Below are 60948 nucleotides of genomic sequence, written 5' to 3'. Positions count from 1 at the left end.
CACACACACACACACACACGCACACACACACAATGGATGTTTATTGTAGTAATGTGTTCACTTTGGACCAACTCAGCGTCATCTGCATGACAGGCAGAAGGAAGAAAAGCGGGGAAATTTAGTTTTAGAAATGCGCCTCCAGGAATGCCGTGGTCAGATGTGTCGTATGCCAGTTTAAACACATTACTGTGCCTCTGCTGCAAGCACACTTCCCCCGAGATCGCCTCCAGGTTCATTCAAATCCTGCACCGAACAACAGCGGAATAACTTTGTTTTGTCTCAGAGGATACGCATTCAGTAAATGCACTAATGTGCGCAACAGCTTCTGCTCTTCTGGACAGTGGAGAAGCTTTGCCCGAGGGCAGCAAAATGATTTTCTGGTTTCATTCCCATCACTTTGTCTAAATGTTTATTGGAATAGTTGCTAGTTGACTCATGACATTGTTCTCATTCATACTCATTCAAAACACCCTGGACCTCACCTGACTAGATGAGCGACAGCTCCTGCCGGCAAGAGTGCAATTAATCTCAACAAAGCCATGCTATTCTTCTGACAGCACTGATAGATTGAGGAAGTTGCTCAAGACGAAGTCATGACTGTCATTTGGAATGTATGAAACGAGCCGGTGAGAGTGCGCTGTATGCGTGATTGATAACACAGGTGGTAATGGCTATTTGTCGTCTTTTCTGGAATGTGTCGGCCTGCAGCGCAATGGTTATCTACACCAATGAATTTGTCTGGTGTGAAGAGGGGTGGAGATGTTTCCTTCCCTTTCCTTTTTCGTAACGCGGCACACAACCTGCCATGACATCAAGACCACTTCCTTGTGTCCAATACAAAAGCTGTGTAAAATATTACATGTTGATACATTTCAGCAATAATAGTTACACAAACATAACTGATCTTTCCGTTGTGCTCCAGATGTGTTTGACATGTCGGACAGGGTCACTCAAGTTACGTTTAACCGCGAAGAAAATAAGCCCCACCTCCTATCTGGACTCTGGATTCTAAATATAACTACCACTCATGCTATTGTCCGTGCGGGTAAACTTTATTTCTGCAATTTATGACTCTCTTTTTATGATACGCCTCTGGTGGTATTGGATGCATGGTAGGAGGAACATGGATGGCCGGGCGGGATGGGTTCCAGCAAGAGACTTTGCTTCTTGCCAAAGTTAACAAGGAGCTGAGTTATCGCACCATCTGCTGTCTGTGAGATGTGACTCATGACTTTTGGACGGGCGCCAGCAGCTAACCTGTTGGATGGTGTGCCTGTTTGAATCCTTCTCTACACCTTACAAAAGGAGATATATATATATATATATATATATATATGCATGCACATTGTTGAATTGGATCAGATGACGTATTATGGGTAAAATGGACTGCTTGCATTTCTACCCACAGCGTTTGCTCATAATGTTTATTCAGAAATCATATTTACGAAGGATATTTGTTTGCTCAGCTGCTTCGTACGACTGCATACAAATATGCTTGTGGATTTACAGTGAGGAAAAAAAGAACAAACACCACGGATAAAATGTCAGGCTTGTATGTAGAATGTGATCAAGATGAATGATTTTAGAACTCTCTGAACTCAAACAGAAAATAAGTAATACACTGCCAACATTTTAAATGGCTCACAATTCTCATGACTGATTTTACGATGGACAATCAGGACTTGGCCACAGTAGACTTTTTCCCAAAACTTATTTGACTTGAGAATTGATTTCTTTTAATTGCAAACACAGTAACTCAAGTTTGATCAATAAGGTGTCACATCATTGAAACTTTAAATACTGTACACATACAATTTTAAATAATAATTTAGCTGAGGAGCGAACAGTACCCATATACTCCGTAAATTAATTCATGCCATTCATTCATTTCAAGTTATGTTCTCATCGTTATTATTTTCGCAGTTTTACTTATTATTATCGGTAAATATCGGGGGGCAAATCTACATTAAAAGCACTCATCCTAGGACAAGGTGCTTCAAAACATCAAGCAGGATTTTCAGAATAGATACGCAAGTACTACTACTTCATCATTGAGCAGTCACCTTATTGGACTGGAAAGGTTTGTGTGTCCCATTGATCCGAGTAGCTCAGTAGTTGGGGACTTCACACCCTTGTCAGCCAGGTGAGAAACCAGGCACATTACAGTGCAAGACACCCTATTTCAAATAGCAATATACGGACAGCGTTTTCTTTCAGCTCTACTTGGGTCAGAGGTCTGTATCGTCAGTCCATTGAGTTTGTCAGTGAGCTGCCATTAGGATTTCAGTTCAGCCCAGTCTATCCGAGTCGTTGGCGCAGCCAAACGGTGTCGAGAACGGATTTTCTCCAATCTTCCTCGAATACAGCATAACTCCTATCGTGGTTATCTGATTTGAGTGTACCTTAAATCCCCACAAATTAAAGATGAAAATCTGCATTTAATTATCCCGTCGTGAACGTTGATCAAATGTGACCCATCGTCTTTTGTTTAGCTACACGGTTGCCAGCATGTTTTATGTTATAGCACGCAAAGCACACTCTCTTGCAAGTTACTGCACATGTTCTCTGACACTGCTCCAGAAATTGAATTTCGAAAAGCTGAATTGAATGAGCTACTCTTGCCACTCAAAATTATTTTGCAGCTGTAATAACAGTACAAATATGCAAGGCAAGAATGCAACACGTCGGAATTGCGTATTCCCCTCCCTTTCCGGGTTTGTGCTTAACGTGCCGCCCTCGTCACTTCTCTCCAATGGGAGCACTGATCGTCACACACAGAGTGAATGTTGTGCTCATGGTGAAGAGTTCAATGTCTACTGTGTATGGTCCTAGTGACTGGTGACCAATCAAAGGTGTCATCTGCCCAAAGTCATCTGAGAGCTTCCAGTTCACCATTATCGGAAACATTATTGTCCAATAATCAGAATAATGTTGCTTTTGAATCAAGGCCAAAACTAAATAAATATGTTCCAAAATTCCATAGGATTACGCATTTGGTATAAAATAAAATCCTTTCTTGATCCCCTGGGGGGACATTCAAGACATATGTTCAAAAGATGGAATGTGACTATTCTATTTTTATTATATTCTAGTCCTGTATAAATATTCCAACATACTTTTTACTGTAATTGAGCTATTTCCCCAAAACAGAAAAAAGGACAAGGCATCATCCTTCCTTCCGTTGGCACCAAGGAGATTGCCGTGGTTGAAACACCTCACAGAGAGTACTTTTATTTTTGCATGCGATTGCTGAGGTCAATTAGGAATTCAACCCTCTGATTACTTTTTTCAATTTTGGGCATCCAACAATATCATAGACAGTCATACCAACGTAATAAATACCAGCATGAATAAGCTTTAGCTTTCGTTAAACTTGTTTAGGCAGGTTCAACAGTCCACTCATAAAACCTGAGCTTGATTTACTGGCAGTGCAGTTGATGCTTTGAGGGGAATTGCTCACACTTTGATTCCACTTGGCAGTGACATACTGCAACAGTCAAGTTGGAGTTTTCATTTGATCTTCATTGTGATTAGCAATTCAACAACCAACGATTCAGTTAAAGCCTATTGTATAAGAGTCTAATAGCTGACAAAATGATAAGAACAGCAATAGGCCACCATCGTGAAAGTTGAACTGTCAGAAGGTTTTGATGATTAGGTAAAGGGTGGACCCAAATGCAGGTCCTTCACTGGTCCATGTGTAGGCTTGCTCCAACCAAAGTCAGTGAAAAGGTATACCGTATTTTCTGCACTATGAGGTGCACCTCAAAGCATTACATTTTCTCAAAAGTCGACAGTGCGCCTTACAATCCGGTGCGCCTTCTCCATGGATCAATATTCGGATTTCTTGGATCTTTTACAACAAACATTTCTTGGATATTTTAAATGTTCTGTAAAGTGCTTTGTCACAGATGCAGCGGTTGTGAAAGTGCTATATGAATAAAGCTATATTGTATTATATTCCCTTTAGCATATCTCCATCTAGTGGATGCATAACGCAACCCCAGCCACTGTTGTAGCTTTTATTCTATGCGCCTTATATTGTGTTGCGCCCTATATATGAAAACAGTTTTAAAATAGGCCATTCGTTGAAAGTCCGCTTTATACGCTGAGGCGCCTTATAGTGCGCAAAATACGGTAATTTCAGACAATCATCGATAGTTCTACATACCCTTGCATCAATAGGTATATCTGGGATCGGTGTCATTTGACTCTTTTATTTGTGTAACGACAAGTGAGTGTCCCTGCTTGAGGGGAAAGGAGCGGCTAATTGCCCGAGAGAATTATTTCCCAACCTGTATTGAGCCAAAGCACATTTTATTGTACATTAGAAACCTCTCATGGCACACCACCAAACCAAAATGTCGAACAAACCATATGAAGTATCCTCAAACATTGATTAATCTTGTCTCAGTTTACTCGCAGATGTACTGTAATTACTCAGTATCAAATCTGGTCCTGTTGTTTAACATAAAGCTATTTTACTCAGTAAATGGCTGACACAGATCCAGGATTATAAGAAAAAAGAGGTCCATGGATGATTTTCTAGGACAACACCCGACGTTTTGGCAGCCATGGTCTAGCAAGCACGGTGCCACTGCACACTAGTGTGTCATACATATGACTATGTCCTTGTTCTGACACAGACCTACTACACTTGCATGGACGGCCATTGATTTATGTTTCTGGTGGTATAGCTTTACACTCGTTACATTTACTGTTGTATATATGATATTTGCTCCGTATACAGCACTTTGTATTCAGCGATGATTGTTTTAAAGTGCTCTATAAATAATTTGAGAGAGAGTTGAGATTTTTTTTTTTGTTTGTTTTTTGTTTTGCTACAAAAATAAAACACAATTACTACAGTTGACGTTGGTGAAAATGATATGTAATTATTTTTGGGATCTTTTTTTTCTTTCGACCTGCCATCATTCGTTGGTTGTCAATAGTTGTGCCAGTGGGCCACAACCTTTAGAAAGGAAACATTTGAGAATTGATCAATCACAGCATTGTCAATATCCCCCCCCCCCCATGTCATCTCCCTACAGGTGACCGGAGAGAGTGTTGCTGTAATTTGTCTTGCATCAGTGCATGGGTGCAGTGTCTGCTTTAACAGGTTCATTTACTGATTTACTGTATGTCATAAATCTTCTGTAATGACATTGTTTAAAAGACAGGAATCTGACTGTCAGAGACTGAGGCGCTAGAAAGGAATTAAGCTGACACCACAGATGTGATGGAAATTTCTTGTAGGAGACTCTGAAGACACATTTTTTTCCTGGTCAGTCCCCCGAAGAGATAGGTTTAACCTTAACCCATAGCTGGACATCAATCACGTAAATATGTAAATGAGATCAATTCTAAGTAAACAATTGCACATTTGCCATGATATTTAAAGATCCTATTGATAGCTTCATGCAAAAAAAAAAATTGCAATATCATGCAAATGGCATTTCTGTAATCCTGTGCTTATCAGAGACCTAAAACAGTCACTGATCTTAAAAAAAAAATTGGCTTTTGCTCATTTTAATGTCTACATTGTGACTATAAAGAAACCAACATTCTGCTTCATTAAAAGTGGTTGATGGGTCGGTTTAAACTGGGAGACAAAAATAATTATAACAATGATTAATGCTCAAAGGGTAATCTGTGCTTTTTGTGTATTGCATCAGAAGCAACTGTTGTCGTCAGTGTCTTACACGAGGATACCTCAACAGGTTGCGAACAACCAATCTTCCATAAACTGACTCTTGCTCACGTTTTTGTCATTGGTCCACAATGATATGCTGCACTCAATCAGGTGTACAAATACGGAAAATGTTTGTATCGCAATGATTCTCGAAAAGGGTGCTGCCTTCTTTGTCCGACAACTCTGCTTCCAAAACCAATCATTAACCCAAACTGCACCTACAAGACATCACTCAGCACCTACGTGGGGAGGTGCAGGAACTTTGGCATCCTGTTCATAGTCTTGCACTCCGCCTGCTGAGTGTGTGTCTCACATTATGAACATTGTTTTCTTTGAAAGTTTTTTTTTTTAAATTGAAGGTGTTAAAGTCACCCCCCACACACCCCCGAAAAAAAAGACACTCACTATATCCTTTGCATTCATCACTGCGAAGATTCTAAGCACAATATTTGAACATTTGATTCGTCTATTGACATACCTGTTCTGTTATTCCACCCACAAAAATATTTCCCATAATTGTCACAAACTCGCTGCCAAATATCTGCGCTATGACTGCACAATGTTGCTGTATGTCCGATACCGAAAACAAATCCGATTGTAATTCATTGACATACATCAGTAAATTTATTCCCGAATTGCCTTGACAGACGACTGCTGGTGGTCTGAACATGATCAACATAAGCACCGCGAACACAACAAGAGTACCTTTCATGTGAGTACCTTGCACTGTAAGTGTAAGTTGTCTACAAGGTGAAGTTTGTTTATTTATAAGTTTCACGTTATATCTCTACAACGCATGCATGTCAACTGAGAAAAAATAACAAGCTTCAGGATAATTTGATGTATTGCTCAGAGAAGCTTGCGCCGTTTCAGTCCAAACAGCTCTAAATCAAACGTGTCAAAAATTTCAGAATTAACAAGCGTCCTGAAAGTCAGAGGAAAAACAGACTAAAACCGAGTATGTTAAATTAATTGTGAAACGCATGATTAGGATTAGAGAAAAGTTTTAAGGCATCCAAAATGACTAAAACGTAAATTGTGCAATCATGAGAACTGCGAGAACATATTCGATAAGAAGGACTTCCAATTAATACTAAATTCAGCTCTAAATTTCTACAAATTCATCCAGTGCTCTTTTCTGAATTCCTATGGATTAACAATGGCCAAAACAGAAATATCTCGGCTCTGCAGCTAATTCCTTCCAAGAAGGGCAAGGCATAAAGTGGATTTGACCACTGCGAAATGACCAATGCATTTTTGGTCCCAAGGTCACAGTGATCAAGTCAGAGCTCCTGCGGTGGATTTATATCCCACGCGAGGCTTGTGGTTTGATTTAAGACATCAAAATGTGCCTTTTTTTTTCACAAAAGAATTTATGATGATATTTGACTTTACAGATTTAAAACCTGAACCAGAACACATCTATATCATGCACAGTATAGCTGACATTTTTAAAAAATAAATTAGTCTGAAATGTGATGAAATAAACAACTTTGAGGGCAATTATTTTAACTGCATGCAACACTTTTATATACTGTTCAAAGAGAAGTTTTAAGGATAAAAAAAAAACAGCTCAATAAGCAAAATGGCAGTAGTAGTTTACAACCCACAAAAAAAAAAAAAAGATGAAGTGTCTCCTTCTGAAACTTATTTTTCTTACTTTTTATTTATCAAACTGTTCTTTTGATGGCTGGTCATTGTCACCCTTTGGGTACTTAAATTTTCTTCAATAGCATGTTACACATATAACACACATGCCCCAATCAGGAATGAAGTTTGACAGTGTGTTGCGACTTCAAATCGTTTGTCTGCTATTGTAAAGAAAAGCAACACTGAAAAAAAATGGCGGGTTAAATTTAATCAGTATCATTTTGTCAAATGCTTGCATGAAATAAAACAATCCGGATCCAGACATATTTGATAAGTTGACTACTGCTCCACTTAGAAAATGTTTTCGGATGGAGATGCTTTTATTTCATGCAAGCGCTTGATAAAATAAAACTGAGTAGATTCAACAATTTTTTTTCCCGTGAAGGCAGGAAAAACTTTCCCCGTCCTGTGCTGGGATCATGACAACCTATTTGCAGCACAGACAGTATTTATACAGGAAATGAATTAACTTTATGCCTTACTGCAAATTTCCCCAAATGTACGCTATGGAGAGGACAACAGACAAATATGATTAAACAATCACAGTTGGTCACAAACTGAAGGCCCTGTCCAGTCCACCTGGAGCCCATCATGGCCGGCCACTGCAGACCTGGCAGCTGCACTGCACTCTGGGATACTGGACACCCTGAGCTGACGACGCTGATGAATCTGTCTGCTGCCTGCCCTGTGGCCCCCATCAGATCCATCCTTCTGGGAAACAAGTGTGTCTGACTGACTTAGGGCAAACACAGTTACTTATACACACACACACACACACACACACACACACACACACACTTCCTGTGGCCTCAAGTGCATGTCACACCATTAATACCAATTGCCCTTTCTATATAAGTACAAATATTAAACACATGCTCTGGCCTCCTCGAAAATCATCTTGAATAACAGTGGCCACAACAAAAGCTCACAAGTCCTTGTACTTGGGAGTGCCAAACCACAGGATACGCCAACGGAGGTATTTGTTAACGATATGTATAACATTTGTGGCCACAAAAAAAAAAAAAAGGCCAACTGCTACATAGTCCTTTGTAGTTCAGGAGGAGATTGGTTAACATTTCCAGTGCAAAGTTTGATTGCGCCTCTATTGTGTCTACAACCCTGACAGCATGGTAGTCTGTTTCAACCCAGGTCTGACACACACACACACACGCACGCACGCACACACACACACACACACACACACACGCACACAAACATACACACACATCCATGCACACACACAAACACAAGCACATAGGCAGACATACCAACAAACACAGGAATGAAAAACTATCTGCAGCCAGTGGGTGGGTCTATTAAGAATGAGATTGATCTTTTTTCTATTTTTTTTCTGAATGCATAAACTCGAATGATTCTTGCAGCACAATTTCTAAATCTATTCATATCCATTACAAAACCACTCACACTGGAAAAATGGTGTGTTGAATATACCCGATTGTATTTTATCAAGTGGTTGGATGAAATAAAATCATCTGGAGCCAGTTGTAATATAGTCTACCTAAAAAAGTATCTGGATCCAAATTATTTTAGTTTATGCCAACACTAGACAAAAAAACTGTCAATTCAACAAAAACGTGTTTCAGTTGCTCAGTTTGCAAAGCTAAACAATGATTTGTACTGAGTAATTTTCTCACACCCATTTCCAAATTATCAACATACTCCTTGTAAAACTATGCACATTGACGGCTCATTACTGGTATTTACAATACTCTCCCAACTGTCTGGCCACACTGCCAAAGGCGAAAACAAAGTTTGATAATTAGTTCATTTTGCAATCAGACAGAGCAATATTAATAAGCCACAGGTAAGCTGTCGGTGTGGAATTGCCTGAAACCGCTGATTGAATCAGTCACTCTTTTGGCAAAAGCATAAGCACTTTTCACTTGCCAACACAACTTGTGTTGCATAATGGTGAGTACGGGTGGCAAAGACAAACACAAAAAAAGCACAAATGTTGAACACCGCAACTCAGAATTGATCACACTTGTGGCTAATCGTTGATTACGCACTGTGCATAGGGCCCAGTTGTCTGTGGGGAGCCCCATTTTGTGCACAAGGATGCAATGCGACATCAACCATCGAGCGGGCTATGAACACTCCGACCAGCATTTCACATGTCGTCCAAAACTCCATCTGCACCGTGTCGACACAATATTTTCATCGCATGAAAAACAGCCATGCGACCATGACACATTGTTGTTGGAGGATCCATCTGTACCTTTTCCCCACCCTGTTGCCACTTACGAATTTTGGGAGCATGACATGAAATTCGCAAATGAAATTTTGCCTGGGACCCCACTTGATCATGGGTGACCCTCCTTGGACAAAGGTTGCACCATAATCTGAAGATTTAGAGAAGAGGTCTTTTTTTTTTTTTTTTTTAAAGTAAATGTTGACATCAAGTCGTGTATGACTTTACTATATACTGTACCACCGTATACTAACATATATGTTTCTGTACATCAAGTGCCATTGTAACGTGATATTGTAATGGAGGGTTAGTCTACCTGTTTGTAGGCCTGGTTTTCAATGTGTATTTTGTACTTTGTTTTTACCTTGCTTACTGTTTACACCAGTGGCGGATGCTGGTCTGTCAAGGAGGCGAAGCTAAATTTCGGGCTACATCATAAAATGTGTCAGTTTATTTATACATGAATTCTCCTCTCTGTTCCTTTTCAAGAAAATGATCTGTGACCCTGTCATACCAACAAGGCGTCTTTTCCAGGGTCTTAACTGGGGTGATATAAGTCAGTCTGCGAACACAAGCAACTACAATAAAACCCACCAGAAATAAAAGATTAATCTGTCACTAGTCGTTTTTAACAAAGAGAGTCTCGCTAATATGATTCAAAGAAGTCTCCAGTTCAACTCAGAACAGAATGAGAATTGAAAAATGCTCCCACGATGACTACACCAAAAGATAGGTGATTGGCTCATTTCGCTGTCAATCAAAAAGAGATTCCGCCTCAGACAGATCATCCAATCATCATGCAGAAAAGCTGAGCATCTGGGCCAGCCCATAAACGCCCATTGTCCACAGACTCCCAGAAACCATTTATCCAATGACTCGTCTCGTTTCAATGCATTACTACTACTCTCGAGACGCCCAGCGTCCACGCTGTCGACGCTCAGCGTCCACACAGTTTAAAGCACAGTGAACTTGCGGGAATGAATGACAAGGGAGTCGCTACGTAACCAGTACTGTAATAAGAACCTGATTCGGAACAAAAGTTGAGCGCGTTGTAGCGCATATTTACGCAATGACATGTACACACAATTGTATGTACACACATATATTTGCTCACTTCTTTTTTGACATTTTAGGGGACACTGAGCTTCCCTTGCAGTCTTAGAGCAATCACCTTTGGTTTACATGTGTTAAGTACAAAAGACTTCAGATTTGTTCGATTTCGTTATATGTACTAATGCTAAATACAAAGGTATTTTGTTTTGCGACACTTTCAGAGTAGAGGAAGTGAGTATCCTGGTTGAAGGATAATGAGAATGGAGCTGGCAGATAGCCCTAAGAGAAGGTTGATACATGTAATAACGGAAGACATGGCGTCAGGTGGTGTTAGAATGGAGGATGCAGAAAAATGGTGAATGGAGAAGGATCACGGCACAAGCAGAAATACAAAGACTGTGCTGTATTATAGATGAGGAGATGTTTTGGTTACCTTATTTAGCCATGGATGGGTAAAATGTTTTTAGAAACTTCTTAGTATGATGCGGTGCTTTGATTACAAGTTTAAGAGCTTAGTTGAAGCATGCTCTGACAGTACGGTACAAGTATTAAGAGTCTAATTGTAATAATATGTTTAGAAATAAATGAAGCACATTCCAAGCCCTTTAGGCTAATCACACACAAAATGCAACACCATGGATTGAGACTATATCTCAGCGGTGGACCACAAAAGAGAACAAAGGACATTTTGACTTGTTGTAAATCATCACAGTGTACAAGAGCCTAAATTGCTATTGGCGTTAAAGCAATTAGAACTGCTCAACTCTTGTATTTTTTTTATGTGTTTGACCGCAAGAACATGTTGTTTTATAGTCAGGCATAAACTCATTTCCCCAACTGACACACAGGTATGTACACAAGCAAACATGTGCAGACACACTCATATACGCGGACACACCCGCACGGGGGCACACACACACACACACACACACACACACACACACACACACACGCACACACACACACACACGCACACACACTCCTGAACTTCCCAGACAAGTTTTATGCGAGCTGGTTTGTCAGTGAGTGGCCAGCCATGATACCTGAGTGCTGTTTACTTTTCACTCAGCGCCTTAGCTACTCAGTCTACCCTGATGCTGGTATCAGGTGAGTATGTGTACTTGCACGTGGGTGTACCTGTGTGCTATGTTTTGTCTGCCTGTGCAAATGTCAGTGGTGCCTATCTGAGCTGGTGGGCCATTTCCCATGCCATAGCATATCATGCAATGCCATGCTATTCTTGAATCACCATTCTTCACCCTCCATTCTTTGCATCCAACGAGCATGACTGCCTCAATGCACACAGCAATGTCAATAAAGGCATTCGTGGATGAATTTGGTGAGGAAACTACTTCAAAGCCCTGATCTCAAGACTGTCTAAAACCTTTGGAATAAACTAGAACAAATGTGTCTTCAACAACTTGGTGTTGGGTCATAGTTCCACAGTTACTTGTGTCGATATTGTTCATATTGTGACAGAAAATTCATTGATAGTATGGTCATGAATAATAGCCATCCACCCATTTTCTATACTGATTATCTTGTTCAGAAATACGGCGAGCTAGGGGCCATCCCAGTTGACACGAGGCAAATTGTAGACCACACCCTGGACTGGTCACCAGTTAACGTCATATAGAGGCAAAAAACATACACACTGAGAGGGAACCATCATCAAAACATCATCAAAAGTACTGACCATCATTGAAAACTTTGTATACATTTGTAAAATATGATATGCATTTATTTCCAACAGTAATAGTCTTCATGGGGGCACAGTCATTGACAAGTTAACACAGTACAGAGGTTGTGGGTTCGACTACGGCCCTGGCCTTCGTGTGTGGAGTTTGGATGCTCTCCCTGTGCCTGCGTGAGTTTTCTTTGGGTACTCCGGTTACGTCCTTCAAAAACAAACATATTAGGTTAATTGAACAGTCTCAATTGTCCCTCGGTGTAATTGTGCATGTCATTTTTATCATATTCAGTCTGCCTCATCCTCTTTTTATTTAAGTCTTTTAAGTATTTTTGTCTTTATTTTAGTCCAAGAAAACAATTTTATTTGTTGAGTTTTGGACAACAAAAACTGTCAACATTGTAGTCTACTTTTAGTCAGGAAAATCATTTTTTCACTTTTACATTTTTGTCAGTGGATAATGTTGAACATTTTCATGTTCATAACCATAAATGTAGGGTAGAGTTGTTTTGAATTATGTTTGGCGTATTGCTTTTTGAATTTTTTTTTAATCTTATCTAAATTCTTTTTTTTAAATTCTTTTTATTTTTAGTTTGCATCCAGTGTGCTGCTCCAGGTGATTAGACAAGCTCATACTTCTGTTTGCTTTGACTAAATTTGCAATCCACCTGAAATCATAGTTGCCAGACCAGTATAACCTACCTCCCTAAGCACAAATGAATCTTTAGACACAATTATCTCAACAACTGACTCCAATCGTTCCATGCTACAAGCTAGTAAGTTAGCCATCATTTGCAGTAGGTTTAACGTTATTCCATCCTTATTATTCCATATTTTCTACCGCTTATCCAGGGTCGGTTTGCGGGGGTAGCAGCTTTAGCAGGGAAGCCCAGACTTCCCTCTCCCCAGTCACTTCCTCCAGCTCTTCCTGGGGAATCCCGAGTCTCTCCAGTGTGTCCTGGGTCGTCCCAGGGGCCTCCTGCCGGTGGGACATGCCCGGAACACCTCACCAGGGAGGCGTCCAGGAGGCATCCTAATCAGATGCCCGAGCCACTTCATCTGGCTCCTCTCGATGTGGAGGAGAAGCGGCTCGACTCTGAGCCCCTCCCGGATGACCGAGCTTCTCACCATATCTCTAAGGGACAGCCCGGACAGATGTGATGAACTGTGACGTGTCTCTTCAGGTTGTTGTGTTTTTTTTCAGCTACCACGTTGTTGTTTGCCGTGACCAGCAATCCGCCACCTAGTATGCCGTGAATAGCGCAAAGGCCGATGTCGGAAAGTCACTTGTGTCTATGCATAACTTCCACCATCTTCCTTCCGTCACAGAAGTATGGTTGAGTAGAACTTTCATTTAAAGATTACATAAAATGAACGTCATACATACTGGAAATAGTATTTTACTCTGGGGCTATGTAGTGCTGTGGCCCCATCAGAAATCTCTTTATAGCCCCAATTAAGTCAGATCAGCATTTTATATGATATTCTAAAACATTTTTGAGAAATTATTTCCTCATTACCCCCATATGCATCGGCCTAGCCCCACTGCAGCCGTGACCAGATTTTGCCAGAAAAAACCCCATCAGAAATGTCAGATTTTCCATAAATAACGGTGAATAGTCGTCCCTCCAAAACCACACCTATGAATATGGCGTGGTACAATGTGTTGTGAATATATTTAGTACAAGCAACAAGCTCATCCATCAAGAGGAAAATAAAACTGTAATTCCTCTGACTTCAGATGTAATATTGGTAATATTGTGTGAGGTTATCTCCTGGGGTTGCAGAGCTGGAGATGAAGGCCCGAATGTTATGTCCAGACCAAGGGGTGAATACAAGTGGTCATGAAATGTGGTCAGGGGATGAGATGGGTAGGTGGGGCAAACAGAGGGTTTTCTGGAAGATTTTTTTTTCTGCTCTAATGACAGGGTGCTGGGCAGCTGGATCCTGTTTTTTGATGCGACCAGGAGCAAAGCAAGTCATGGCCAGCTCAGTCTGTGGGCTCTGTGTTCATTAGTGGCGCAGCAACGCAGCTCTGGGGGCGATTCACAAGCATATCATGTTAAAAAGGAATGCCTGCCCACAGAGGGATTTTCCTGCTATGTCTATATGTGGGGGAAGAGGTGAAGCTGCGGATCAAGGGAAAGGAATTAGTAAACTTCAGTCGAGAAAGTTTCCCCTCAATTGAAGAAATCCTTCAAACTCATTCCCAATCTGCTACAGACAAACACCTTGTCTGTAATTTGAGCTTTGTTTTTAACTTGGAAAGCGGCAAAATCCTGCTGAACGTTTGTTGCATCTGTGCCCAGATGCTTCATGAGGCAGTTGTGGGCATAGGCCCGATGCCAGTTGGCCCTGTTTCACCCTCGTCTTCCCTGCGTTGACTTGCAGAGACTGCAAACCCCCCCCCCCCCCCCAAAAACCCTCAGCTTTGTTTGCATTCTCATGATTATTTAATGTTATTCGGTGGCTAAAACACCACCCAGAGAAGAGATTAAGCTTCAGTGTAACAATGAAACTGGATCTATCCTTGTGTGCTGCATCAAGCCTCAGCAGCCCATTTATCTTTAGTGAGACCACAAGGTGCCTATTGGGTGGTCGGCTGGCACTTGAGCCCAAGCCACCTTCCGCTGATTGTTTAAATGTGGACGTATCTGGATTGAATTGGTGACCTGCTCCCTCTCCCACTCCCACTTTCCTTTGTTTCATGTGGTTTGTTATTGCCGCAACACACATGTGACTCATATGGCTTTGCTCAATAGTTGACCTCCATCAAACTCGTTATCGGAATGCAAATTGTTTGAATGGGCAAGTGAAACTTCAAGGGGAGGGATGTGTCTTGATAGCATGGTTAGCATAGCACTAGGGGTGTATGGGGTGTTCGTTTGAATGTCATTTAAATTTATTACACGATTTGACTGATCCGGTTCAAGGACGAAATTGGTTCATTTAGAATGATATGGTCCCAAACAATCCATTGGGTGAAATCAACTCTAACTTTTCAGCCAAAAATTCAACCAGTGTTACTGTTGTTTCTTGTTTTTTGTAAGGTAATTTATTTGTGGATATAGTAGACAAACAAGTAAATAATAATTGATGGCAAATACATTCCCATGTCGTTTGAAATGCAATCAACAGGAGGTTACGCTTTTCTGTTCTCAGGTTCAATATTCAGTACATTTTCAGTAAAATTACACGACTTGTAACGGACATTTCAACTTTAGTTTGGCTGCTACTTTTACTTTTGTTTTTCATCATAATATTAATAATATAAAAACTAAACACAAACAAAATGTATTGATTTAACAGTAGGCTTACCTTCAACCTTTGCTGTTTTGCAACTACTACAAACATAACACAAATAAAGTGCAACCAAAACACAATCTCTTAAAGTTAAGTGAAAGGTTTTTGAACTTGCTATCATTTTAACAAACAAAAAGCAGAACAAAAAACTATTGAAACAACTACTATACTTGAATGACTCCACAATTTCATCTTTAAAAATATGAACTGATCGTTACCTAGCCGCAGACCATTTTGCTATGCATTCACTCGTCACCAGCAGTAATGAAACCTCGTTCAGGCAAAGCATCTTTTGCGCGATCCTTTATAAACTTTGCTCTGGCTGTCTCACTTGTGCACTTTCTTTCTTTTTAGATGAAGGATTTGCAAACCAGTGCATCTGAGGTGAATCATTTGGAGCTACGATATAAGCAAGGTATTTCAAATCAGCCCTGTTTCCATTCTGTCAAGAATATAAATCAACAACAATCTTTTGTTGGTTTTGCTGTACATGAAACACACATGTTGATCTCTTCCGTGATTTCTGACAGCTGTGTATTTGAGCCTGCATCTTCTTCCTGATTTGCCATTGTTTGCATCTGTGAAAGTAAGAATTATGAACTGCTAAAAAAACACAGAAATTTACAGGAAAATAACAAGCAGATGAGAGAGGACAAAAGAAAGGAGAAAAGAGTTACGTGATGGAACATTTTTGCCTCAAGAAATATTCTTAGTCCTTATTTTCCAGGTCGGCCAGCTCTTAAAGGTCCAATGCTGATGCTGTTGAATTGTGCTGCAGTATGTGGTTGGACAAATTTATTGTGTTGCCGTAATATTTTACTTGACTTTTACATATCCTGCAAACGGTGGACAGCGTTTCCCCGTCTTTGCAAAAGCCAAAATGATTCCACACACTGGAATGCAATGGTGACTTGACAATTTGAGCTTGGGTATCTTTTCTGCTGCTATCTGCCATTTGTTTTTGTTGTTTTTATTATCCAGGTCTGCAACTGTTGACGTTACATTCAGGCACACTTAATGGAGTAAACGTTTATGTCTCTAAAAATATTAAACACATCCATATTATATGTGTCACCTTGAAATCTGATATGCAGTGATGGGAGATAATGAAATAGTCTACTACTTTACTTTTTGTTTTTACCAATACAGTATTGGAACTGGCGGCCCGGTAGTCCAGTGGTTAGCACGTCGGCTTCACAGTGCAGAGGTACCGGGTTCAATTCCAGCTCCGGCCTCCCTGTGTGGAGTTTGCATGTTCTCCCCGGGCCTGCGTGGGTTTTCTCCGGGTGCTCCGGTTTCCTCCCACATTCCAAAAACATGCATGGCAGGCTGATTGAACACTCTAAATTGTCCCTGGGTGTGAATGTGAGCGTGGATGGTTGTTCGTCTCTGTGTGCCCTGCGATTGGCTGGCGACCGATTCAGGGTGTCCCCCGCCTACTGCCCGAAGACAGCTGGGATAGGCTCCAGCGCCCCCCCCGCGACCCTAGTGAGGATCAAGCGGTTCGGAAAATGGATGGATGGATGGAGTATTGGAACTTTGAGTATTATTATTATTATGATTATTATTATGACACATTTTCAAAACAGGTCATTACCTTTGTTTTTAATGCATGACAACAACTAAAATATTAATTCGACCTGAAAGAAAAAAGCTGTTTCCTGGGTCCGCCAGTCATCATTATTCCCAGTCCCCTGCATCCCAAACTGATTCATTTATTTATCTATGTGATGTTTTTTTCCCCCAGTTGTTTTCATCAAAGGTGGATGAGAAACCTTGCCACAAATCTGAATGAAAGTGAGATCTCTTCGTCTTGTGCGTTAAGGTACAGTGCACGTGTCATGTATTGCACACTGTTCTTGAAAAACAAGTGTAAACGTGTGAGCAGTCGCTGTGGCATCATTGGACTTTTAATTGACAGCTTCCACAAAGGAGATTTTGGCTTGATACGTTTGTCTTTTGACCCTACCCCCGCACCCTTACCCCCCAAAAAAGGCTCAGTTTACAATCTGTCATGTGAAAAGCAACACAGTTTGCTCTGATGACACAAAGTGAGGGTTTTTTTTTCCTGTGCAAGATTTTTATCTCACTCCTTTACCTTTCCTAACAATATGCCACCATGACTCCCCAGTGACACATTCACTCAAAACGTCATGTTTTGACAATACAGAGCTAGGGGACCCAAAATGTACTCATGCGCAATCGCCGTAGCAACACACATACATTACAATGAAAATAGAACCTATACCGGTCAGACCAGTTGTTCTCTTCAAGATCCAGCACAAAGAATGTGTCATATGAAAACAGGATACGGGAATAAAGACATCTGACAATGTCATAAAGTTGCCTTATTTGACAGCATGTTCATTATGACTGGCATTGACACGTGAAGGAAGACCTTCTGAACAATCCACAAAACAACGGAATGTACACAAATGTGCATCGGGTAAGAAATGGACCTTAAATATCAATCTTATATCATATGAGCCGTTGCCTAAGATAAATAGTCATCCTCATTAATGCATTTTTGGGTGCTTATTTAAAGGCCTTATTTACTTGACCTTCTCTGTTAAACCCTTTCCTCTTCCGTGCTAAAAAAGCCCCATAAATCACTTTCCATGTAAACAGTAGTGACACACAGCCTGATGTGTATTTCGATATATATTTAGGAGACCACAAGGCTTGAAATCTGAGCCTCGCTGCGTTTGAGGGACTCACGTGTGTTTTCGGTATAGTCTCATTTCATGTGTGTGTCTGTCTGAGGTGTCTCACAGTGAATTTAGTTTGTTCTACATAAATGCCATCAAGCCAATTTGCTTTTATTGTTATGAATCGTACGTTGTCACACTTAAATGTGGTAAGGCTACCAGTAACAAGAACACAGATTGAGGCAGGGGTAGTGGACAAAGCAGCTGCAGGACGCCATGGCCGCGCTTGCTGGCTGCTCCAAATAACTGAGTTGTTAGGCTCGGTGATGTAAACAAACTCTCTGTAGCACATATGGTGTGGCAGAAAACAATCCTACTGGAACGCCAATTAAATCATTCACTTTTTAGCACATATTTGACTAAATTCCACAATCAGTCTCACTTGATGTTTAGATGTGGTTTTAGCAACAGAAAAAAAGGTATTACAGTGTAATGTAAGGCACATTACACACTGGCAAAGCTATAATGTAACCATGAGAAGCCTTTTACACAAAGTTTGTTTAGTTTAGTTCAGTATACATTGTTGTCCCAAAGGGAAGCGTGTCTTGCAGAGAGGGTAAAATGATAGTTAAGATAGTCTCCATCGATACTTATGGACGCCTCAAGAAATGATGTTTAAATCATGTACTGTACACCTCACACAAAATGTTTTGTAAAGTTTAAGTTCTCATGACTGATCACTTGTTGATCAAAGTCACAAACAAAGATAGCGTATCTGACATTCAGATTTATTGTTGGATTTAGTCATTTGAGTACATCCATGTCAAGCCAGTCAACTTGCTGAAGGCTGTTTCGAAAGTAGCTCCTCCATCAGCCAATTGTGACACATACAGATATTTTTCAGAGACAAAATTGATCAAATGAAGGAAAATTAGTCCTTAAGTGCTGATACATATTTTTATTGTATTTTTTATTTGTTTGCTGTTTGTTTATTCTCTTTTTTATTTGTATTTTTGATTGTACTTTATTGTATTTTTTTAATGTTTTCTTTTAACCGTAAATAGCTGATCAGATTAATTTGGCATCTCACATCAAGAATCAGCTCAGTCTACTGGGAAATGTGGTTTATAATCATCCATCCATTTTCCAATCCTCACAAGGGTTGTGGGCGTGCTGGAGCCTATCATAGCCGTCTTCGGGCAGCAGGTGGGGTACACCCTGAGCTGGTTGCCAGCCAACTGCAGGGCACACATTGACAAACAACCATTCACGCTCACATTCACAGCTAGGGACAGTTTGGAGTTCCCAATCAACCTGGAGTGCTGGCAGGTCAGTCTACTTTCTAGTACTTTACCCTCTTTTGCTACAATGCCACACTGTTGTAACATAAACAAAATGTGGCTTGGTATCAAAACCTGTACATACATTTCAGCATTAATGGTGCCTTTATATATGAGCAAGTTACGAATGCCATGGGCACGTGTGCCCACTCCCATATCATCTCTCTCTCTCTCTCTCTCTCTCTCTCTCTCTCTCTCTATATATATATATATATATATATATATATATATGTATGTGTATATATACTGGCATTTTATGCTATACAGTATATTTCCCGAGGACGCTTTAAAGGACACAGGTAGCATTTGCTCAACTTTTTTTTTAAATGAAACGATGTGGTCTCAGTTTTTTTTTCTCTATTCCTATCTCATCCCTTTCCTGTTTTTATTGGCTTCATATCGTGGCTTTGTTTTGACCCCAACTGAAAGAAAGAATAGAACACAAGGGGAGGATGCATATGTGGAGGGTAAGGGTATGGCGACAGATTTAAGGGCCTGGCTGGCAATGCATGTTCGTGATGACCATGAGAGTGTTCCCCAAGGATTGGCCTCGGGCCCAGGTGCAGTCTATTAATGAAGATTTTGGATATAAAAACCCAAGTCCCCATGTGAAATCTCAGTCAACACCGTGACCCTCTTTAACCCTGGATTAGCTTCCTTTTCCAGGTTTAGGAGCTGACCTCAACATTTGCCCCCTTCCACTACCTGAACTCGGAGAGATAGCCCTTTCTCCTTTGGGACGGGCACAGCATTCGTTTACTGAACTAAAGCCAGCTTGAACTCATCACAACAGCCAAGATGCCCATCTGGCAGAGCTAACAGGAAGCTTGGCTTTAGATCTTAATTTACCGGTATCTATCCTGCCCCTTGAAATGAAAGATGTCCATAAGGTTGTTGTTGTTTTTTTTTTTTTTTAGGATTTTCATAGTATAGTAATCCCTCATTTATCGCGGTTAATGGGGACCAAAACCACCCGCGATAAACGGAAATCCGTGTAGGACCAAATAACATATACAGGTTAAAAAAAAAAAAAAATGAAGTCCGCAAAAAGTCCACAAACAGTCCGTGAGAAGCTGCAAAACAACAGCGAGTCACATAGAGCAACATATACAGTACTGTACTCCATGTATATGAAAAAAAAAAAAGAATTTATGAATATGTTTGAAAAAATCCGCGATGCACCGAATCTGCGATAAACGAACCGCGAAATAGCGAGGGATCACTGTAGTTGTCAAGAGAATAGATGGTCTTGTATCTGTCACAGTTGATCTGTTCAGGACCAACAGGTGGCTCTGTAGGGCTCCTGCTACATCGGCACACCTGTTGATCATCATGTCATTAGTAGATTTCTGTTAAAAGAACTCCTGGTCCGACCACTATGTGTCAGGTCATTGTTTATGTCAGTGTTTCTGTTAGTGTGTTACTGCCCATGGATTTTTGTTTGTATTGCTTTCACCTTGTTTTTGTGTCAGCCATGGGTTTTTGTTGTTTTCAGGTCTTTGTTCTTCATGTAGTCTTCTCAGTGTTTTGTGAATACATTTTGTCAAGTTTATCCTGCTCCTCCCTCCTGCCTGCTCTTTGGGGTCCTCCATCACCACGTTCATGACAGTATCAGCGTATATTGTGTTGAAGATCATACCCACCTGCGTGGGTATGATGCGTGAAATCGTTGCGTGAAAACATAGGCACCCCCCGGCCCCCTCGCCGCCCCCACCTGCTCCTGGCTGTACACCCGTCTCAGCAGTGACCGTGTGAGCGGCCCATTGAGCTAGATGTATTAATACAATTTATCCACTTGTTGCGCTCAAATAAACAAACATGTCATTGGCCTCTCAGTTGGCATTGAAATTGTAATTTTTTCCCCTGTACTCTAACGAAATACAACTACATTTTTTGGTATCCTGAATACGTACATGTATTACATGTATACGGTGACTCCCCAAACCCGCTCCCTGCACATTTTGAAACACCTACAAAATGGTGTAATCCTGTAATGGAATAGTCTGCCCATTTTAACACAGCCTATGTGTTTTTGGTGATGGAAAATTGATTTAATGCTGAATTAGGTTTACAAACAATTTTTTTTATCTAAATGTAATTTTGACTTTTCAGACTCTCCAGGCTCGCCAGGGGGTGCGCTTGAGACCCTGGGGAAGATGCTTTTTATTGTAAAAATGCACATTCACTACGGTCAGTGGCTTTGCTTTCAAGCAAATTGATTTAGCTTTTTTTATGACCGAGTAACAGAAAATAATTGAGAAACATTTGCCCGTGACAAGAGAGCCATGATTTAATTGTACTTGTTTTAGTTTGGGGAGAAACATTTGATACACCAGGTGAGCCAAACATTGACGACGCTGAGTTGAAAAACAAGACAGTTTCAACGTTCTCTTTGAGCTGCAAAGGTCACTTTCATCTTGGTCAATATTAGCATTAAGTGAACAGAGCGCGCATCGGGCGTCAATCAGGGAAGACTGGTTGGTGCAGCAACCTCAACGAAAATTTACTTTCAATTCAGTGAAGCTGTTCAGTTTCAATACACTTCCTCAGGCATTATGGGATAACCGTGGCTGCTGACCATCAGCAGAGGGTCCAGAAGTCTGCTTTGTTAGCATGTACAGACAGAGTTGGAGCCAGTAATGGTCCATCCACCCTGACGCCTGTACCTGAGCAAGGCATCGAACACTGAATTGCTGAGTTGACCCCTGCTCCAGGGGTCATGTGTAGCATTGCTGATGTGAGCTCATTTTTCAAATACATTCAGGGTGAATGAAATATGATTTCAATGATTATTGTTTTTACATCTTTTGCTCCACAATGCACCATGGAAAAAGACATTGCAGCAGCATGGACACTTCCTTTGGTGTAAATAGTTTTGTTATTTATATTATGTCATGTTAGTATTTAATTATTTTTTTTTAATGATATATTTTTAATTGCTGACACACTCCTACTCCACTCTTTGGATCAAAAGACTTTTATCACTCTCACAGACCTTAATGACATGTGTCTCATATAGTTTTTATTTCGCCAATAACCCCGCAGTGCATGTTATTGTGTGTATATCTGTTTTGTTGTTGTTGGTTTTTTTCCCCTTTGGTTGCGTTTGTGGTGCCTGTGTGCCGACAAGGGATGGACTGGACTACATGGTTCCACAGATTATATAGCAACACTCATAGGCATATATTATTTTTCTTCTGCAAAGAACAACTAATAATACTGCTGAGGCCATGTGATGTCTCCTCTGGCTCCATATACAGTACATACGTATGTCTGTATTGTACTGGGCGATACAGTAGTCAACTGGTCAGTACGTCTGCCTCACAGCGCAGAGAATGTTGGCTTCAAATCTGGGCTCTGGCCTCCCTGTGTGGAGCTTTTCCCCGTGCCTACGTGGGTTTTGTTCGGGTACTCCGGTTTCCTCTCACATTCCAAAAACATGCATAGCAGGTTAATGGAACACTCTAAATTGTCTCTAGGTGTATGTGTGAGTATGAATGGTTGTTTGTCTATGCTTGCCTTGCGATTGGCTGACAACCAGTTCAGGGTGTACGACAGCTAGGATAGGCTCTCGCATGTCCCTGACCCTTCTGAGGATAAGCAGATTAGAAAATGGATGGATAGATATATTGTACTGCCCCCAGGTGGCCAAGGTGTGCACACCGGATGAAGCAGCATAATGACCATTGAATTGAAGCAAAAAGTGTGACAAAACCAGTTAATTCTTAAGTTCTATTTAATGATGTCATAATGAAGCAAAATATTATCAAGTGCATTTTTCTGGCACATTAAATCACACATTACAAAAACCTTTATAGTTTGGGGTAGCGGGGAGTGTCTGGAATGAGTTAATGAAATCTCAATTCTTTTCAATGGGGAAAGACGATTTGAGGTACCGCTACAAGTGTTTTTTGAGTTAGGAGCACGGTCATCTCGTATCGTAAGGCACTGCTGTACTTCCGACCTTTTCTGATCAGGGTTGCACTAACTGCAACAAATGCAGTGTGAATAAATGCTCAGCCGGACCAAAGAAGTGACACACTGTGAGTTGAGAGCTCTAATATATCTATTAAATTTGCGAAAAATAAAATATGTTAGTTTCACATGAATGCATTTAATCACCGTTGGCATGATAAAGAATGCATTTGTCCGCTTTGTGTGTGAGAACGTAATGCATCCTGAAACTTTCAGGTCTACCTCAAAGTGTGTTCACCGTCATTTGTTCTTGTTAGCTGCAATGTTTTGGAGTCCACTAATTACACAAGAGTTGGAGCGGCAGCCTCCTCTCTGCAACTTGTGTGTCCGTGTGCGGGGTGTAGAAGTGTGTGTTGAAAGGATGTTTTCAGGTTGAGAATGTGGCTGCGGTTGGGCACACTCCTTGCCTGTCGTTCCCTTTTCTTCTCCTTATTACTCTCTCGCCCACACCTGCCTGCGCTATCTATCCTCATATCTTCATTGGCTTCCTCACACCTGTTGATAAAAGACATCCTCACCTGTCAGCGGCAGCCACCCAGCCATTTGTGGGTCTCAATCTCGGCAGCTGTTTCTTTTGCTCAGTAACTCAAATACATCCATCCATCCATCCATTTTCCGAACCGCTTGATCCTCACTAGGGTCGCGGGGGGTGCTGGAGCCTATCCCAGCCGTCTTCGGGCAGTAGGCGGGGACACCCTGAATCAGTTGCCAGCCAATCGCAGGGCACACAGAGACGAACAACCATTCACGCCCACACTCACACCTAGGGACAATTTTAGAGCGTCCAATCAGCCTGCCATGCATGTTTTTTCGGAATGTGGGAGGAAACCGGAGCACCCGGAGAAAACCCACGCAGGCCCGGGGAGAACATGCAAACTCCACACAGGGAGGCCGGAGCTGGAATTGAACCCGGTACCTCTGCACTGTGAAGCCGACGTGCTAACCACTGGGCTACCGGGCCGCCCAACTCAAATACACTGATATGAAAACAGAACAATTGCCATTTGCTTGAACATTTGCAATCATAAAATTGGGACTGGATGAGTCACCTTATAGTTCAAAGGACTGCACTCACTAAATACGTCAAATGTGTTCATATTTGTATCTTATTATTTGAAATAATCTCAATATGATTGCACACAAAGGAAAACGCAAAAGTGTAAGCTACTTTGGTGGTCTAAAATATTGGTTGACATGCCTCGTGTTATGTTAGCGGAAATGATCAGTGTTCATGGTATTATTTTTGGTGCAAATTTTTATAGAGAGATTTTTGCTGTCGATATGGCTTTTTTTATGGGGAGTTTTACTTGTTCATGTCTTGCTACATTTTGTCGTTCAATAGGTATTTTAAATTATTGTATATAAAAAAACCTACAAGCAGATATGCAATATAAATTGCCCATCATGAAAAACTGCTTGTTTTAATGCCTCATTATTATTATTATTATTTATATTTTATTTCAACAATAAAGTTGTACTTGAGACTTGACACTTCATATTTTCAACTTGTAATAAGAGATTAAGACCTCATTTATGGCCTACATTTGAATCTTTGACAAGTCCTAATAGTCCTAAGAGATCATTTACCATATTTAAGTGTCAAAACGTTTATGAACTGAAACATATGTAGACCAAAATAGGTGCAGCATGGTCAGAAGCCTGATTGCCTCTGTCGCCTTTGTCATGTGTGTTGTCTCTTTCCTCCAGTCTTCTCTCCTTGTTTGGATGACATAACGCTGTTTTATCGCACTACTTCAGGGTAAAAAGAAGCATTTGTGGGGGGGGGGGGGGGGGGGTCATGAGATACGTCATTTGATCATCCTTTGATGACTGGAGAGCTCCTGGTGCTGTGAGTATACGTAGAAGTCTGTGTCTTCACCAGACAACAACGTGTTAAAGATGTGTGTGTCACAGCACTGAATGGAGGTGGCAGGGTGCGAACAGCTGGAGACAAGTTGTAAAGCAGGGAGGTTACAATTGGTGTTAATAGATGCCTTCCTAAAGTGTGGCCGCTTCCCTGCTTGTCAAGTTGTGTTTGCCACCATCGGCTACAAAGTAGTCCATTTAGATTTTATCAGGATTTACTCTCAGGGCTGTATATTCAATTTTGAGCGTTCGGGAGTGTGACTCGAAGAATGTTCAACAATCCATCATGTGCAAGCTAAAACACGTGAGCCACAACTTTTGAGCAATAAAAAGTACATTCAACTGAGAGATTCCAAATAATTACCGTCGCTATATTCTTGGAAAATATATTTTGGCACATGCTTATATTCTCAGTGTTCATTACAAGGCATTATTTTGCAATACAATAAGCGAGAAGTCGATGGCAGAGTAGGCGTGTATAGTTGACACCACGAAGCCTCTGGGAGCTGACAAATGGAAAAAAAAGTTCTGAAGATGAATGTAGCGCAATTACTCAAAGTAACAAATGTTCCTAATGATTTATGCACAGCTCAAGTTGCTTTATTTTTGCCTGGGTTGGCTTTTGCAGGAGGACAGTGGAGCTAGTGGTGTGAACCCTGGGGCTGCTCTGCATTGATGCTCACATGGCCAGCAGGAGACGTTGACTAATGTGCTATGTGAGACCACCGCCATTGATATGAACCTCATTTCTCCTCGCCTGAACAGTGTCTCAAAAACGTCAAGTCCAGTAACCATGTTTTGTTCCCCACAAACAACCCCCCCCCCCACACACACACACACTAAGCAGAGGTATGGGCAATGCCAGGGGCTTCAATAATGAGTGCCCGGCGGCACAAGGTGAGGCGAGTGGGAGTGTGTGAAAGAGGGGAGAAGGTCAGACTTCAAGCTTCAGGCAATGTAAAAAAAAAAAAAAGAAAGAAAAAAAAACATATCAAGCAATGTCCAAAAAAATCTGTTTTGCTTGTCTGATAATAGTTTATCACAATTAGACTTGTTACATGACTGAGCAAGACAAATTATTTCCCAGAAAATGATTGCAGACAAAATAACCATTGACAAAATAACAGAACAAATTTTTCGGACTCGCCTCCGTTTAAATTCGACCATATGATTGACTCATATGAGAGGTTGCTGTAGCGACGACGTCTTGTTGGATGTCTTCTAATTGCAACAGTGGAACAACACAAAATACTTTCATAAAAGCACTCGTTTCTGTACATGCTCTCGAGCTTCGCTTGTATGGAGCTATCTCCCGACAGATTTAGGGGTAAGGCGGTGCATTTCCTCTGTCCGGGGACTGAGGTTTTCAATTCATTGATGTGCTCCATTCTTTATTGCTTCACACCTCCATTGACGCTCTTTGTTCTGGCGCACTGGGATTTACCTCTCCGTCAAGTAGAGTCACGTCATGGGCAGTCAAAACCGACTGTTTCGTTTGGAGCTCTTCAGACTGAGACGCATCCTGTCCAAATCCCATATGAAACTACCTCCCGAATCTTACTTCAGTCAGCCGCGCAAGATTTCAATGTGGTTTGTGACTGTTCAGACGACAAAAGGGCCAGTTTCAATCTGGATGGGCTAAAAATCGGAATTTGGCTGGCAGTCTGAACAAGGCCTAAGTCACGCTGTTTTTCACAGCGTGATTTAAGTATTGATTAATAATTAAAAGACAGTGCAGTTGATTAAGACATACTGCGTTTAAACATTAAAACAAATCAAGGATGTATAGTCTACCTACTATATGAAGAGCTGATTTTCTATCGTTTCTAATACATTTTCATTATTCTGAGAAAAAGGAATTTATTGAGTCAGATATGCAAATTTTGCAATCAGTCTTTCTATAAAGTTAAAACAATTAAATGACTCAGAACATAATTAAAAATAGCGGACAATATTGGTTATGAAAATGAGTAGTTAGATTTTTGTTTTCCAAGACACTATCAATACATGTTTTATTTTTTTTTAATAAAACAACATGAATTGATTATCTGCAATTTCAACATCCTACTGAGTCTGCAAAAGCACATGATCAAAAGGCATGGGAATAGAGAATTCCATTTTCCTCATCTAGTGCAACAGAACAACAGAGCTTGGCATCTGGAGCAAGCCTGGAACCATGTTCTTTTCACATGTGAAAGAAAACCAATTAAACCCCAAATGAGCTAGCACGAGAGTCAGTTCAGAGTTGTAACGGGTACTGTCTCGTCCCTTGAACACCCCATTTGCCCCCCCCCCCCCCCCTCCTTCTCTATCCTTATGTTTGCTGTGTAAATGCATACCCACAGTATAGTAAGAAATGATAGCAAGTGGAACACAAACACGCACGCAACATGGACACCAAAATGTCTTCCTTGTGCAGAGACATGCAATGTACAAATGTGGTTTTTTTTTCAAAGACCACAAACCATTGGACCACTCCGGTGTGTGTTTCATTTCCAGACCCCGTTGATCCATAGCAGCTGCAGTCCCGTTCATCCTCATTTGGTCTGCCATCCCCGTGTCCTGCACGTCAGGCACACCTGCTGTCCAGAGTAACTCTGCGATGTCTGCCTAACAGACAAGACTTTGTAGTGACTCAGAATGACATCTGGACCACGAAGGTGTAACATGCTGAAGTTCTGCCACAAAATGGGTAATGCGGTTCATTTCTCAGCAAGCACCCGCTGAAGTGAACATAGTTCTTTGAAACGGTCTTTATGTGTTGAAAGAGGATAAAATGATGAAGGATGCAACTTGAAAACAAAGGCTGTGTTGCAAGTTGTCATTGTTTCATTCCATGTGGATACAGATTCAACATGCTCGCTATAATTATTGACAGACCGGATGCCAACAGCTTGTCATTTTGTTTTCTTTGCCCTCAGTTTTCCTTTCATTCTCCCAATCACTTTCTCTAACTTCTATTTTAAAAGCAGATGATTAAAATGAACGCAATGCAACCTTTCCAACCACTCTACTTGATTCATAAAGTGGGGTACACAAATATCTTTGGGACAGACCCCATACATGACGAGAAAACCTACCGCTCAGTAGTGTGTGTGGTGTACTTGAGATGCCCAATACAGCACACCACACGCATTATGAAAGTGTTGTTTTGTGTGTACCCAATTTTAGTTACAGAACAGCTTTGTTGCATTTTCACACACATACTGACAATCGGGCCAAGTTTGAAAGTTTTCCCAGCCTTCTATTCAAAGTCAGCAAAGGCTCAGTTTTTGGAAAATACTGGTGTGATTTGGAAAGATACTGGTGTGCTGTGTTGGCCATCTCCGGTACACCACACACACACACACACGCGCGCGCGCACACACACACACACACACAGTAATTTAAAAAAAAATCCTCATATGCGTGGTATCTCACATTTGAAAAATTGGCTAAGATGTCTCACAGCCTCTTCGGCCTGCTGCCGTCGGGGAGGAGATTGCGGAGTCTCCGTGCTGGAACCATCAGGCTCAAGAACAGTTTCTTCCACAAGACGGCCGGGAGACTCAACTCCCTCCCTGCTCTGCCCGCAACACCCCCCCCCCCCCCACCGCCTCTACCCCACCCCTGCCTCCTGTCACAGACTGTGACCCTCCCCTCAGCATCTGACATCCGCGTATTGCGCAATGCACTACCTCACTTTAACCTACAATAGTCACAAGTGCCATTGTTTATATTGTTTAGATCTACGTATTTATGTCTTTTTATACAGTGTAGTTGCTATCTTTATCTTTAGCTGTGTGCGTTTTAAAGCACAGCATGTTTGCACTGAGGATTGAGGGGAAAGAAATATCATCTGTGCTACATAAAGCATATTTGACAATAAAGATGACCTTGACCTTGATGCATGTACCCCACTTATCTCTGAAAGTTCATGCTTATTATCTGGCAGACTGCCTTCTCAGCTAATTATTTGTATGTTGTCAAGCTTTTCTCTCACCACAAGCATCCCATCATGATCATGACTGTCCACCGCACCATGACAACTGTAAATACAATTACTGTATGAATTTCTCTGCTTTTTTGCATGATGCCGCCAACAACAAATATGTTCTCGAATGGACAGATGTTCAAGTGGAGTCTTTTTCTAAATGACTTATTCGCTTCTGATTACAAATTTTTCACTGTCAATGTTTACTGTCAACGCATTCAAAATACTCAGATTTCACCAAGCTCAGGTTTTGATGCTTAGAAATAATGACCTACAGTATATGTTGAATATGTTTGCTGAAGGACAGCATGACGTGAAACTCCCAGTAGGATGTAGAAGGCAGTAATTTAAGATAAGATAAGAAAATAAGAACAAAGATAAGAAAAAACTTTATTTGTCTCACAATGGAGAAATTCCCAATTTACAGCAGCAAAATTATGAAAGGGAGAAGTACATATATAAATATATACTGTATATATAATAAAATATAAATATAAGATATTAAAAATGGGTGAGTGGGGGTGAGTCCAGGTTTTCATGTCTGTCTATTCAACAGCCTGGCAGCAGTCGGCAGGAACGAGCGGCGGGCCCTCTCCTTCTTGCAGCGCGGCTGTATCAGTCTCTGGCTGAAGGAGCTGCCCACTGCTGTCAGTGTGGCCTGGAGGGTGTGGGGGGGGGGGGGGGGGGTCTGTCCATCATAGTGTTTAGCTTGGCTCGCATCCTCCTGTTGCCCACCTCCTCCAGAGTGTCCAGGGAGCATCCCAGGACAGAGCTGGCGCTCCTGACCAGTCGGTTCAGTGTCTCGCTGTCCCGGGCTGAGATGCTACCTGACCAGCATAATGAATGCCATAATGAATGGCTGAGGCCACCACAGAGTCATAGAAGTGACCCCTGAACTCCAAAAGACCTCCGTTTTCTGAGCAGGAAGAGCCTGTGCCCCTTCCTGATCAGAGCGTCCATGTTGTGAGAATTTACCCGAATGAGCTGTGTACAGTATTCTTTGCTTGGGGCTTGGAAGGTATTTTTCATGTCTTTTAATTTTTTTTTCAAGCCTTGGATGACTTTGCAATGAAACACTTTTCTCCCCCGGGGAAAACTCTCTCAGTTCCTGTGCAAATAAATAATAGTATGCTCAGTAAAGACAAAATAGCAATTATCCAAGAGTTATAGAGAGGGAGAAAGTGAGCCATTGCAGCACACAGAGCAGTACAATTCGTCAATGTTCAGTGATGCTCTGTTTTTACATGTCACGCCTCTGGTTTTATGGCAAACAAAAGGGACGGTTTCTGAGACTGATAAAAGCACACAGATATGAGCTGTAAACATCTCTATGCAAAGTGTTTGCATGGATAGCGCCTCACATTTGATGGGCACAAGCTTTTTAATGCACTGATCCCTTGAAAGGAGACTGCTGATATCACACAAGACAGCAAAAGGTCACATTGAGTTTTGTTGACACTCAAGTCTGAGCTGAAAACTGCGTCTGTGCAGTTGATTGAAGCTCCGTCTCACTGAGCAGCTCGCATACAAATGCAGGCATGTTTCTCCACAAACACAAGACAGTGTATAAACTAACTCAGCTAAGCCCAGTTGACAGAACAGTTTGAGTTTTTAAGACGGCCTGCATAAAAGCCTCTCCACCCCGTTTTAAGTAATAAGAGATTAGAGGTAATCTCAGAGTAATGACAGGTTGGCATTTTAGCACAGCAACCACCTCTGACCTCTGCTAGCATGACGAGGTCAAGGTAAAGGAGAGGTTTTCTGAATAATCTGTACTTTTACTTTCTGACATCCAAATATGTGCTTGGGCTTGCCCATGGCCACTAAGGTACAAGATGATGTTCCAAACTGATTTTCTTTCATCAAGGCAACTTAATTTCCATACACCCACAACACCCCCCCCCCTCTCTATCTCTCATTTATTCTTTTTCCCTCTCACTCTTTTCTTTCTCCCCGCGCCCTTCTGTAAAAGTTAAAAAGTGCTTTCTTTTTCATAAAATCACTCATTTTCAAATCTGTGTTCCCCTGAGGGATTATCTATTGTGTTGCCCCTTTCACAGGGAACCGGTGCCAGTGCTGAATGTTTGAGTATTGGTGTTAGGAACAGGAGACAGTTTGGTTTAACGTGTCTGTCTTCAAACCAGTTAGACTACAAACTGACAGAATGCCAACCCAGCACTGTAATCAGTGCTAATATAACGTCCATACGTCGCCATAAGTGTCTGTTGAAAAAGTACAGTGCCATCCAAAAGTATTGCGATGGCAAGGTCAATTCCTTTGTTTTTGGTGTACACTAAAAAACATTTGGCTTTCAGATTAAAAGATTAATATAAAGCAAAAGTTTTGACTGCCATCTTATTTCATGTTATTTTCATCTAGATATATTAAACAGTTCACGACAGAGCAATGTTTGCTTGAAGCCACCCACTTTTCGAGGGAGCAAAAGTTTTGGAACATGTGACTGATGGGTGGTCGTAGTTGCTCAGGTGTTGCCTTTTCGATTGATTGTTTAAACATAAGAAGTTAATCCTTTTTGGTTTTCGGTTTCACCTGCGAAAACTGCATTTGCTGTTTTGGCCTTCTGAAACTACACAACTTTTTTGTCATTCACAACGGTTTATATGATTAAATATCATTCTGTATCTTGGACTGGGCAAGATGCAACGTTACAAATACGTCAATGGCCGGACCTCGCCGAATCGTTGCGTGCTTCTGTCAAGATTGAGTCCATCGGCAGAGATCTATCGGGGAGGCTGGACAAGCAGCTCTCAAAGTCATGTCGACGGAGGCATTATGCATGTTGAAATTTTCGACCCATGCCTGGATGGTAAGGAGAGTGCAGTATGGACCGTTTATTCTCCCAAAAGAACTGGGGTCACAAACATGTTCAATGACATCACGTTTGCTATTCAGCTACTCGTTTTACAGTTAGAAAACGTAGCGTGAGTTGAAATGTTCCATATACCTTCCAATATTTCCCCTTTTGTTCACTTTTTAAATATTGTACACCGCATTGTGATTGTGTACGCCACTGATCTCTCGTCATAAGTAGAAGGTCACTGTCTTCCTATTGGTCAGCGCCGATGAGTTGTACTGCTTGCTTCTGAGTGGAGGTATGCGATCGCTACAGGCAAAATGCGGGACAATCAAAGCATTGTTAGGTGATGCAACATTTGGAGCGTTGTCTCTGTGTCGGGTTTCACCCTTAATTTTACAATACACTCATTTCCATGGCAACACACAGGAACCACCTGACCGTACATGGTACGTTAATAATGTCATATATCATATCATACAAGAGACCTATTGTTTGTCTATTAACTGACGCCATAGCTTCTTGGCAAGTGCTTTTACTGAAATATTCGGTTTTCCGTACAATTCACGAGAAAGAACTTTAAGAACTTGGTGCTGATTGGCCTGCTGCTCAATCTTCATTGTTGAATCCTTCGAGTGAACACTGGCCTAAGTAGAGCTGGCTAGGGACAAGTGGGACCGTTCATATCCTTTCTCTCTCTCTTAGTGTATTTCCCTTATGCACTCTCTCTCTCACTCTGTCTCTCTCTCTCACACACATACAGGCATACGCACACTCACACTTCAAGGCACTGGGATTACAGGATTATGGAAAGCAGAAGTGAAGATTCCTGTTTTGGAGCTCTGGTGAGGCTTAAGTTTCTGAACTGCACATTTCATGGAGGAAAACTCCCAAGAGGAGATGGTGCTCAAAGTGTCAATCCTACATTAGCCTCAACTCAGGGTAAACACAAGGATTCCATGGCCCATAAAATTGTTTATGTGTGCGTGTGCGTGTGTGTGTGTTTTTAGACCTTACTGAATAGAATAAACACAGCAATGACTGCCATTTTAAGTGTAATAATGCACACATTTAGATTGATGTACAATCAATGTAGAGCAGCCCGGTGTTCGACTGGTTAGCACGTCGGCCTCACAGTGTAGAGGTGCAGAGTTCGAGTCTGGAGTTTGCACGTTATTTCCGCGTCTGTGTGAGTTTTCTCTGAGGACTCGTTTCCTCCCACATTCCACAAACATCCATGGCAGGTTAATGGAACACACTAAATTGTCCCTAGGTGTGATTGTGAGCGCGGGTGGTTGTCAATGTGTACCCTACGATTGCCTGGCAACCAGTTCAGGGTGTACCCCACCTACTGCCCGAAAACAGCTGGGATAGGCTCCACCCTCGTGAGGAAAAAGCGGATCAGAAAATGAATGAATGAATAAGAACAACCCATTGGCTCAGACTGAACATGTTCAGCAAAAGATGAATGACATCGTAAGATAAATCAAAATCTTTTGGAAAAATGCTGCTCAATTGCATAACCAGACTGTGTTTTTTTGAAATGTGATTGATAAAAGAATAAAAATACAACATGATGTCATCTGACCAGAATCAAGCCTAAAATATACTGTATAACCTTGGTTGTATCCTTTCCGTGAACGTGTTCGCAAACAGTAATGCTCGAAGACTGAGGTTCCTATTATAATGAATGGAAATGGAGTTAATCCATTCCAACCCCATTTTTTATTATTATGGTGGCATGGTGATCGACTGGTTAGCACATCCGCCTCACAGTGCAGAGGTACAGGCTTCAATTCTGGCTCCAGCCTTCCTGTGTGGAGTTTTCATGTTCTCTCGTGCCTACGTGGATTTTCTCCGGGTGCTCTGGTTTCCTGCAATTGGTTCATGGAAGAAAAAGTATGCTGAATATTTAATGTGCATTTAACACCACTGAAACTTCAAATGAGCATCCATCACTGGACAACATTTGATTCTGTAGCTAGTGGAGTGGAGTAGAGAGGATCCTGACTTCAGGATTTGTTTTGACGTGTACCAGCCTGTCAGCCACAGTTTACTATCGATGCAATATGGGTCAGAACAACCAGCTGTTCTGCACGGTGACACATTTTCGTCTGGCGGGTGTGGACTCCAGAGGATCTTTTCCACTGCAGGACCAGCCTCATGAGCAGCAAAGCATATTAGAAGGGGACCATGGGTGCAAGACAGTCCCATCTTACCATCTCAGCTCAGTCGAGCCCTCGGGCTCCCTCACATCTGTGTACTGTCTGACCCAGCGACAGCCAGCTGCTCCCTCTTATTATTCCCCCTAATGGATGGATCCGTTTCCCTCTGACCTCATCCTTCCTCCTTACTCCTCATCCCCCTCCACTTATTTCTTCCACCAGTGAGGCACTGGGTCGTCACCACATGACTGGCATAGAATAAAGTCAAACAATTAAATGTAGAGAAGATGTGCAACTCAGAGGATCATAAAGGTAACCCCCTAAGCTTATTCCTTATGTGGCGTACAGATGTAGTGATTTCTGTTGCTTTATAATACATTCAACCATCCATTATCTGAGGCACTTATCCTCACGAGGGTCGCGGGCGTGCTGGAGCCTATTCCAGCAGTCTTCGAGCAGTAGGCGGGCTCTTTATAATACATACATTCTTAAATATCCATCCATCCATTTTCCGATCCGCTTTATCCTCAGAAGGGTCATGGGGGGTGCTGGAGGCTATCCCAGCTAGCTGTCTTTGGGCAGTAGGCGGGGGACACCCTGAACAACCATCCGCGCTCACACTCACACCTAGGGACAATTTTGAGTGTTCAACCAGCCTGCCATGCATGTTTTTTGAATGTGGGAGGAAACCGGAGTACCCCGAGGAAACCCACGCAGGCCTGGGGAGAACATGCAAACTCCATACAGGGAGGCCGGAGCTGGAAATGAATACCTCTGCACTGTGAGGTCGACGCGCTAACCACTTGACCACCCGTTCTTAAATATCTCCATCCGTTCATCTGTCTTCAACAATCTCCTGACAAAAATGTTTTGTGTCTCATCTTATGAGCACAGTGGCGATACTGCGGGCCTACCATCTTGGTAGTTCGTAATGTAGTTCAATAAATTATCTTGACAATGCACAGTTGACACCTTTATCTGTTTTTTACCCATTCAAATGTCAACTAAAGACGTAAAAAGGAGTCTCCTCAGATCTCCCCACCTGTGTTTATTGCTGAGTCAACAGAAGCTGCTGTGATGTGAAGACAGCTTGCTGGTTGGTCTTTGGAATTTAATTTCAGGATCTTTACCACAGAAGGCATGTGAGTCATCAATAGATCAGTGTCTCCCAAGTATGTGCTCAGTTGAATCAATATTATATCTATAGATGGGTTTTCAACAAAGCCACATGCTTTCCGGAGAAAAAAAAATATAGACTACATATGGGATGCAGGACTGGCTGAGAGCTCGCCTACTCTCGTCTCATTGTGTTTCCTCGATGTTCCTCAAGTTTGTTCTTCTTATGTCTTCTGTGATTATTATTACGCTACAAAAACATGCTCTTTGGTATCCCAGGGGTCAATTTATAGAGGACAAAAATAAATGGAAAGGTTTAGAATAGAAATTATAAGCAAAAGCAAAGCAGAGATTTCATGAATGTCCTTTGCAGTTGGACAGAAGCAAAAAAAAAAGAATCATTTATCTAATATGGGTCTGATGACTTCAGAGAGATATAAATATCAGTGATGCATACTGAGAAATGCTTCTATGCACATGAGTGACAATGCAGAAGGACCGTGATATGGAGGAGAGAGAAAAAAGCCAAAATAACAGCCCGGCAGCAAAACATTTGGTTGCCGAGCAACGGGGCTTCAAGCAATGGCAGTACTGAGTTATGAGGAGTGGGGGTCCATTACTTCCCAGATCTGGTGTTTGAGCTTGCGGTGGGGGCGTGCGGGAGTGGTGGGTGGGGTGTTGTGGACGGAGAAATGTCTCCACCTGTCCGGATTTGTCAGGGCGAGTGAACAATGACACTGGCTGCAACAGAGTCTTGGTCTCTTGGGGCCCCAATTCTGGCATATCAGAAGACCCGCCAGACTGGGCTAAGGTTTAAAGATATCTTGATACTTTTGGGGGCTAGACACTTAGCATAATATAAACATCGTTAGCCCAAAGACACAATTACCCAAAATATTTTTGGGGGGGAAAAAAACAATTAAATGGAAAACAACTTTTGCAATGACCCGGATGCCGAAGAATCTACATAGATATAAAGAACTGGTAAAAAAATGTAGCCAAGCACATTTATATTTTTTATCGCTGTTATGACAGTAAGTTGAATTTGTCAAAGCTAGTAAGATGCACGCAGATGAGCAGAAATGAGCCTGCAGAAAACCTATGAAGGGCAAAGTACATACTGTTGATTTTGACAGTCCCCCCCATCCCTGCGGCAATGAATGCTTTTCACACGCAGCCATTGGCGGCTCGATTTATATTGTATCAGATGCAGTCAATTTGTAAAACAACATAACAATGAGACCAAATTGACCAATCTCCACAAATATATTGCAAAAACTGAAGGCTAAAAAAAGAAGACATGACTAAAATTCAAATCTCGACCGCGATCTGCCATTTGAATATGCCCACGCTAGATATTATCGTGCACAAACTATAAAATACAAATATGACTGCTTGATCTTTCCCCCCTCGCTGTCATTTGTGGAATGTAGTTCAAGTGCAACATGTGCTTCTTGCTTACGCTAACCCTCCAAATGACGAGCATGACTTAACAGCACTGATGGTGTTTGTGCTACGTTCGTATGTTGGAAGGAATTATATGAGCGAGATTTGAAATACTTCGGTGAAGTGGTCTGTCTTGTGTGCGTGAACGTTTGCTTTAACAAGCCTGTTTTTTTTTACAGGTAAAAACACGTGCACATGGGTAATTTTGCTGGGCACACCTGCGGTCTCTCATGGAAGATCTGTATCCAAAAGAGAGATAAAGATCCGACGTTTAAACCCTGTCATAAAAAGTATTCATCTAATATTGTTTATTATTGTGTATTTAGTTTGCAGTTATGTAGAAGTCCACTGCATCAGATTGAAAGGTGAAAATAAAAACATAACACAGAGTTCACTGTCTTGACACATGGCATACCATCAATATTGCAGCTCCTCCTCATTATTTGGATGACACCAGTGAATGTCACGCATTACGTGAATTGTTTAAGGTCAAATATTGGTTTAGAGCCGCAGAATTGAAGTGTGTTTGCACATAATACATTGCAAATCTTACCAAAACAAAACAAAAAAAAACTCCCACTGGGGTTTTTCAAAATGAATGAGAATAAGATGAAAGACAAATGCATTTCTGCAATTATGCAGTTGTGTACGAGGTTCGAAATTAACACCCACTAAATGTGAATTAAAATTCATTTTGGTTGATAAAAACTTAACAGTTGAGCCGGTGATGCATGAGGCAGGCACTTTAGGTTGGGCATCAAGTCTCGAGAATTGATTGGAGCCCGATATTGTCCCCGAACTGATCGCATTTAAAATTTCCGGTTCCCCCGCTCCGGTGCCTCGTCCGTCGGCCAGCAGTAAACCAACGAAGTGGCTTAACTTTGATAAACGGCATTAAGAGTCGCTTTAGTTTAACACTTATGATAAGAGTATATTGTTCAAAGGAGGTGGCATGATGTGTATAAGATAATGGAGTGCCGTGTCTGCTCAGCCTGGCGCTCCCTCCCACTCTGACCTCAAGCCAACAGCGCGATGAATTTCAGTGTGAAAGTGAGTCAAACAATAATACTGCTGACAACTTAAACAACTAAATGGTGGGTCAACTCAATGCAAAGAAAAGAGCTAACATTAGGATATGTACGGAATTTATCCCAAGCGAACGTGTATCTCCACATCATGCACACATTGCAAACCAGAGGCCGGCTACATCCTGGACTGGTCACCAGCCAATCAAATTAGCAACAAAAAAAAAAAAGAAAAAAAACCACATAGGATATCTGCAAGCATGAGTACCCATAGACAGGGTTGAATTTCAAAAATGTTTTGTTAGTGGAATCTGTTTGTGTGTTTGTTGTTTGCTTTATGCAGTAGCTTGATTTAAATTACTGTATTACCTTGCACAGATGTTGACCGCGCACCCGCAAAACATTTTTGTGGTTTTATTGCTCTTTTTTGATTGTAAAGTGTAATTGGGTGTTTTGAAAGGCGCTTATAAATAAAATGTTTTATTATTATTATTTTAAAAAATCTCTACAATAAATTGTTCCCTAATCTGCAAATGCAGTTGCTGCACACTACCAGCAAAAAAAAAAAAAAAAAGATAAAAAAAGAAACTGTGACCAGGTAAGACTCAGTTGCATCATCAGCATTCATCTTCTTACTTCTTGCCATTTGTGAGTGTTTAGATGACAGCAGGATATCGACCAAGCTCAGCAGGCACAATGCCTCGGACACAGTAACGCTCACTTTAGATCGAATTGCTGACTGTATTTCCAGCATGATGTCAAGAGATTTGCTAGAATGACTTGTGAGCAACGTCATTTTGCTTTCAATTCTGACATCTAGCGTGACATGAACCCGCATGAGCTTCCACCTTCTGCAACTACGGGTGATGTCATTGCAGAGATGAAACATGGTATTTCCACCTCGAAAAGAAAGAACACAACAGCATATTACAGTAACAAAGTTGAGTGACACCCTCAATCCCACCATTTGTTCTCATGTGCCAGATTGAAGTGTCACGTTACACTTCCCTCCTCAGGTTCTCCTCAGTAATTTATCTTTTAAAGACTACACCTGTCAAAAGCCTTGATTTCCTCTATGAGTTTTTTTTTCTTTCCAGCCAGCAGTTAAAGAGAAGTCGACAGATTCATCTTGTGTTTGTTTAGGGTCTTGCCAGAACGATCTATCTCGCTGAGGAGACAGAAATATTGGAATCGATTTTTTGCTGTACACACCAGTAATGTAATTTATCAGGTTTTTTTTTTTTCCCCGTTCCATTCACTCAACGGACTTGTAAAGGTAAGAAAAGTAAGAAAAGAAACACGCTTTGACACCTTGTTCTGAAACAGTAACCAAATACACGGTATTGACAACTGTGTGGAGGGACATGAATAAATTGTTTAATCAGGGTTTGGAATACTTGCTGGAGTTCCCTGCTCTGGGCCTGACTGCTGCAGTGCGCAAAGCAGTGTCCAGAAAGGCATTGTTGAATGAGACTAGTGTAAAAAATATTTCAGCCCTGACCTCAATCCCGCTAAACATGGGATGAACTACATTGTGAGCATGGCCCTATCAGTTTGGAAGCAACCATAATTAATTTAGAGGGGGATGTTGATCAGATTTCAAATGCAAAGAAAAGCATGTTAAATAAATGAAGCGCTTCCAGAGTGTCACAAGGCTTTGGATTACCATAAAGTGAAAAATGTCTGTAATTCTGAATTGTTTAACTGCCAGACTGTTTGAGTTCAAGACATCCACCACAACATTTATTCATAGAATCATTCTTGAAACAAAAGCTACAAGCTCTGAAAATAAATTCATTGCCATGGCACAGCTGCCAAAAGTGACTCTTTGACTAACGCTAGGTTCAGACCGAACATGAATTACCGCGTCACCCCAATTGTCTACTCCTTCACCTCAGACAGAACACCCCCCCCCCCCCAAGGCAAAATGTGAACATAGCTCCTTATTTTGGTGACTGGTTGTTGTGTTATTACTTTAGCTGTTTCATGTTATCGTGGTTGACAATTCACCAGCTGTAAACAAGTCACTCCACTTACTAGTTAGGCCAACTTCTTTACTCTCCATTCTCCAAGCCCACTCCTCTTTGGCTTGAACCCGACAGGTACTTCAAACACTTTACCCGCAACGCCGAGCGTGCCTTCCCGCTCGACCTAAATTGACTATACATGGGAATGCACCACCACAAACACTCAACCCACGTTCACTCTGACCACAGTATGACACTAACACCAATCCATTCATTTTCTAATCTGCTTCTCCTCACAAGGGTCATGCTGGTGCCAATCCCAGCTGTCTACGGGCAGTAGGCGGGGTACATCCTGAACCGCTTGCTAGCCAATCGTGATACTAACAGGCCAAGTGCATTTGATGGATGAAAACTCAATCGCAGCAGAACCTTAAAAAGATCTTAAAAACAGCGAGAGATTAACCTCAGTCAGTAGCATGTACCAAGGATGTTTTGGGAGACATTGTTTTCAAACAGCAGTCCACAGCTGCCAACTCGAACAAAGACCCAGATGCCACCAGCCAAGTAATAACGCACTCCAACACATTTGTTCACAGAGCCAACGGGTCTTGTCACTTTCAATGATTCCATGAACGGCCCCTGCCTTTTCAGACCAAACTGTCAGCCTGTAAGCATTTTTAATACAGACCCGAATACCTTATTTGCCATTCGTCAGAGGGTTTGGCTTCAGAGCCGTGCTCATGGGGAGGTACAACTGCTCTGTAATGTGTTTGGCAGCTCGCGTCAAGCCGAGACAGGAGTGGAGATTTTCTGCCTGGCTGAGAGGGGACGACGACCGCATGAGGCTCACACACTACAGCTCATTACCCATTGCTGCCCTCAAACGCCATAGCTGTCTGTTGCTCTTTGTTACAAAGACTGTTTGAATTTCTGTGTGATTGTTCATCTCTCCTGTTTTCTTGTTTTCCGCTGAAAAATGGTTAGCAGCTGGGCTGGTGGCGAGATAGTTTCAAGATTGACATAACTAAGCATTTTTCATTTCCATATTTCTTTTGATACTGAGATTGAGTACTCGACTTCCTGGTTCAGCTGTAATTGTATTAGTCGGTTGAGGTCACAAGATAACATGAATGATTAGCACATTTTTCAGACACATCAAGAAAGAACAAAATGAAAAATCTTCATTTTTGTTTGAATTGTCTGATATGTGGTTATCATCATTTGGTTTTTTTTTTTTTACTTCTGTCATCAATAAAAGCACTATGTGTCACAAAAGGAAAACGTAACAAAACAATAATAAGTGAAGCCTAATCCTGTTATCATTTGTATTACTTTTATTTTAATGTCAGTGGTACTGATACATGCACAATCATTTTGAGTTGAACTCAAAACATAATTTCCAACTGTTTTCGTTGTGTAAGGTCTAATTTACTTGAGTCAGAAGAAAATTCTGCTGCTGTTTCTCTGATGTCTTATACATCAATGCAACATCACTGCAGAGCTCAACCTTGTTTCTGTGGATGTACTTGGTGGCTTCTTCCTCCAAAATTTGACAATCTCTCACCACACCACCTGACCCAACCCCCACACCTGCATGCTACAAGTACACTTGAAGAGACGATGAATGAAGGCCAACACCTTATGTAACAGTTATTTTATTCATAGATGTACTATTGTCTACTGTGTACTAAAGCTGTAAAAACGTGCTGTTTCCTTGTTCAACGTGTGTGTGTATATATATATATATATATATATATATATACTATACTGTATATGCATGAGAAAAGTGTCACTTTCAACTATTGCTGTGAGGTATATATAACTCAGCTATCCATTACTGCCATCTACTGGTTGAGAGTAAAAATAAAACAACAACCGTTGACAGTTTTTCCACTTCAGTCCTCATGCGCCGTTTCCGGTGTTGCAAGCGTTCAGTTGTGTTTAATGTTTCATTAACTTTGCTGCCTCAGCAATAATATTTGTACATGATACATTAAAAATACTAAGCCAGCATACTGCTCTTAGAAGTGTTTGAGAAATAAATTCCATGTTGTCCCATTATCCCAGTCTTTCATGACAACAATAAAGTAGCCATGTATACCAAAAACGTTAAACTTTGAGACATAACTGTACTCTCAAGGATCATGTAATCACTTTTCTCCAATTAGTACTACTTGTGATTATTTTTGGTATTTCTATAATTATTTTGAATACACATTTTGTTTGAGCTCATGCTTGACTCTCAAATCAACAGCTAATTCAATCTATCTGTACACGTCACCCTACCTCTTTTGTATCTGCAGTTTAAAGATCTTGAGCGCCTTACTTATGGCTTGATCACAGGTATCAAATAATGGCTGCAGCTGGCGCATGGCTGTGCATTACAGTGCCATAACTCATAAACGTTGCATTATCACAGAAGCAAAAAGCACAATGGGTTAGGCAAAGAGGATCTGTTTCAAAAGTACTGGCCCCATGCAGTGCCAAAATGTAAGAAAACACGGAGTGACTGGCGGCAGGGGAATAATCACGCACTTAAAAGCAACAGGTTGATACACTGTATCCGCACTCACAACAATTCACCTGCCGCCATCATTCAGCAGCGCCATTCACAACCTCGCCATCTTTTTCTGCCTGAGCAAATGGACATGTCAGCACTGACTGTGCCGTATTGATCGAACCTCAGGTGCAGAGTGGAGACACCCGCTGAACACCTTACCCAACACTTTTTTTTTAATGGCAATTTTTCAAAACCAGACACTGTTGCTTCAACAACATGGCGATCTTTGCCTCTTTAGAACTCAGCGTGGGTAAACACGAGGCTGAAAGCTGCCGCGCACTCCTTTAGAAATCACAACAAAACAAGCTTTAACTGTAGCTACATGCCTTTCAGTGCCATGCAAACACAGAGCTGATGTGATCCAGGCTAACCCCAGTGGCCACTGTGGTCACACAAGTGTGGTCTGTTGACAGCTCCTGTTAGGACTCCATTGTGTGGACATGGCCATAGAAGACAGGAGAGGAGCTAGTTCAAGCACAAAGAGGACATAGGTACACGCTTTCCTCTGTCTCATTCCAGCTGCTCCTTCTTTTGGATGCTGCACTGCCAATCAACCTCAATGAATGGAGAACCCCGACTTGTCTACAGCTCCAAGTACTGCAGAAGTCCAGCGACACGGGCTCAGTGCACCCTTGAGCCACTAAAGACAGGTGCAGGTCAAGATATGAGCGTCTTATAATGGTGCTGACAGACAAGTTGCTCTCCGAGTCACTGGATGGAGGTCTCGGGCTTCCTTGAAACGCTCCAGCCACACTTAAATGCACCCGGTCATTTGTCACAGCCTAACTGCTGGAGCAAAGGTGCTGTTGTGTCTTGTCAGTTCGCACATGTTCAAAGCAAATGAAATAAAATACTGCCGTGGAAAGGATGTACCTGTTTTTGGAAATGGATTTTCCAACCCTAATTCAGCTCTCTAGGAAATCCGTGTTCATAACATCTTCAGTAATAAACATCAACAGTAACATCATCAAAACATCTTTTTAAAAAAGAAACAATTTCAGTTATTTATAATCTTCTCAGCATAAACATAAATGCTTCTACACTCAAACTAAAATGTTTATACTGACAATAGCATTGATGTGCCAAACATTCATTATTCATTGGTTCAGAAAACTTGCACATAATTTAACTTGACAACATTTCAACATTTTTTTTTCCAGTTTCACTCAAAGATTCACTTCGAGCACGACTTGAGCGTTTTTCAGTCTCCAGTCAGATTGCGCTGACGTCATCCCAATTCAAATTGAAGCCCATTGTGGATTTATTTGAGAGATTAGATTGGCAATAATACATAAGATTAAAAAAATGAATAAATGAAAAAGAAGAAGAATGAACATCTGCGTGGTATCTAGGATGGCTAAAAAAAATAAATAAATCTGGTGTTTCAGTGCATTTTGTTGCTTCTTGTGCAATTCTTGTGCTTTATTTTCTTGTTGGGCACTTCATTAAATTGTCCAGTTTTTAGAAGATTCAAAGTCTTAAGTGCATCCTACAGTATGAAAATGAACTAAAGTTAATACATTTACTACACACACCGATTAATAAGACAAGGGAAAAAAAATCTCAAAACCTAAATCCGAAATGCATCACATTCATTTCTAAAAGGTTTCATATTGTATGTAGGGAGCCATAATAAGCCTTACTATATTTAAAAAAGACAGAGGTCGTTCAGGTCAGCGAGACAAAGGCCTTTATAAGGAGAGTGGAAGCCTTGTGTGCCAGGGATGACAGATGCAGAGACGCGATTGGCCTATTCCCGTACGGATGGGATTTGCTGTCAACAAGTCCCAATTAGTCCAATCAGAGTGGAAGGAAACAGCAGAGAAAGGTTACTTTGTCAGTGCCGCTGTTTGCGAAGCTGGAGGCAAAAACAAAACACAATCGTTCGCTCATTCTTCCCGTACATCGCATTCTATGGGGGCAAATTAACCCGGTCTTGTTGTAGCATCGCTTTGTTGACACACGCTGCAGCAAGGGCCACATTGTTTCAGCTTTAAATGTTGCTGTTGATGTAAATACTGCCGTCTGCTTTGCTTTTGTGCTTCTGTATGGTAGTCGATGAGCGGGTCTACTTCCTGACACAAATGTGTCATCGAGAGCCTTTCAAATGAACAAACACTGCCATGATCTAAGCAAGCAGCAGTTCACATGAAAGGCCATGTGAGAAAATTCAAGTGAGGGCACCCACGAGGAAGTCTGCAGTCCAGAGAATGGATACAAAGCCTTTGGACAATAAACATGGCATAAAATTGTGAGAAATGTTCCGAGGCACTGCAGGAAACAAACAATTGAAGTTGTGATGAGTGGAAAACTGAGATTGTCCGGCGACCAGTTCAGGGTTTAGCCTACCCTGGCTCTTGCCCAAAGTCAGCTGGGATAAGCTCCAGCATGCCCAAGTGTGGATAAGCGATACAAAGAATGGATGGATGGATGGATGACTATAAAAACTGGAAGAAATGATCACTTTTTAATGATGAATAATATTACCTGACTGAAGAATAACATTGGGGAGGAAAATCAGATGGACACCGTATCGTAATCATTCTTGGAATTAAAAAGGACATGAATTATATTCTCACATCTCCTTTCGTCAAGGCAAATAACTGTTGGGTGACCTTGACCAACCTACTAATCAGCGGGGACTGAATGAGTGACAGGACATTGATCCTTGACCCAAGGAAGTCATATTGCTGGAAAGGAACTGAAGATCTGATTCAGTCTGAGATTATCGGCAGAGTCAGAATAGCTAGGATGGCAGAGGTGAAGATAGATTTGTAATTGGGAAGGTGGAGTAGAGACGTCTGTGGACCTCCTCCTTGATATGCATGATGTGTCTCTGTCGGAGCACATAGCAATACGGTTCCAAAATACACTGCTAACCGTTAGCATGTTCACCTCACAGTGCAGAGGTGCAGGGTTCGATTCCACCTCCGGCCTTCCCGTGCGGAGTTTGCATGGTCTCCCCGTGCTTGTGTGGGTTTTTTTTCGGGTACTCTTACTTCCTCCCACATTCCAAAAACATGCAGGCGGGCTTTGGAACACTCTAAATTGTCGCTCTGTGTGAGAGTGGCCACAGATGTTTGTTTCGTCTCTGTGTGCCCTGCGATTGGCTGGCAACCAGTTAAGTCTGTCCACGCCGACTGCCCGAAGACAGCTGGGATAGGCTCCAGCATGCTCTGCCTTGTGAGGATAAGCGATCAGAAAATGGATGGATGGATCATTAGTAAACATTACTGTGCAGGACTGTTGTCAACTCAAATTAAAACAATTTACAGCGTTTTACACACACCGTGGACAATTTCCATGCCTTCATGCACTAATAAAACGCAACACCGGAGCATTATCAAAAATTCTGTTTTTGCAATATTAATGTGTAGTTGTCACTGACAACGTCAAGGATATTCAACCAAATATTACAAAACAGCCACAGAAAAAAACCCAAATTGCTGAATTTTAGTATGTCTTGTCTGACAGTGTCAAGACTTATCGTTGTGCAACTTTGATAAACATTTTGCTTTTTTCACACTAGTTTGTGCATGTTCAACTAACATGGCAAAGTATAAAAGACATAATTTACTGGTGGCAGTCAAATATTTGAATGTAAGTGGATCCCCCTGTGCTTGAGGTTAATAGTCACTTCTAAAGGAGCTCTGTTTTTACTTTGGTATGTCTTAAAGTGACACTGAAGAATCACTTTAAGATCAAGGCTTGCTGCAAGCACAGAAGGAAGACTACCTGGCCTAGAAAAGTAGCTGAACATTGTACCGTTTGCAAACATACCGAAGACCTAAAAGTCTGTACACTGTAAGGCTGGACGATATAACCCAATCCGGCCCCTCTCCTGTACAAGATCAACTGAAGGGTCCCATAGTGGCTGCCCACCCCAAATTATGGGTCAAAGCCCAACTGCAAAGCGGTCTCTCAAGTAAGAAAGTTTCGGGATGGTTTTAAATCCAGCATAGGTGGACTATTTACAAAATGTTGCTTGTCCGACATTCATCAATGTCCTGGGCACCCGTCAGTCATCGTCAGTCTGTCATTTTCTTTCAATCCAAACTAAACTGTAATTGTCAATCAGTCAGTCCAACTTGTTACTTTAACTGTAAATCCAGTTTGATTAAAATGCCTCAAAGTGTTTCCCTACGTAGTCAACAATACAATACATCTTTATTTATATAGCGCTTTCACAAGAGAAGCAACCCTGCTGTCTTCAGCCTCACGAACAAACACACAAGACAGGCAGGGTCTATTTCTGTCGGTCATCAGCAAAATGGGCGCCCGCCAGTGTTGCAGAAGAAGTCCGTCCGTGTTAGGCCCAATTAGTGACAATGTGAGGTAGTAAAACAGTGTATTCTCCCTCTCACTGTATAGTCTATGGCTTGAACACTCATGAATGTTAATCCAAACGCATAGTAGTGTCAACACTCCATTTTGTGGCTGTAACACACGATTGGATGTTGAACATTTAACTTTTCAGGAAATGTTATTTTAACACCGCCCATTGTGGATACCTATAGACACTTTTTCGGTGTTAAAATTAACACCGTGTGGTGTTGAATTAACACTATCAGATTTGCAGTGTCTCCAGGATTTAGATTGAGAACGTAAAAGAAAATATATTTATTATCAGTGTCTTACAATCTTACAAAAGGTATACCGGGAATCGCCATTTAAAAGTTGAATGCATCTTTTGTTATGATCCAAACATGAGGTCTCACATAAGCAGGCAAAAATATTTAAAGGCCCGTTGAGAGTTATCTGGGAGGTGGTATTCTGGGAAGACAGGGGACTAAATAGTAGATCATGTATATGGGGTGTGAGATCGACCTGTTTATTTTGCTAGTCCAACACATTTTTTCGAACCCATTGACTAACGAACAGGGGTCTGAACATGTGCGGCTTCAAAATGTGATGGGAATTTATTCACTTTACTGCAGATGGAGGAGGCATCTCTTTGGGTGGAGATCTTTAATTGTACATAAGCATTTCTACAATGATATGAAACAATTTACTACTCTAACTAATTTCAAATGAAATTTGTTTGATCCCCGCACCTCTGTCCAGGGTTATGTTCAGCAACGGGTGGAACTTTTTTTCTTTCTTTCTGAAACATGGTATACATGAATAGTGGTATATTTATAGTAAGGGCGGCACAGTGAGCGACTGGTCAACACATCCGCCTCACAGTGCAGAGGTCTCTAGTTCGATTATCCTGCATGGGTTTTCTCTGGGTAATCTGGTTTCCTCTCACCTTCCAAATACAGGCATGGCGGGTTAATGGAACACTCTAAATAGTCCCTAAATGTGATTGTGAGCATGGATGGTTGTTCGTCTATGTGTCTATGTGTTCCCTGCGATTGGCTGGCAACCAGTTCAGACAGCTGGAATATGCTTCAGCACGTAACCCTCATGAGGATATGCAGTTCAGATAATGGATGGATGGATACATTATTGTGTGAAAAACATATTTAAGGACACCGAAAGCTATATCTGGTTAAAATTTGCTGTTGACCAGTGTAACTCAGGGGACGAATCTATTTGGCCAATAGAATGTGGCGCTCACAGGTTTTGCATACCTGTCCCATCGTGACAAAAAATAAAGACAATGTCTGCGAGCTGAGACAGAACAGCTGTAAACTGTATATATGCCCTACTTTTGTGGAAATGAGTGTGTGAGTGTTTGATGTGCGCTTTTGTGTGTCTCACCACAAATGAAATATACACTTTTCCAATTTAATAAGTCCCTGCATGCCATTAAAGGAGCAGCACTTGTGTTATTCTTTCAGCAACATTCGCTTCACACTGACAGGTCCTCTGTTAACTAGCCAGTCGGTCATAGTGTCCACTGCCAGGTTTATTGCAACATTCAGTAATGCATTCCTACCTAAACACACACACACACACACACACACACACTGATGCTTTAAAACGGCATCAGAAATGTTAGCACATGTACAGTATTTAAGTCTCCTGAGAGACTCAGAATGTGAAGCTGCACTACAAAGTAGTACTGAATATATTTGTTTGGAGTTCAGCAATTCCGTTTGAACCCTTGTCGGAATTGTGTGCAGTCATACAATAGAAATAGAAATATACTGTTTGAAAAGTATAATTCTAATACACGAGCATATGAATATAAAAGCAACTATATTCATTCTATCACCCAGACTTTTGCACATAAATGTACTTTGTACTCTTTTTTTCTTCCTTTCTCTTTTTTCATAGTTTTTTTTTAATGTTTTATTTTTTTTTACAAACAGTCCTGTGGTTGGGTCTCAGCTGTCTTTGCTAAATGACTAATGTCCCTCGAGGGCTTTAGTCTGTAACTTATGGTCAAACAAAAAAAAAAAAAGTTGAGACAAGGACTTATGGCCTGTGAACTGTTTGTGTTAGCTGCCCCGTAAAAGGGATCACATTGTCAGCTTCAGCAGTGTGTGAATTAGAAAGGGAAAGAAAAGTATCAAGTGTGTGTGTATGCGCACCACCGTGTGTGAGAATAATTGCGAGGGCATGTGTGTGTTTGTTGGGCTGGGAGAGATTGGGGGTGGGAACGTTGTCGCAGTGCATTGTCATAAGGAGAGAAAATTCAAAAATGAACACCGCACTTTTCTGTGGCGGCAGCCAAAAAACGAGAGCGGCTATACGGGATCGATTGTGTCCAATCTCCCACATCACATGCGTAATATTAGAGACTGTTGCAATCCATGTTGTTGCCTTTGCTGACTACAACTCATCGAATGCCATGGCAGACGTCATGAGCAAGGACCATTTGCATTTGCTCGGCTGCCATTCTTACTTTCATCGTGCCTGATTTGTGAATTTACTGCGGCGTCTGTAGTCACCACTAAGTGCGGTAATTCAACGCCTCCCATTAAATAAAGCCAGTGTCTCACAGTGGACTTCAGCTTGGTTCCCAGGCTGTTTTTAGATGGCTTATATCCATTGGCATTGATCATAATGCCAAGGCCATGGCTTCTAGATGGCTTTTCCACTGTTAGAACTCATTAAAGCTCATTAGGCGTCAGCTGCTTGTCTTATTCCCCCTCATACACACCCTCAGACACGATTATACACACAAAACCTGGACAGATGGGCAGTCACACATTCACACAACAACACACTCTGTTCTCTACACAAATACAAGCACGGCCACCGTCGCTGCGATTCCTGGGATACAAACCCATAGCATGGCAAATGGTAGCGGTGGCGAGTTGGGTAAACGGAGAAGGCTGGGAGTCGGGGAGTGGAGTGGGCGAGAGCAGCAGGTGTTTCATTTTCAGGTCCCACTGGGTGCATTCCTCGATTCTCAACCACCGGCCAAGGTACCACGGCTGTCTGGAAACAAGTTCATCAACAGCTTGTGACACCCGGGCTGGGTTGCAGGGCTGAGGTATGAGCAATGGGAAGTGCTGGGAGTCCAGTCCTCTGAAACAGATGACCTGTTGTTGCATCATTTATTATTACAAGAACATTGGGAACGTCTGCAGCAATCTGCAGCCAATCACAGCTGATTTAGGCTAAGAGGAAGAGTACATTGGCCCTGTTATTGACTGATCATCTGTCAGACACAGGATTGACACAAACATTCACTCCTATGCGCAATTTTGAGTCTTTCATTCAAAACACTCTTTCGACGTGATTCTTGCTGAGTTTCGTCATTTTCCCATGCCTTTGCCACTAGTGGATGCATGAGACGGTATCTGGCACCACAGATGTTGCTCATGTAGTTTCTCAGTTCGTTTCATTAGGAACATGCCCAGATAAATACAGACGTTGCAATAGATGTCTTATACTATACTATTTTTTCCCCTTTCTCGTGGGAGGCCGTGGTTAAAGAATGAGCATCCTGGAGACACAGAGTCAACAACTGTCTGTGCAAGTTCAAAGAGTCGCACGCCCAGCAACTGTAAGTCAAGCGAAAAAGAAGAAAAGGACAATGAAGCTCCCCTTCATTCTTTTTCATCTATTCACGGTGCCAGATGAACTGTCACTCTCACTTTGGACTTTTTAGTCATGCTTGACTGGATATGTGGTCCGATGACCTTCCAAGATCGAAGGAGGCTGGTAAATATTTTGTTTGAAAAGAATTAGACAATGCTACCAGTATCTACTTTAAGTTGTTGAGATGCACTGAGGAGAGAACTTACAAATGTTGATATGACAGATTCACAGGTCAGTGGTATGGTTGTCCTTCCCTGCTGGTTGCCATGTGCTGAAGTGTAACAGCCAGGAACGCGATGCTGAGCAGAGGGACATGAAGCAGCAGGAGGGGAACTTCCAGCGGAGGAAAGGGCTTTTACAGCCCATTAAAGTGCAAGATAATAATGGTGGGAGGTAATGCAACTGTTGCAGCAGGGGCTTCAAGCCAAGAAAGGTTCCAGTTAAGATTTACAATGCATTTAAAAATGGCATCCGGAATGTTATGTTTTTATGTTCCATAAAAAGTTAATTAAGTACTGTACCTGTCATTTGATGCTCTTTATGTTCTGCCTCTGTTAGTATTAGTAACTTTTTTAATTACATAGGACAAAAAGGAGACTTGAGTACTAAGGCCAAATTATATATATATTTATTTTAAATTATCTGTGGCAGACTGGTTAGCACATGTGCCTCACAGTCTATAATCCGGGCTCCGGCTTTCCTGTGTGGACTTTACATGTTCTCCCCAAAGTACTTTGGTTTTCTCCCACGGTCCAAAAACGTGCATGGTAGGTTTATGGAACATCGGTGTTGTTGTTGTTGTTGGTAGTAATAGTAGTACTGTACATTGCACAATAGAAATGGACTACAAACACAGTAGGTTCCTGAGGTCTGCAGACTCGTCAGTTAATGGAGCCCAAGGTTCATGTTGGTGATACAGGTGTATTAGTAAGCCACTTACTGTATATTTCTTTCCTTTGCTTGTAAAAGTCTTGAACTCTTTTTTTTTTTTTTTTGTCAATGATTTTAAATGTTGTAGCCTACTGTACAGTGTAAATTACCACAACGGAAGCATCAGAGCTGTTTTATTTTCATTTGAGAATCAATTTAAGAACATTATGATCTAGTATCGAAGGTATCTATATGTCAGTACCAATGCACACTTTACTATCACTGATACAACTTTGTTTGCAATTTGGTCTACAGCTCTTACCATGATTAGTATTGATAGTTGTATTTTCATTTTCCCCTTTACCTCGCTTGCACCAATAGATTGTCAGAGAACAAAGCTCCAAGCGTTGAAGAATAAATGCCTCCCTTTCAATGTTCTAATCTGTGCTTGACTGCAAGTGTCAAGTGAATTTTTGTTTATGAGCAGGAGCAATATGACCTTGTCAGTGTAGAAACGTTGTTCTGCAGATTAATATCACCTGTACACAATTTTAGCATTGAACATATCCGTTCCAAATCCCCACCCTTTAGTGTGGAGTATCAGATATGGTCCGAGGCTATTTATGAGGTTCTAATCGGCCTGTCATGCTGGGTGAGATTCATGAAGACTGTTTCAGTGACTGCGATGCTTTGGGGACTTTCTTATGCACTTGTTCCCTAAGCCTGTTTTACTTCCGCCAAGCACAAATCTGGTCAACATGTTCCCAGGCCATAGCTTCACCTGAAGTCACGCATGATCATTTTTAGTGTGATCTACCAATTGTTGGATATTGTTGCCACAGAAAATTTCAATGTGAAACACAACTGGGGAAATTCCGGGTTGGTTGCATTCAAGAAAACATTATAGCATGTCATGCATACTTCAAAGTGGATTCTTGAAATGTGACAGGGCGCTGCAGAAATTCCTTTTCTCCTCACATGTTGAGCTTTTTCACTCTTACTTTTAAGTCACTGCCCCGGCTGTGGATGTGGAAGTGACCTGACACATGATCGGATCATTGTATCTCAACATAAATCATAGGTGTTGGACCCAGGGGACGATTGCACAATGCTAGACATGTTGTGAACTCTCCAGACTGCTGTGAACTTGCCCCGAGGCGTCCGTATCAGATGTTGTTGGCCCTATGTGCTGCTGTCAGCATATCGGCTCATCGGATGAAGGGTGGCAACTTAAGAAAAGAACACATCACCTGCAAGTTCACACAATAGCCTGGCCTTGTACTCACTCTGGGGATTTATGTAAAATGCTGCAGGGGAGGAAGCCCTTCACATACACGCACTGGAATTAATATAATCCTGAGAAGGCCACCAATCACTTTCCTCTAATGGATCTCTCACAAACACTTTTTTTCCTGCTTATATTGTGAATTAACCTTATGTTGCAGCTAATGACCAGACAAATCAGTATCCTGTAAAGTTCTAGTTTTGATTTAAAGGCAACACAAGTCACATCTTGTAAAAATAGATGGATGATATAATGTTATTAATACAGTGATCCCTTGCTACTTCGTGATTCACTTATTGCGGATTCAGTGCATCGCGGATTTTTCCAAAATATTCCTAAAAACCAAACCCAGAGAAAATGCCACAAAAGGCAGTGTAAGTCAGCGAGAGGCAGTGAAAGTCAGCAAAACAACAGCGAGTCACATAGCGCTACATATACAGTATTACATGTATATTTCATGTTTATGTTTACTATGTTTTGTTATTTATACACTAACCTAATTTATACATCTTATACATATATGTATATATATATATATAATTTATAGAGCATTAAGTAATGTTAATTACTACAAACATTTACTTCCACATGCATGTATAGCATTAAATTTGGCCTCATAAATATATATATATATATATATATATATATATATATATACTCATACACATGTACATCCATCGGTGGTGGGGAGGGGTACCTACTTCGCGGATTTTCCTCTTTCGCGGTGCGTTGAGGTCCCCATTAACCGCGATAAGCAAGGGATCACTGTTCTTCTGAAATAACAAATTAGCTGTGGTCTTGTAAAGTGTTAGACTCTCTTGTGTTTAAGCACAAAATAAATACATTTGACTTGACGTAATGGTATGTTTTACAATAAATATTGATATTCATCTTTGTGAAGACACCGATCATGTGAATGATTTCTCACATTCTTTAGGAAAAAAGAATCTGTCAAATGAAACACTATTATTGCAAATCTCTGCCAGTGTTAACATTCTTAAATGATCACTTCTAGAAAATCACAATGTCCTGTCATGAGTGAGCTATTTTTAGAACAGCCCCGCCCGCGCTCTGCTCATGTGGTCCTTGAGGGCTAACTGGTGACCACGGGCACCACTTTGGTGACAACTGCACCAGGTAATTGTATTATCAGGGCTTTCATAACATATTCAGCATGAAGGCAAGACCAAAAACAAAACAAAACAAAACAAAAAAATTACAAATTTTTACAACCACACAATTATGACCCTGACCTTATGTTAGAAATTATTTTGTTTTTATTGCTCTCATATTTTTGAGCCGTGTGGAATTTGTTTAAACATGACTAAAAGCTTTGAAAACAAATATTCAAATATTGTATTTTGGGTTCATAATTTTCTTCCCGACTACAGAAGAGTAGTGCCTCACCAGTCATGAACCTCATTGCACGTCCTTGCCTGCAAATAGTCCGGCTCTCAATCCAATTGAAAATAGGTGCTGGAAATCAAAGAAAATGTCCAATGACAAGACTCTAACCTGCAAAACTGAGCAATCAGAGGAAATTGGAGCAGATTGATATTACTGCTTGTCAGGTTCGTCCAAGGGTAGACAACTCAGACCCTAGAGAGCCGCAGTCCTGCCTGTTTTCCATCCCTCCCTGCTGCAAAACACACCTGATCCAAATGATCAACTCATCAGCAAGCTCTGTAAAAGCCTGATAATGATTCTGATCATTTGAATCAGATGTGTTGGGAGAGGGAACTTCAAAAACAAGCGTCTCTCTATGACCAGAGTTGTCTACCCCTGGGTCAGTCCATGCCTCAGCAACTGCAAGTTGTTCGAAAATTCAGAGGATCTGCAAGTAATTACTTAATGGTGACATGGTGGTGGAGATTCCAATTTTTTTTTCCGGAGAATTAATCCAACAACAATTTTTTTTTTTTTTTTTTGCTTTTTATTGTGTATCATAGAGGCAGGAGAGTGGTGTTTTGAATGAAATTTTTTTCATGGAAAATTCGTGAGTTGCCTGTTATCTCCAAAATGTACCAGAAATGCCCATTCTCCAGGAGTGATGATTCCATCATTCTTGCCAAGAGTTGAAGGCGAGAAGTGTTTTTCATGACAGAAGGAGGTGTCTCAGATATTTCTTATTTTAGAAGCAAAAGAAAATTCTTTGTCAATCAAAGTGTTACTTGAGGCACAATATTCAAAGATAACCTCCCACATATTGTCATATTCACGACATAGTCATTGGCCCTCTTACTGATTATATTCATGTGGACATTCAAAGCATGTGTTAAGAGTGTGTGTGTGTGTGTGTGTGTGTGTGCGTGTGTGTGCACGAGCTTCGTGGCTGTGAGATGGCTATCTGGGAGCATACATCAGGGCCAGTGTGGCAGTAGGCCCATGTAATTATTGGGTCTCAATGGGACACTGTGTTATTTTGGCCCTGGGTGAGATACTTATCTTGTCCTGTCAGCATCCACCTGGATGGATGATTCTGACTCCTCAGAGAGAGGCGGCTCACCTTCCCTCAGAATCAAAGCCAAACTGGCCATTTCTCTCAAATGCAGAAGCCTCGATTTGGCCAAAAGAGGCCTCAGTGGTAAAATACTTGTCTATGGGCATGCAGTAGTAGCTGTCTAATTTTGGCCTCTACCAACAATAAATACCTCACATCTGCCAATCAATAAGTTATATTATTACACTGTTTTTCATGCCATTGCATCATATTGACGTGGAGGATCTTGATGGATGAATACATGAAAGATAATATTTTAATGCTGCCACCAATTGGGTTCTCCACACTGACCGCACGAATAATGCCGCTTTTCGTGGTAGATTTAATTTGCATTTGTACTTGCAGGGACGAACTGTGTGAACAATGGTTTTCTGAGGCGTGACTGAGCCCACGTGGCAATGGCCTTTTCACAGTGATGCCGTCCCGTCCGTTTTAATGCAGTCCCGCCTGAGGGATCTAAGGTCATAGTCATTAAATGTTGGTTTTTGGCCTTGTTGCTTACGTGCAGAGATTCCCCCAGATTCTCTGAATCGTATATGTGTTATTATACTACATTATATGACATGCTTATATTTAAAATGATATCATATACTGTATGTATATACAGTATTTGCTAAAGTGTTGGTTGACACAAGGGCATGCTGTGACTGTAAATAGTGGTTTTGCTGTACAGGTTTTTGCCCGAAGCCCTTCATGACTAGCTGCGGCCCGATGCTGAGCCAGCAATGATGTCATTGGCATCCTGACAGGAGGCCAAAGTTTGATTAGCTTCTCCAGCGTTGATGAAGATGGCGGCTCATTGCTGCAAGGACCGACTCACAAGTGTATGTGATCATACAACAGTTGTCTAACCACAGGCTTGAGGGGCCACTCCTTGGTATCGTCTTGTATCTGTTCCACAAGCCCACAATATCACACTTTTAAACAATCAGGTTAATATCCCTCTATATGGTGTCGCTGCAGCTTGGAATAAGAAAAAAGCCGGATCCACGTAACCATCCACACCTTTCCACCGGAAATGTTGCCGTGCATTATGGTCCATTAACTTTATAAACAGTTTATTCATTGTAATAGCTTTCAACCCCCTCCAACACCAATCTAATATTTGCCTCTGAAATGGATGCAGCGCATCACGTTTTACCATTAGACAGCATGTTGCTTCAGTTCAAATGTGGAATTCAAGACACTCACTTTGAGGATCACATTACATGGTGAAGTTTGTTTGTGATGGGTTGTATAATTGCATGCTCCAAAATCTATCAGCACTTTCCTTTATCCTGGCAAAGGTAAACACACCGCACATACATAAACACTTTTTTTTTTGTTTTTGAGAAATTGTAGCTGTATTAGAGCTATCGGTGGTTATTGTTTTAAGGGTGCATCTATCATCTAAGAAAAACAAAAAATATATACTGTACTCATCTTCAGTGAGACATTATTTTACAATCGTCAGTTTGACCTCAGGTAAAAAAGGAGTATTATCGCAGCTCTTTATAATCTATTCAAGAATGGCTGAATGCACCACTGATTTTTGGCTTTGTTAGTTGTATTTGCTTTTAGCCAGTCCATTAGGTTCAGATAACCTGTTGGACCTTAGCAGCTTAAAACCGTGCAACCCCGCCCTTGACCTTTGCCCTTTACACCCCATTCCCATCCCACCACTTCACAAGTCGTCAAGTAAAGAAGAAACATTGCCGCTTTCCAATCTCAGAGGCAGCTAATATCCCTGCAACATGTGGGTTCATTAACACATATCTGTCTGTTTGCTCCGCTGATGAGTCAGGCAGCAATTTGAAGTTGAATCAACAGCTGTCGAAGAATATCCCAAAAAGAAGGAGAGGCTGCTGCTGTCAGTCAAATACCAGGTTCGGGAAATCCTTGTAAAGGAACACATACACATATGCATACGTAGTAATGTGTATCAAATCCACAGACATATGCGAGGCATAAACCCCACCTCATAAATGAGAGGACAGAAGTATCAGGGAATGGCACATTGTGTTATTACACCCCCACCTGGCCGGGGATGGTAACAGCAGTGTGCTACAGGATTTATCTCATTCTATTTTGATGATTCAAAACCACAAAATTCTTTAGCGTAGAGTTGGTTCGGGGGTATACTCTTTCAATTGAGTATATTTAAATATGTAACATTTCATCACATTTGTGAACGAGACCACAAATAAATAAATCCTATTAAAAACTTCAATGAATCCCATTCATTTAGTGGCTTGATTTTTTGCAAATTGCTGAAACGCTCATTGTTGCTGGGATAACAACACGTGATTTGCACACATCCTTTCTTGCCTCCAAAACAGCTAGACATAGCTTCTTCCGAGTAGCCTTCTGATAGACTGCATCTCAACACTGCCACTGACCAGTAGAGTCGCTGGACAGATGAAAGGAGGAGGTGATGAAGCGTGGGGCCTCATGAATCATTCGGTGCTTTACAGTGGGCCCGCTTTACAGGTCAATTGATTTCTGATGGTGCTCGTCTGGAGTCTGGACCCACGCTACATTTGAGACTTTAAATGTATACTGTATGTTGGTTGTGCATGCATATCATAATGAACGCATAAGTGCATCATTTTCACTATCTTTGGGGTATACACGATGTTTTACTTGCCTGCCTATCTATTTATAATGGCCTTTCTGCTGTCTGCATTGGGTCCGTATGTGTGTGTTATATCTGATCAATGCCTCTGTTAAACCAGGGGGATTCGGACATCCCCAAACAGCCATAGAGCTTTAGCAGGGGTCTTTGCAGAATATGTCAAAACAGCTACGGGCACCAAGTGTCTCTATCGAGGAAACACGTAACAGCTGTTTGAACAAGGACTTATAGACTTGATCTGATAACCAGGGCGTGTGGCACTTGAAGGAAAGATAATGTAACATCAAGCCAAAATTTTGCAAATTATATTTGATGAATGTTTGCCACTTCACTCAGTGAAACTGATTTATTTTGCTATTGTAATCATGATACTGTAATGCATATGGTGTAAAGATGTTTTATGAAATCAACATGTAGTAATTACACCAGAGGATTGTCTTGGCTAACTTTTTGTAAGACTAAATCCTGAAACTTCTCAATTTTATGTCGACCCCAGCAAATCTACAATTACCGTATATCCACACATCATGTCAGTTTTCATAAAATTACGACATAGCTGCTAAAATCTGTAAATCTGTGCACTGAGCATTCTTGCTCCTTGTACTGTAGTTTATTTGAGACCTTGTAGTTATTTTATGTACATACACATTAATTACACCACAGGTTAGGCAAAAATGTGTGCCCACTATCTGTCATGCTTGCCTGTTGAAGCTTTGTTTTGTTGTAAACTTTTTCAGTTCCAACTCCATCAGTGATTTATTCTTTAGGGGATCAATTTCATTGAAGGTCGCATACTATTCTCATGTTACTTGCTACAAGCATTGCACGGCTAATTCACAAGACAGGTTGTGTACAGGGATAGACAAAAACAGAAAAAACCCAGACAGACTTACAGTATCTGCATTAGCATCAGTATATGTTGAGAACTTCAAATATCATCAAGGTCAAAACTGCTATCGACCTTAATACTATTCAAATCTTGTCAAAACATCATTTTGTGCCATGTCCGCCTTATTCTGTACATCAAAATGGTCCCAAAATGTATTTGTGTGCACGCGTACATGAGTGTGTGTGAGTGTGTGTGTGTGTATGGGGGTGGGTGGGTCGAGGAGTATTCATGTGTGTTTTCCTTTCTGTTTTTCCATCTTTTGCCTCTAGCGGTTTATTGGTTGACTGACTGTAGCAGTAACGAGGCATTGAGAAGGAGAAAGGGTTGTTTGGACTTCTGGGACCTTTCTTAAATTACATTAAACCCAAGATACATTCCCCAAACATTGTGTGCCTGTGAGTGTTTCAGAGAGTATGACTATCGTTGGGGAAATACCCAACAAGACCTTACTTCATTTAGGACACATGGACGATATAAAGAAATCTACAGCGCATCTAGAAGTTATTCACAGTGCTTCACTTTTGCCACATTTTGTTATGACACAGCCTCTTTCAAAATGAAAATGTTTCCCTCAAAATATCATTTTCTGAGAATGTCAAAAATGTTTTAATTATTGCAAATTGATTTTTCCCCCTTTTTTTCCCAAGAAATCACATGTACATGAATATTTAAGCCAAAATTGAGCTCTGGTCTCCACTGATCAGCCTTGAAAGGTTCTTGCACCTTAATTCAAGTCCAACTGTGATCATTTCAGTTAATTGGAGATCCGCTGACTCTGAAAAAACACTCACAATCGTTCACCACTCTGTGGGACAAGGGCTTGAAAGGAAGAAGTTCCAAACCACCAGAACTCTTCCGAGAGCTGCCCGAGCAATCTGGGGAGAAAGGCCTTTTGTCAGGGAAGTGATCAGCAACCTGATGGCCACTCTTTCAGCGCTCTAGCGGTCCTCTGTTGAGGGAGGAGAACCTTCATTATTGCACTCCCAACAATCAGGCCTGTATGACAGACTGGCCAGATGGAATCCACTCCTTTTTAAAGGCACTTGGCAGCCTGCCTGGAGTTTGCCAACATGCACTGAAGGAGTCTCAGACTATAACTTAAAAAAAAAAAAAAAAAAAAAAGCTGTGGTCTGATGAGACAAAGTTTGAACTCTTTGACATAAATGTCAGGCGTCGTGGTTGGAAGAAAGCAAGTACTGTACTGCTCATCATCTGACCAAAGGCATACTTACAGTGAAGCATGGTCAGCATCATTAAGTGGAGATATTTTTCAGTGGTAGGAACTTGGAGATCAGCCAGCATTGAAACGAAGATCTTGTAGCAATGTACAGAGACTTACTGGATGAAAATGTGCCTCAGGGTGCTCGGGAGTTTAAACTGTAGCAAAGGTTTACCATCCAACAGGACAATGACCCTAAACCCACAGCCAAGACAACGAGGTGGGCTTCAGGGGGCTTCAACTTGTCCTTGAATGGCCCAGCCAGAGCCCAGACTTGAATCCAATCAAATATCTTTGGAGAGATCTGAAAATGGTTGTGTATCACCTCACAAGCTCTATCAGGGGGTGATGGGGCTTGTGCGGTGATGCAAGAAGGAATGGGCAAAACTGCCCAAAGACAGGTGTGCCAAGATGGACATTTCAAAAGGCTTGAGGCTGAAATTACTGCCAAAATTCATCAATGGAATATTGAGCAAATGCTATTAATACATGTCATGTCTCTGTCTTTAATTTTTGCTTTTAAAAGAAACTTTTTTGACATTGTCATTATAGGGTGTTGTGTTAGGGGAAAAAATGAGCTTATTGAATTTTTGGATGAAGCCGTTACATAATGTGGAAAAAGTGAAACTGTGAATAACTTCAAAAGTCAAGTCAACGATGACTCGTTGCTGATAGTGTCATTGATATTTTTTCAGTCAGGTATTGTCATTTAAAAAATAAATTTGAGGAGGAAGGAAAGATTTGCAGTATTGTTCTATATATTTATCGACAATGGACAGCTCATACACCAAATTTGCACGGAACATACATGTTAGCACACAAAAGGCTCAACATGGGTTGGGTGGGTCCCACGCTCGGAATCATTTCACTGGAGTGGCCAGGTTGTGTTTGGGGAAATGGAGAAACGTTTCCTTGTTCAAGGTCCACCGCAGCAGGTGCTGCATGTTGGGAATTTGCGGTGTTTGCAAATAATCATGAACCTCATCCAATCTGATGGAGCAGTTCCCCTCGCTCTCCTTTCAGTCTGACAAATTCCTTCTTGAGTCTTTTTTCCATCGACCGAGTCTCTCTTAATTACCAAAGCTGTACATTCTAAAACAGACGTTTTAACTTAATTAAGGTGATGGACTAATT

At 41.4% G+C, this 60948-nt stretch overlaps 1 long non-coding RNA gene across 1 annotated transcript; it reads left to right on the top strand.

Annotated features, from left to right (window-relative positions):
- The first annotated feature begins 17911 nt into the window (after positions 1–17911).
- On the top strand, positions 17912–28742 carry LOC147204704 (uncharacterized). The gene is made up of 3 exons (XR_015100996.1): positions 17912–18046; positions 26058–26145; positions 27929–28742. It is a non-coding gene; the product is annotated as an uncharacterized LOC147204704 (long non-coding RNA).
- Positions 28743–60948: the final 32206 nt, after the last annotated feature.

The sequence above is a fragment of the Hippocampus guttulatus genome, chromosome 5, assembly GCF_054856545.1.
Source record: "Hippocampus guttulatus isolate MCC_2025c chromosome 5, RoL_Hgut_1.0, whole genome shotgun sequence".
NCBI lineage: Eukaryota > Metazoa > Chordata > Actinopteri > Syngnathiformes > Syngnathidae > Hippocampus > Hippocampus guttulatus.
Note: the sequence above shows the minus strand (reverse complement) of the source record. Positions and strands in the feature narration are given on the sequence as shown.